Source organism: Urocitellus parryii, chromosome 6 (assembly GCF_045843805.1).
Source record: "Urocitellus parryii isolate mUroPar1 chromosome 6, mUroPar1.hap1, whole genome shotgun sequence".
Classification (NCBI taxonomy): domain Eukaryota; kingdom Metazoa; phylum Chordata; class Mammalia; order Rodentia; family Sciuridae; genus Urocitellus; species Urocitellus parryii.
The window spans coordinates 198008297-198063277 of record NC_135536.1 but is presented as its reverse complement, the minus strand read 5'-3'; the positions used below and the strand labels follow the sequence as shown (position 1 = coordinate 198063277).

At 61.4% G+C, this 54981-nt stretch overlaps 1 protein-coding gene across 1 annotated transcript; it reads right to left on the bottom strand.

Annotated features, from left to right (window-relative positions):
• Positions 1-13106: 13106 nt before the first annotated feature.
• Ntsr1 (neurotensin receptor 1) lies at positions 13107-46296 on the bottom strand. Its single transcript, XM_026407851.2, has 4 exons — positions 45583-46296; positions 15525-15726; positions 14334-14424; positions 13107-13356 (listed from the first exon to the last, which is right to left on the bottom strand). Exons 1-4 carry the CDS (start codon positions 46294-46296, stop codon positions 13107-13109), a joined length of 1257 nt encoding a protein of 418 aa, XP_026263636.2.
• Positions 46297-54981: the final 8685 nt, after the last annotated feature.

The following is a 54981-nucleotide window of genomic DNA, read 5'->3' as shown; positions in this document are numbered from 1 at the left end:
CCCTGGTCCCCCTCTCTCCTCCTCTCCCCACTCCCCTCCTCTCCTCCCTGCTCCTCCCTGGTCCCCCTCTCTCCTCCTCTCCCCACTCTCCTCCTCTCCTCCCTGCTCCTCCCTGGTCCCCCTCTCTCCTCCTCTCCCCACTCTCCTCCTCTCCTCCCTGCTCCTCCCTGGTCCCCTTCTCTCCTCCTCTCCTCACACTCCCTCCTCTCCTCCCTGCTCCTCCCATGGTCCCCCTCTCTCCTCCTCTCCCCCACTCTCCTCCTCTCCTCCCTGCTCCTCCCTGGTCCCCCTCTCTCCTCCTCTCCCCACTCTCCTCCTCTCCTCCCTGCTCCTCCCTGGTCCCCCTCTCTCCTCCTCTCCCCACTCTCCTCCTCTCCTCCCTGCTCCTCCCTGGTCCCCCTCTCTCCTCCTCTCCCCACTCTCCTCCTCTCCTCCCTGCTCCTCCCTGGTCCTCCTCTCTCCTCCTCTACCCACTCTCCTCCTCTCCTCCCTGCTCCTCCCTGGTCCCCCCTCTCTCCTCCTCTCCCCACTCTCCTCCTCTCCTCCCTGCTCCTCCCTGGTCCCCCACTCTCCTCCTCTCCCCACTCTCCTCCTCTCCTCCCTGCTCCTCCCTGGTCCCCACTCTCCTCCTCTCCCCACTCTCCTCCTCTCCTCCCTGCTCCTCCCTGGTCCCCCACTCTCCTCCTCTCCCCACTCTCCTCCTCTCCTCCCTGCTCCTCCCTGTCCCCCTCTCTCCTCCTCTCCCCACTCTCCTCCTCTCCTCCTGCTCTTCCCTGGTCCCCCACTCTCCTCCTCTCCCCACTCTCCTCCTCTCCTCCCTGCTCCTCCCTGGTCCCCCTCTCTCCTCCTCTCCCCACTCTCCTCCTCTCCTCCCTGCTCCTCCCTGGTCCCCCTCTCTCCTCCTCTCCCCACTCTCCTCCTCTCCTCCCTACTCCTTCCTGGTCCCCACTCTCCTCCTCTCCTCCCTGCTCCTCCCTGGTCCCCCACTCTCCTCCTCTCCTCCCTGCTCCTCCCTGGTCCCCCTCTCTCCTCCTCTCCCCCACTTTCCTCCTATACTCCGTGCTCCTCCCTGGTCCCCCTCTCTCCTCCTCTTCCCCACTCTCCTCCTCTCCTCCCTGCTCCTCCCTGGTCCCCCTCTCTCCTCCTCTCCCCACTCCCCTCCTCTCCTCCCTACTCCTCCCTGTCCCCCTCTCTCCTCCTCTCCCCCACCCTCCTCCTCTCCTCCCTGCTCCTCCCTGGTCCCCTCTCTCCTCCTCTCCCCACTCTCCTCCTCTCCTCCCTGCCTCTCCCTGGTCCCCCACTCTCTTCTCCCCACTCTCCTCCTCTCCTCCCTGCTCCTCCCTGGTCCCCCTCTCTCCTCCTCTCCCCACTCCCCTCCTCTCCTCCCTACTCCTCCCTGTCCCCCTCTCTCCTCCTCTCCCCACTCTCCTCCTCTCCTCCCTGCTCCTCCCTGTCCCCCTCTCTCCTCCTCTCCCCACTCTCCTCCTCTCCTCCCTGCCTCTCCCTGGTCCCCCACTCTCTTCTCCCCACTCTCCTCCTCTCCTCCTGCTCCTCCCTGGTCCCCCTCTCTCCTCCTCTCCCCACTCCCCTCCTCTCCTCCCTACTCCTCCCTGTCCCCCTCTCTCCTCCTCTCCCCCACCCTCCTCCTCTCCTCCCTGCTCCTCCCTGGTCCCCCCTCTCTCCTCCTCTCCCCACTCTCCTCCTCTCCTCCCTGCTCCTCCCTGGTCCCCCACTCTCTTCTCCCCACTCTCCTCCTCTCCTCCCTGCTCCTCCATGGTCCCCCTCTCTCCTCCTCTCCGCCACTCTCCTCCTCTCCTCCCTGCTGCTCCCTGGTCCCCCTGTCTCCTCCTCTCCCCACTCTCCTCCACTCCTCCCTGCTCCTCCCTGGAACCCCACTCTGCTCCTCTTCCCCACGCTCCTCCTCTCCTCCCTGCTCCTCCCTGGTCCCCCACTCTCTCCTCTCCTCCCTGCTCCTCCCTGGTCCCCCACTCCCCTCCTCTCCTCCCTGCTCCTCCCTGGTCCCCTTCTCTCCTCCTCTCCTCACTCTCCTCCTCTCCTCCCTGCTCCTCCCTGGTCCCCCTCTCTCCTCCTCTCCCCCACTCTCCTCCTCTCCTCCCTGCTCCTCCCTGTCCCCCTCTCTCCTCCTCTCCCCACTCTCCTCCTCTCCTCCCTGCTCCTCCCTGTCCCCCTCTCTCCTCCTCTCTCCACTCTCCTCCTCTCCTCCCTGCTCCTCCCCTGGTCCCCCTCTCACCTCCTCTCCCCACTCTCCTCCTCTCCTCCCTGCTCCTCCCTGTCCCCCTCTCTCCTCCTCTCCCCCACTCTCCTCCTTTCCTCCCTGCTCCTCCCTGTCCCCCCTCTCTCCTCCTCTCCCCACTCTCCTCCTCTCCTCCCTGGTCCCCTTCTCTCCTCCTCTCCTCACTCTCCTCCTCTCCTCCCTGCTCCTCCTGGTCCCCCTCTCTCCTCCTCTCCTCACTCTCCTCCTCTCCTCCCTGCTCCTCCATGGTCCCCCTCTCTCCCTCCTCTCCCCCACTCTCCTCCTCTCCTCCCTTCTCCTCCCTGTCCCCCTCTCTCCTCCTCTCCCCACTCTCCTCCTCTCCTCCCTGCTCCTCCCTGTCCCCCTCTCTCCTCCTCTCCCCACTCTCCTCCTCTCCTCCCTGCTCCTCCCTGTCCCCCTCTCTCCTCCTCTCCCCACTCTCCTCTTCTCCTCCCTGCTCCTCCCTGGTCCCCCTCTCTCCTCCTCTCCCCACTCCCCTCCTCTCCTCCCTGCTCCTCCCTGGTCCCCCTCTCTCCTCCTCTCCCCACTCTCCTCCTCTCCTCCCTGCTCCTCCCTGGTCCCCTCTCTCCTCCTCTCCCCACTCTCCTCCTCTCCTCCCTGCTCCTCCCTGGTCCCCTTCTCTCCTCCTCTCCTCACTCTCCTCCTCTCCTCCCTGCTCCTCCATGGTCCCCCTCTCTCCTCCTCTCCCCCACTCTCCTCCTCTCCTCCCTGCTCCTCCCTGTACCCCTCTCTCCTCCTCTCCCCACTCTCCTCCTCTCCTCCCTGCTCCTCCCTGTCCCCCTCTCTCCTCCTCTCCCCACTCTCCTCCTCTCCTCCCTGCTCCTCCCTTTCTCCCTCTCTCCTCCTCTCCTCACTCTCCTCCTCTCCTCCCTGCTCCTCCCTTTCTCCCTCTCTCCTCCTCTCCCCACACTCCTCCTCTCCTCCCTGCTCCTCCCTGTCCCCCTCTCTCCTCCTCTCCTCACTCTCCTCCTCTCCTCCCTGCTCCTCCCTTTCTCCCTCTCTCCTCCTCTCCCCACTCTCCTCCTCTCCTCCCTGCTCCTCCCTGTCCCCCTCTCTCCTCCTCTCTCCACTCTCCTCCTCTCCTCCCTGCTCCTCCCTGTCCCCCTCTCTCCTCCTCTCCCCACTCTCCTCCTCTCCTCACTGCTCCTCCCTTTCTGCCTCTCTCCTCCTCTCCTCACTCTCCTCCTCTCCTCCCTGCTCCTCCCTGTCCCCCTCTCTCCTCTTCTCCCCACTCTCCTCCTCTCCTCCCTGCTCCTCCCTGTCCCCCTCTCTCCTCCTCTCCCCACTCTCCTCCTCTCCTCCTGCTCCTCCCTGTCCCCCTCTCTCCTCCTCTCCCCACTCTCCTCCTCTCCTCCCTGGTCTCCTTCTCTCCTCCTCTCCTCACTCTCCTCCTCTCCTCCCTGCTCCTCCCTGGTCCCCCTCTCTCCTCCTCTCCCCCACTCTCCTCCCTCTCCTCCCTGCTCCTCCCTGTCCCCCTCTCTCCTCCTCTCCCCACTCTCCTCCTCTCCTCCCTGCTCCTCCCTGGTCCCCCACTCTCCTCCTCTCCCCACTCTCCTCTCTCCCTCCCTGCTCCTCCCTGGTCCCCCACTCTCCTCCTCTCCCCACTCTCCTCCTCTCCTCCCTGCTCCTCCCTGTCCCCCTCTCTCCTCCTCTCCCACTCTCCTCCTCTCCTCCCTGCTCCTCCCTGGTCCCCCACTCTCCTCCTCTCCCCACTCTCCTCCACTCCTCCCTGCTCCTCCCTGGTCCCCCTCTCTCCTCCTCTCCCCACTCTCCTCCTCTCCTCCCTGCTCCTCCCTGGTCCCCCTCTCTCCTCCTCTCCCCACTCTCCTCCTCTCCTCCCTACTCCTTCCTGGTCCCCCACTCTCCTCCTCTCCTCCCTGCTCCTCCCTGGTCACCCACTCTCCTCCTCTCCTCCCTGCTCCTCCCTGGTCCCCCTCTCTCCTCCTCTCCCCACTTTCCTCCTATCCTCCCTGCTCCTCCCTGGTCCCCCTCTCTCCTCCTCTTCCCCACTCTCCTCCTCTCCTCCCTGCTCCTCCCTGGTCCCCCTCTCTCCTCCTCTCCCCACTCCCCTCCTCTCCTCCCTACTCCTCCCTGTCCCCCTCTCTCCTCCTCTCCCCCACCCTCCTCCTCTCCTCCCTGCTCCTCCCTGGTCCCCCACTCTCTTCTCCCGACTCTCCTCCTCTCCTCCCTGCTCCTCCATGGTCCCCCTCTCTCCTCCTCTCCCCCACTCTCCTCCTCTCCTCCCTGCTGCTCCCTGGTCCCCCTGTCTCCTCCTCTCCCCACTCTCCTCCACTCCTCCCTGCTCCTCCCTGGACCCGCACTCTGCTCCTCTTCCCCACGCTCCTCCTCTCCTCCCTGCTCCTCCCTGGTCCCCCCACTCTCTCCTCTCCTCCCTGCTCCTCCCTGGTCCCCCACTCCCCTCCTCTCCTCCCTGCTCCTCCCTGGTCCCCCTCTCTCCTCCTCTCCTCACTCTCCTCCTCTCCTCCCTGCTCCTCCTTGGTCCCCCTCTCTCCTCCTCTCCCCACTCTCCTCCTCTCCTCCCTGCTCCTCCCTGTCCCCCTCTCTCCTCTTCTCCCCACTCTCCTCCTCTCCTCCCTGCTCCTCCCTGTCCCCCTCTCTCCTCCTCTCCCCACTCTCCTCCTCTCCTCCCTGCTCCTCCCTGTCCCCCTCTCTCCTCCTCTCCCCACTCTCCTCCTCTCCTCCCTGGTCTCCTTCTCTCCTCCTCTCCTCACTCTCCTCCTCTCCTCCCTGCTCCTCCCTGGTCCCCCCTCTCTCCTCCTCTCCCCCACTCTCCTCCTCTCCTCCCTGCTCCTCCCTGTCCCCCTCTCTCCTCCTCTCCCCACTCTCCTCCTCTCCTCCCTGCTCCTCCCTGGTCCCCCACTCTCCTCCTCTCCCCACTCTCCTCCTCTCCTCCCTGCTCCTCCCTGGTCCCCCACTCTCCTCCTCTCCCCACTCTCCTCCTCTCCTCCCTGCTCCTCCCTGTCCCCCTCTCTCCTCCTCTCCCCACTCTCCTCCTCTCCTCCCTGCTCCTCCCTGGTCCCCCACTCTCCTCCTCTCCCCACTCTCCTCCTCTCCTCCCTGCTCCTCCCTGGTCCCCCTCTCCTCCTCTCCCCACTCTCCTCCTCTCCTCCCTGCTCCTCCCTGGTCCCCCTCTCTCCTCCTCTCCCCACTCTCCTCCTCTCCTCCCTACTCCTTCCTGGTCCCCCACTCTCCTCCTCTCCTCCCTGCTCCTCCCTGGTCCCCCACTCTCCTCCTCTCCCCACTCTCCTCCTCTCCTCCCTGCTCCTCCCTGGTCCCCCTCTCTCCTCCTCTCCCCACTCTCCTCCTCTCCTCCCTGCTCCTCCCTGGTCCCCCTCTCTCCTCCTCTCCCCACTCCCCTCCTCTCCTCCCTACTCCTCCCTGTCCCCCTCTCTCCTCCTCTCCCCCACCCTCCTCCTCTCCTCCCTGCTCCTCCCTGGTCCCCCACTCTCTCTCTCCGACTCTCCTCCTCTCCTCCCTGCTCCTCCATGGTCCCCCTCTCTCCTCCTCTCCCCCACTCTCCTCCTCTCCTCCCTGCTGCTCCCTGGTCCCCCTGTCTCCTCCTCTCCCCACTCTCCTCCACTCCTCCCTGCTCCTCCCTGGACCCCCACTCTGCTCCTCTTCCCCACGCTCCTCCTCTCCTCCCTGCTCCTCCCTGGTCCCCCACTCTCTCCTCTCCTCCCTGCTCCTCCCTGGTCCCCCACTCCCCTCCTCTCCTCCCTGCTCCTCCCTGGTCCCCTTCTCTCCTCCTCTCCTCACTCTCCTCCTCTCCTCCCTGCTCCTCCCTGGTCCCCCTCTTTCCTCCTCTCCCCCACTCTCCTCCTCTCCTCCCTGCTCCTCCCTGTCCCCCTCTCTCCTCCCTCTCCCCACTCTCCTCCTCTCCTCCCTGCTCCTCCCTGTCCCCCTCTCTCCTCCTCTCTCCACTCTCCTCCTCTCCTCCCTGCTCCTCCCTGGTCCCCCTCTCTCGTCCTCTCCCCACTCTCCTCCTCTCCTCCCTGCTCCTCCCTGTCCCCCTCTCTCCTCCTCTCCCCCACTCTCCTCCTTTCCTCCCTGCTCCTCCCTGTCCCCCTCTCTCCTCCTCTCCCCACTCTCCTCCTCTCCTCCCTGGTCCCCTTCTCTCCTCCTCTCCTCACTCTCCTCCTCTCCTCCCTGCTCCTCCCTGGTCCCCCTCTCTCCTCCTCTCCTCACTCTCCTCCTCTCCTCCCTGCTCCTCCCTGGTCCCCTCTCTCCTCCTCTCCCCCACTCTCCTCCTCTCCTCCCTTCTCCTCCCTGTCCCCCTCTCTCCTCCTCTCCCCACTCTCCTCCTCTCCTCCCTGCTCCTCCCTGTCCCCCTCTCTCCTCCTCTCCCCACTCTCCTCCTCTCCTCCCTGCTCCTCCCTGTCCCCTCTCTCCTCCTCTCCCCACTCTCCTCCTCTCCTCCCTGCTCCTCCCTGGTCCCCCTCTCTCCTCCTCTCCCCACTCCCTCCTCTCCTCCTGCTCCTCCCTGGTCCCCCTCTCTCCTCCTCTCCCCACTCTCCTCCTCTCCTCCCTGCTCCTCCCTGGTCCCCCTCTCTCCTCCTCTCCTCACTCTCCTCCTCTCCTCCCTGCTCCTCCCTGGTCCCCCTCTCTCCTCCTCTCTCCACTCTCCTCCTCTCCTCTCTGCTCCTCCCTTTCTCCCTCTCTCCTCCTCTCCCCACTCTCCTCCTCTCCTCCCTGCTCCTCCCTTTCTCCCTCTCTCCTCCTCTCCCCACTCTCCTCCTCTCCTCCCTGCTCCTCCCTGTCCCCCTCTCTCCTCTTCTCCCCACTCTCCTCCTCTCCTCCCTGCTCCTCCCTGTCCCCCTCTCTCCTCCTCTCCCCACTCTCCTCCTCTCCTCCCTGCTCCTCCCTGTCCCCCTCTCTCCTCCTCTCCCCACTCTCCTCCTCTCCTCCCTGGTCTCCTTCTCTCCTCCTCTCCTCACTCTCCTCCTCTCCTCCCTGCTCCTCCCTGGTCCCCCTCTCTCCTCCTCTCCCCCACTCTCCTCCTCTCCTCCCTGCTCCTCCCTGTCCCCCTCTCTCCTCCTCTCCCCACTCTCCTCCTCTCCTCCCTGCTCCTCCCTTCTCCCCTCTCTCCTCCTCTCCTCACTCTCCTCCTCTCCTCCCTGCTCCTCCCTGTCCCCCTCTCTCCTCCTCTCCCCACTCTCCTCCTCTCCTCCCTGCTCCTCCCTGTCCCCCTCTCTCCTCCTCTCTCCACTCTCCTCCTCTCCTCCCTGCTCCTCCTGTCCCCCTCTCTCCTCCTCTCCCCACTCTCCTCCTCTCCTCCCTGCTCCTCCTTCTCCCTCTCTCCCTCCTCTCCTCCCTCTCCTCCTCCTCCCTGCTCCTCCCTGTCCCCCTCTCTCCTCCTCTCCCCACTCTCCTCCTCTCCTCCCTGCTCCTCCCTGTCCCCCTCTCTCCTCCTCTCCCACTCTCCTCCTCTCCTCCCTGGTCTCCTCTCTCCTCCTCTCCTCATTCTCCTCCTCTCCTCCCTGCTCCTCCCTGGTCCCCTCTCCTCCTCTCCCCCACTCTCCTCCTCTCCTCCCTGCTCCTCCCTGTCCCCCTCTCTCCTCCTCTCCCCCAGTCTCCTCCTCTCCTCCCTGCTCCTCCCTGTCCCCCTCTCTCCTCCTCTCCCCCACTCTCCTCCTCTCCTCCCTGCTCCTCCCTGTCCCCCTCTCTCCTCCTCTCCCCACTCTCCTCCTCTCCTCCCTGCTCCTCCTGTCCCCCTCTCTCCTCTCTCCCCACTCTCCTCCTCTCCTCCCTGCTCCTCCCTGTCCCCCTCTCTCCTCCTCTCCCCACTCTCCCTCCTCTCTCCCCTGCTCCTCCTGTCCCCCTCTCTCCTCTCCCCACTCTCCTCCTCTCCTCCCTGCTCCTCCCTGTCCCCCTCTCTCCTCCTCTCCCCACTCTCCTCCTCTCCTCCCTGCTCCTCCTGGTCCCCCTCTCTCCTCCTCTCCTCACTCTCCTCCTCTCCTCCCTGCTCCTCCCTGGTCCCCCTCTCTCCTCCTCTCCCCCACTCTCTGCGTGTCCTTCCCTTGCTCTCTCCCGTCCTCCGCAGTCTCCACCCATGCCTGAGTCTAGGCTGGGATCTGGTGTCTGGGCTCCTGTCCTCATGTGGCCACCTCCTGTGGCTGGTTGGGATGCCCTGGTCTCTTTCTCTCTGTAGGAGAGACTGAAACAGGGTTGAATGTCAGGTGCCTGAGATGACCCCAGGAAGAGGGTGGGTCGGGCAGGGGAGGGAGGAGGGCCCGTGCAGGGCAAGGCTGGTGCCCCACTGAGTGGTCACCCTCAGCAGAGGAGGAGGCCGGGCGTGGATCTCTTCCACTCCTTTCTGCAGAGGGGCGTGCGTTCCTCTGGGGTGCTGCGTGTGCTGGAGCTGGGGGTTCTTGCCTTCCTCCCCAAGAGCCGGCTCCAACTGCTGACTGGTGCTCAGCAGCTGTGGGGGAGGACAGGGTGGCTGAGCGAGGTCCTGCCCCAGGCCCGAGTAGTAAGGGCTTCTGGGCCCAGCCGGGCTTTCCTGGGCTCCCGTGGTTCTGCTGGCCACCTCACTCGCCGGGCCAGGCAGCCCAGGCAGCAAGGCCCTGTGGGTGAGAGGGCCGGTGTGTGCTGCAGGTCACGTGCTCATGGTGTGTGAGTGTGCCCTGGCGTGTGCATACGAGCATGCGACACTCACCTGCACTCCACGTCCCCCTTGTGTCCACAGGAGATTGTGCACTAGTGTCCCACTCGTGCTGTGCGAGCGTAGCGAGTGCACAGTCATCCTCTGCCTGCTGTGCCTGTGTGTGCTGCGAGGCCCTGGGAGGGGCAGGTGCTGGACGGCCTCCTGGCCACCTGGTGCTGTCTGCTGTCCACCCCGCTGGCCCCTGCCTCGCCTCCTGCCCCGCCTTGGCGGGCTCTCTGATGGGTGGTGTTCCTTTCATCAATCCAGCCTGGACGTGGTTTCCATGGTGTTCTGCTAAGAACTGGGTTCAGATCATAATTGCAGGGAGCTGCGAGGGAGGGGAGGGGCTCTGTTATGTTTCCTTCCAGTGTGTTCCAGACGTCGAGGACTCTCCCAAGCCCGTCCCGTTGCCTAGCAGTGGTGTGAGCCCGCCCACTCCTCTGTCCAGGTCCTGGAACAGGGCTGAGTTCAGGAGACCTGCCGGCTGGGAGGGCTCGGCCAGGGCTCTCACCTTGGTGGCTGGCCCGGAGGGTGGTCGGGTCAGGGCTGCCTGCCCTCTGTCCCTCAACCTCCCTCTCACGGCTGGCTGGAATGTTGCCGTGAGTCTCCTTCCTCTGACACCCTGGTCAGCGTGCCTCTGAGGTCAGTGTGGGGGCCAGCTCCCCAGGCCTCTGAGGGAGTGGGCCTGAGGGCCTTTGCACAGAGCTCTGGAGCCTCACGGCTGCGGCTCTGCCTCTCAGGAAAGGGCCGGCCCCTTTGAGGGCACCTGCCCCAGGAGCACTGGCTGGGGAGTGGGTGTTGGAGGAACGTGGGGGGCTGGGGAGCTGAGGGGGGTGCTCCCCACTGCAGAGGCCGGGCTGGACTGGGAGGCTGACCTTCAGCAGGCTCCTGTGGATCTGGTGCTGACCAGTCCCCCGACCACCAGGGACACTGGGCGGAGGAGTCCTGGAGGCCTGCAGTCTGGACGACCTCCTTGCTGCCCCACAGAAGGCAGCACTTGGCTGTGGACAAGGCCCTGCCTCTGTCTGAGGGCCTGGGGATGCGAGTGTGTATGAGTGTGTATGAGTGTGTGTGAGCATGAGTGTGTGTGAATGTGTGTGTGAGCATGTATGAGCATGTGTGTGAGTGTGTATGAGTGTGAATGAGCATGTGTGAGTGTGGCTACCTGAACCACTGGGGACTCATGCAGGTGGACAGGACCCATGCCCCTCTGTCCCTGGTGCGTGGCCCACGCTCGGGAGAAGCCACTCCTTCCTGGCTCCCTGGAGACTGGGGTGGAGCAGAGACCTGGCAGGTCAAAAGTCGTGGGGGCTCCTGCGCTGGGCAGAGAACCTGGTGAGGGAAAGCAGACCGTGGACGGCAGGGAGGCCAGGCAGGCGGTCAGCGCCAGGTCCTGGAGGCAGGGGAGCTGGCGGGTTTCTGTGGGCCTCCCGTCAGCAGTCTTCTGCTGTCGCTCTGGTCTGAGCACAGCCGTTGGGCTGAGCTGCACGGCTCGTGGGGTCCGCAGCCCCTCACTGCGGCCAGACCTTGGCCTTGCTCCTGTCTGTGCCCAGCGTCTTATTTTAAGGAGAATCCTACTTGCTAAACCCAGGGGTTTGTTATATTTCACCCATTTTTTTTGTGGTGTTGGGGATCAAGCCCAGAGCCTGCTGGGCCAAGGCTCTGTCCCTCACCTACACCCCCAGACCCAGTAATTCTACCTTAAAACACGTAACCAGAGTTCTAGAAGGCACTTTGTTGGCTGTGCGCGGGGAATTTCTGCAGAGAACAGTGGAGGCTGCTCAGGAGCTGGGGAGGGGGCGGGGGGCTCTGTGCTCACCCTGGCAGGTCCCCAGCCGAGTCCTCAGCCCACGCGTCTTGGTGAGAATGCCAAGCAGGACTCTGCCCGTGCCATCGCCGTGGGAACGAGTGAGTGAGAGGGGCTGTGCGCGGAGGCCCTCAACAGAAAAGTCCAACCTGGGGTCCACAGGGTCCTTTATTGAGATAGGGGGGCTTCTTCAACTGCAGAGTGGTGGGGTGGGGACATTCCGAGGGACACTGGAGTTACACAGTGGGTTTTGCCATCAACACTGGGCTCATGGGACTCTGGTCTCTGTGGGAGACATGCCCACAGCACTCAGGGCTGGGATCCCATCAGTGTCACGGGCGTGTGTGGCCCTGCATGGACACGTGCCCACCCACGTTCAGCACTCAGGACTGCGACGATGGCCTAGCCAGACACTGGTCGCAGCCCAGACCCTCCAGGCAGACCCGCCTCCAGTGCTCTGGTGGACTGGGCCTGATCTCAGGGTGTGTCCTCCTGCCTCCAGGACAGTCCCAGCAGTCTGAGGAGGGATGGCCAGGCCTGCTCCTGGACAGGAGTCTGAGGCTCAGAGGAGTCATGCCAACACCTGGAGTCCAGGAGGGGCCTCTGGGTGGACTGTGTGAGTGCTCAGATGTCTGGTGCCAGCGCCCAGCCTCACCCACCACTGCCTAGGGTGGTGCTGCCCTGGCCTCCAGAACCCCTGGGTGGGCAGGGCAGACCCTGTGGTGGGCACTGGGGTGAAGGAGCAGATGGGCCTGACTTGCCTAGGCCTGCCCTTGGTGACCTAAAAGGTCATGTGGCTTACAGAGGGATTTCGTGGGGTCCAAAGAGCACTCCAGTTGATAGCAGAGTGGCCTGAACCGGGTGGCCACAGCGGGATCCCTGTGTCCCAAGACAGTGCTGCTTTGCAGCCTGTCTGCCCATCCACCTGTTCCCCTCCTGGGCCAGGGGACCCAAGACGGCAGAAGCTACTTTTAAACGGGCTCAGTCTTGCTTCCTGGCACTTGGCACCCGCTGGTCCAGGCAGCTCATCTTGGGATCTGTCTCAGGGGCTCAGAACCTTCTCGGCAGGGGGCCTGGGCAGGTTCTGTCCTGTTTGGAGACAGCTCCTAGAGACCAGGGAGGCGCCCGCTGGCAGGCTCTTCCAGGCGCCAGAGCCTGGGGCCAGGGCTGCTGCCTGGCAGCTGGTGACAGATGAACCCGTGTCTCAGCCGCGGGCTGCTGGCCAGCAGGGTGCCTGGAGCGGGCTCCTGACCTGCGGCCAGCCCTGGGCACCTGGCACCTGACACAGGACATGGTCCCAGCAGCCCTGGCCCATGCCCTCCCACTGCTTAGGCCACCCCCTGCCCCCAAAGCCATCCCAGGCTGCTGCCTGCGGGTCCTCAGCCGGCTCAGTCCGAGACTCAAGGCTCAGAGTGCGCTGAATGACCCAGGACACCTGGGGGGAGGCAGACACCCCCGATCTGCAATTCCCTCTGCACCTGAGGGGTCTTGGCCCCTCCTGCACGATGTCCCTGCGGGGCCCCCAGGGAAAGGTCGGGCCAGCAGGAGGGGAGGCCCTGGGCTGGAGCGTCCAGGCTGGCTCTTTATGGACGTATCAGTTGGAGCCTGAGCTTCTTCTGGGGTCACCAGGGTGAGGGCAAGTAGGAGGGGTCCCTCACACCCAGCATGGTCCCCAGGCCTGAAGGAGAGTGTCAGGGTCTGGGTGTGAGGCCCAGGCTGCGGCACTTACTGGACCTTGAACTGGACTCACCCTGAACCAGAGTGAGGGAGGCCAGGATGGAGCCCATGCCGGGCTGGGTGGCCTCTCCTGGCTGTCCACCCCTGGGGTGGGCGGTGGCCTCTCCTGGCTGTCCACCCCTGGGGTGGGCGGTGGCCTCTCCTGGCTGTCCACCCCTGGGGTGGGCGGTGGCCTCTCCTGGCTGTTCACCCCTGGGGTGGGCGGTGGCCTCTCCTGGCTGTCCACCCCTGGGGTGGGCGGTGGCTGGGGTCCTGTGGTGAGACCTAGTGCGTGCACTGAAGCGCCCTAGGGAGACACAGCCCAGCTGTCCAGGCCAGCCCCGGGGGCTCCCTTCATGTCCTTTCTGGCCATCCATTAACCTGGGGACAAAGAAGCTGCCCCCCACTGAGCACTGGCTGTCCAGTGAAAGGCTGATTTTGGATCTGGGAGGTGAACAAAGTCTCCACCTGGCTTTTAAAGGCAGGGGATGAAGAAGCGGGGACAGGGTGGGGGAAAGAAGCCTCTGTGGTGGGGGTGCTGGGCCCAGGCCCAGGCGAGCTGGCCGCTGGCCGGACCCTGGAGGCCCTGGGTGGGGCTGCCGCCTGCTCCCAGCCTCCTTAGGCCTCGAAGCTCCCGCTGGACCCTAGTACAGCGTCTCCCGGGTGGCGCTGCTGGAGTAGGCGTGGTTGCTGGACACACTGTTGGGCTTCCTGGAGAAGGTTGGCCTCTTCCTCCCGCGCCGCCATGTGGGACAGAGGCAGGCCAGGGTGGACAGGAAGATCTGACGGAAGTTGGCGGAGACCAGGTTGTAGAGGATGGGGTTGATGGTGGAGCTGACGTAGAAGAGTGCGTTGGTCAGCATGAAGAAGTAGTGGTAGAAGTCGTAGAGGAACCTGGGGGCGAGAGGCGCTCAGACCCCGCCGCCCGCGGGCAAGGCGTGGCCAGCGCAGCCGCGCTGTTCTGCATGGACGCCTGGTCATAGGCCTGGGTCTGGCTCCTGCACTCCTGCCTGGACCTGGCCTCTTCAGGAGGGCTCCGTTTATCCTGGTCCTCACCTCTCCTGCAGCCCACCTGGACTGTCCTGTAGCCCAGCACCCAAGGCCTGGCTGACCCCCGCCTAACTTGCAGCCTGGCCAGGACGGCTCACCTCAGCTCACCTGCCCACCCCCCGGGCGTCTCACTCCCCGCCGGGTGGGAGTTTCAGCAGCCTTTCCCGGGCCTGGCCTCTCCTCCCTGCTCTGTCCCGCCCCAGGCATGCTGACCCAGGGGTGCCCATCAGGCTGAAGGACCTGTCACCAGCAGACCTGGCAGCCCTGACGTGCATGGGACAGTGTACGCTGCAGCGTGGCAGTGGCCTCAGGAAGGCCTGCTGGCGGGTGTGTGGCTCAGGACCTCACCACCGCCGGGTGGGAGGCTCTCTGCACCTTAACTCTCTGTACACGTAGGGAGTATGCCACGCACCTTCTCCTGCATCTGGAGCCCAGAGCGCTGCTGCCTGCCAGATAGCGGGCACCTCGTGTGCCTCCGTGACCAGTCCCTGGAGAACCAGGTGTCGGGATGCCTGCAGGTTTCCCAGGTGACTGGCCTCTGGGAGCTAAGCGTGTCTGCCTCCCCCTGATTCCTGCTCCTGTGTCCACAATTATTAGCTGTGACAAGTCACAGCCCCGACTGTGACTCCATTGGGTCCCTGGGTGCAGCCCAGGTTGTGGTGGCCCAACAGCTGCCCCTTGAGACCTAATGTAAACGTGGCAGGATTCCGCTGCCCCTCTGCCTGACCGCCCTCCATAGCCTCTCCTGCCCAGCCCAGCCCTGCCCTGTGCTGCCCACTCCACCTGCCCCGGGGGTGTCCACTCGGGGCCCAAGCACTCACGGGGTCCACTGCTCATCAGAGACGTAGCAGAACATGAGGCGCCGCACGTGGTAAGGCAGCCAGCAAACCACAAAGGCGATGACCACAGCGCCTGAGGGACAGACCGGGACCTCAGAGATGAAGGAAGACGTCCCAAGCGCACAGAGGGGGACAGGTTCCTAAGCTGCCCGGGCTACCAGAGCGAGCTGTGGGCTCACCGCAATCCCATCAGGTCCAGTCCTGACATCCATGAGGAATCTCAAAGGACCCTGAGGAGCAAGAACAGCCTTGCAAAAGAAGGACGAGCTGGAGACCCTCGTGTTGGCCGCAGAGCCCACCGCGGGCCACCTGCAGGGCACTGACGGATGGCCACCAGCGACATCCCCAGGGCGGCTCTGCGGGGACCGGGTGCCCCTTGCCGCTCCAGCCAGGGCTCCTCTGACGGCAGCCCTCAGACCCCTCCTCAGGACCAGGTCCCCGTCACTCTGCTTCAGTGACCGGGAGACTGAGGTGGGGGCAGTGCCTGCCAGGGACGTAGCGTTTGGAGAAGTCACAGGTGCTGCCTCTGGGCATAGCCTGGGCCCGGGGTGGCCGCTGCCCCCTTGTGAGCCCTGCCCCAGCTCTTGGGCGGGAGGCTCTGGGCTGCGGGGCTGCAGGGCTGGCCTTCAGGTTCCCTGCCAGCCAGGCAGTGGCCGCACTTGGGACTCAACAGGGCAAGTCCCCGGAGACCTGGCCACACCCCAGAACAAATCTGAGGGGCCGGGCCCAGGAAGGAGCTGAGGTTTGGTTTTGGCGAACGGAAACGCGGCCCAGGCACCTGGAATGAGAGTCCTCCTGGACTCCTTCGCCTTACACCTGGAGTCACCCCGAGGTGCAGGGGGCAGGAAGCAGCCCGCCCTCCTCCCAGAACCCCGCCCCGGGGCCTCGGCACTGGCTTTGTTTCCTTCTTCCGGCTCACCTCTGTCTGAAGGTGCCGGGGCACAGCTTGGGTCCCCAGAGCCCTGTCCCCTGGGCGCAGGGCTGGCCTCCACCTCTGCTGCCCTCTTGCCTGTGAGCAAGAGGCCCGCCCCACGGGCTGGTGAGGCGCGAAGGAGAGAAGGCAGGGAGAGCACCGGCCAGGCGTCCGCCCTGGCTTCTGTCCCCTGTCCTCGAGCCCTGCTCCACTCTGGGTCCCACGGCACTGGCCCCACCCCAGGGCCCACGGTCACCTACGTAGGACCCGGACGCCGTGCCGCAGGGCCTGGATCCTGCCGGGCTCGACGGACAGGCTGAAGGTGCTGTGCTGGGCGCCCACCGTGCTCACCCGGCCCTGCTCGGCGGCCTGGCGCACCATAATGGTCAGCTTGTTGGCGATGACGGTGTTCAGGACCGAGATGACCACCATGGGGAACACGAAGGACATGAAGGTGTTGATCTGCAGGGAGCAAGGGAGGGCGTCAGCCTGGGCAGGAGGCCAGCCGGGCCTGCAGCGGGAGGCGCTCCACCCACACAGGCCAGGCGGCCTGGCGCCCCAGTGCCCCGACCCCCAGCCCTCCCCACCTGACCTGGCTCCCAGGCCTGGGCAGGTCACGTCCACAGCTGCAGCCCCACTTATGTGGCTGCTCCACGGAGACAGGTCCACCCTGTGCGCTGACCGCTCACGTCACCCTAGGTGGACCGTCACCCCACCCGCTGCCTCTCAGGCTGGGAGCATCAGCCCCTCTTCCCCGCACCTGGCCCCATCCACACCTCCAACTCCCCCCCAGGGACACCGAGTCCCAGAGACCAAGGACCAGACTCGGCCACCGGCTGAGACTGCCTTCATGGGCACCTGTTTAACTAGTGGCCAGGCCTGTCCAGAGAGGAGAGTGGCCATGCCACCTCCTGAATCGGAGGTGCCACTCGGCACGGGAATAGAGCACACCAGTGGGCGTGCCCCAGTGGGAGTGAGAGGCAGGTGCGGGCCAGCAGTGGCCTCAGTGCCGGGCCTGGTGCCCTTTGTGGAGGACAATCATGGCCACGACCTGTGAAGGAGGGAAGGGAACATGGAGACCCGGAACAGCTGCCCAGAAATGCTGGAAGTTTCTAGAACATGGGCCTCTTGTGCATTGGCCAAAGCCACCCTGAAGGCCCTGTCCCCCCCCGCCCCCCCGGGCAGCTCCAGACCCCACTCAGGAGGGCTTGGCGCCTTCAGGGAGAGGAGGCCTGAGCTCACCCGGGCCCATTGGCTCAAACTGTGCCTGAAGGGGACAAGCTGCTGGGGTGTGGGGGAGTGACCTTCTGACCTGGTGTGTGGACAGTCCTGCTCTCCGCCAGGGGGCTCTGGAGCCTAGGGAGCTGCCCCTGCAGCCTCCCTTCTGGGGCTGGTTGAAGAGGAGCAGGAGGGCGTGGCTGGGTGCCGGTCCCTACTCCTGGTCCCCAGGCAACAGGACACTAACATGACGGTGGCACTGGGCCACAGGGCCCTGGCTCTTTCTGTCTCCTTTCCTGGGGAGCTGCCCACTCTGCATAGGGAAATGGCCACCAGCACGTTTCCGAAGCCCTGGCCTGGCCCTCATCAGACAAGTGACCACCGCGCTGTCATCTCAGCACCGATCACATTAGTCTGATGCAGGACACAGGCTTTGCCCTGGGCTCACTGAACTGGAAACAGCACCTGTGGCTGCAGACTCCATCTTGCAGCCGCTGGGGAGAAGTGCCTAGGAATGAAGCCGGCACTGGGGAGGGAAAACCACTCGTGACACCTGGGAGCCCTGGATCCCACTGTGCCTGCAGCTGTTACTCCTAGACTTGTTTCTTGAACAGAATGAGTCTTCCTTTCCCTGCTGAAGACAGGTTGACTTATTTCCTGGAACTTGTGCCCCTGCTCAGTGATCCAGCTCCAAGAAAGTCCAGGTGGAAAGAAGACTGAAACGGTCATAGCAGAGATCACAGAGGTCTCACACGCACCGGATGTCTCCCCTGGCATTTCCCGCCCCCTTGCCAGGCTCCCTGACTGTTAGTGGGGGCCAACGACAGCTGTCTGTATTCAGGGTACATTTTGACATTTGTGTCTGTGCCAATTACCCGCCACGGCAGGCAGTCATCCCCTTTCTGTGATCAGGCCATCGGACCGGCTCTCTTAGCCCGTGTGCACAATCCCAGATGCATGCACCTTGCAACCCTGAGAGCTTGGACCAACAGACCCGGTACGCAGCCCCAGCCCCCGGTAGCTGCCATCCTGCACGTTTCTGAGACGACTTTTCAAGTGCGGTCACGCAGTCTCTTTCTTGCCATGTCGGCTTCTGTCACTTAGTGTCATGTCCTCCAGATTCACCCACATTGCCCCAAGTGGCAGCATCTCCTTCTTTTTTAGGGCTGAGTAGTGTTCCACCTTTTCTCACCATCACCCCATGTCTTGGCTGTGGTGAACACAGGGGTGGACGTCCCTGCCACAAGTGGATAGCTACTCGACAGTGAGACCACTGGGTCCTAGATTCTGTTCTAAGCTCCTAAGGAATCCCCGTGTTGCTTTCCCTGAAGGCGGTACGCTATACCTTTGTACCAGCACTGTGGTGGCACTCCCCTCTGCACACTCCCGGGGTGGCCACCTGTTCCACGCCCTCACTGTGAGTCACGTCTTGCTGTGGCTTTTGGTCTGCATTTGCCTGATGTATGATGCCGGCTGCCTTTCCTCCTACCTGCTGGCCATCTGGTGTCCTCACGGAGCGTGGCCTCGGGAGTCCTCGCCACGCTGGCTCTCGGCTGAGGAGTGGTGCGGGGTCCTTGCCTGTTTGGAGGTCACCTCGTCAGAGCCACGGCCTGCCTGCGTCTCCTCCCGGGCTGCACACGCCTTCCGCTGCAGTCCTTCCTGTGCTGTGTAGAAACTTTTGAATTTTAGGTGTTCTTACTTATTTTTGCTTTTGTCTCTTATGTTTTTGGTGACACAGCCCAGAAGCCAGGACTGGTGCTGGGGACTCGCGCCTGAGTCTCCTCTGGCACCCGCCTGGCTCCGGGCCTCGCGCTCAGCTCTGTGACCCGCTGCAAGTTCTTTCCCATGTGGCGAGACAGACGGTGGACCCTGTTCTTCTGCACATGGATACCTGTCTTCCCCGCACCACTGACCGCGGGGACCTGGCCGTCGTGCCTTGCTGCCCGCCTCTCTGTCCGCCGACCACAGCGTGGGGCTGGCTCCCCGAGCTCTCGGTCTCTCCTGCGTGGGCTGGTTCTGTGCCAGCGCCACGCTGTGCCACCCAGCCGCTCTGTGGTGTGGTCTGCGACGAGGGCCGTGGGGCCTCGGCTCTGCTCCTCCTCCAGGCTACGTGGGCGGTTCAGGGACCTCCACGGGTCGTTTCTTCATCTCTGTGAAAACTGTGAGTGGGAGTTTGGAGGCTTCGCCCTGATCTGAAGGTTGCCTGGGCATTGAGCAGCGGGATTCCTGCCATCCCGACCCCTTGCCACTGTTCTCGGCTCCTCTGTGTTCGCAGCTGTGCACACCCTTCTCTCCCTGGTCACGCTGCCCCCCGGGGACTTGGTTTTACCTGGTTTGGCAGCTACTGCAAATGGAACTCTCTCCCGATGACTTTCTAGCTGGCTCCCTGGTAGCGCATGGAAACAACTGATTTTTGTGGTGCAACATCACCATCGTGCATCCTTTAACTCTGGCCTGACTTTTCTGGAGGAGTCTTTTGTTCCTGGCAGTGCGGCCATCTTGTCGGAGAGCAGACGATGCCGTCCTTCCTCCCCGGTGGTGGATTTTGTCTCTTGCAGCCCAGAGTGGGGTGGGCGGTCAGTGTGTGAGCGGGCCTCCCTGCTGAGGGAGGAGCTGTGGCTTTCACCCCTGTGGCTTGTCACTCACGGCCTTTACCGTGTGGACTGCACCCAGCCCGCAGGAAGCCCCAGCCTGTCCTCTGGCTAGCTGGGGCCCTGGACAGGTCCTGGGTAGACTCCAGCCTCACGGTCTCCTGAGACTGACAACTAACTACTCCCTCGAGTGCCAAGAGCATGTCTGACCCCCGACACACCAGGGCTGTCCCAGGTGCTGGCACGGGGCAGGCGCGGCCTCAGGGTGGGGAGCGGGCACCGGCCGCTCTGAGCGGTGCCTCTGTCCTCTCCTTCATGGGGACTTTCGGGGGGAGGAGAGAGGTGGAGCGAAAGGGTTAAGTGGTAAAGAGGAGTTCAGGTCAGCTGGAGGGGGTGTGGGTCTGAGCTTGCGGGGCCTCCTTCAGGGGCAGGTCTGTGAGGTCGCCTTCAGCATGCCTGCCCATGGGAGAGGCGTCCAGGCAGGTGGGAGACCTGACACAGCCACAGACGACACGGGGTGGGCGGTCCACTGCCATCGGCCCTCCTCTGCAGACAAGGAACTCCGGCTGGTTTTGCAGGGGGGCCTTTTGCTCTTGCGTGTAGATGGAGAGACAGTCCCACCCGCTGTCTGCCTCGAGGCTCAGCAACCTCCTACGTGAGGGTGAAGTTCCAGACAGGGCTCAGGAGGTTTTCAGGGCCCTGCAGAGGCAGCGGGGGACCAGAGGCCTCCCACATGGGGACAGTCAGGCTGGGACACACTGTGGCCCCAAGAGTAGATGGCCAGCCCCTGCCAGGCTCGCTCGGTGCCCCTCCACATGCAAGTGCAGGGTCTTGCACTGCCCGTTCTCCTCCTCCACCACACTGAGGCCAGGGGGGTCAAGGTGCAGGCTTGGTTCAAGTGGCAGAGCTGGGCGGAACTCACAGGCCACCGTTGAGGCTGGCCAGCCAGCTGTGTCTGTCACACTGTGGGACAGGTGGCTGCGGCTGTGGCTTGGGAAAGAGTGAGCCTGGGCAGGTGCAGTGTGGAGGCTCACCTGTGGCCCTTGGGCACACAGCCTGGCTCTGCAGAGAGCCCACCAGGTCGACGGGTGGGAGGGTGCCAGCGGGAGTCTCGGTTCCTGTGGAGTTGGAGCCCGAGGGAGCTCGATCGGTCCAGGTGGCCTCCACCACATCAGACAGAGGCACAGAGGTGGCTGGGTTGCCTCTCTCAGGCAGTTCCTGTGACAGGTGCCCCAGGGTGAGCAACAGCCCCGTGGTCACACCAGAGTCTCCCAGGCCACCACTCCTTCCTGGACAGGGAGGACATTGGGCAGAAGGAGTCCACGTGCTGCTGGTCTATTCTCACTTGAGAGGTGGGATGCTAGTGTCTGGAGAGCAGGAAGGGGTCGCTCAAGGTGTCACAGGCCAGGATCTCCTAGGAGTGAGATGGTCCAGGTGACTGCCCAGTGCTGGTCCTCCGAGAAGGACTGGGGGTGGGAAGGGAAAGAAAAGCAACCCAGAGAGCCACAGATGCCTGAGGGCAGGGTCCTGTGTGAGTGGGTGTCCAGGGGGAGGACCGAAGGTATAAGAATGACCTTGTTCTAGGTGGCTCAGGAGGGGCCAGCCTGGGACGCTGTGCTGCCCCAGTTTCCGAGCGGACATTTGAGGGGCCGCAGCTCACATTCCGTGCTGCCAGACCAGGAAGCCAGAGTCGTGGGATTCTCAGCCCAGCAGGGGCGCACGGCCTCAGTGGACACTAGCCTCGCAATCAGGACAGGTCAAATCAAGCCTGCCTTGCTGTTCAGTCAGCAGTGACCACAGACCTGGGTCCAGGAGGAGCTGGTGGATGCCTCCAGGAAGGGGTCCCAGGTCTGACCCTCCACTCACAGAAGCCGCTGGCATCTCCGAGCCAGCGTCGGGTGGAGCAGGAGAGGATGCGGCCTCTTACCCAGGGGCCCTGCGGTCCAGGGGCAGCTTCCAGCTCTGCGGCCCGTTTCAACCCATCCACCCCACTGCCGGAGCTCTGGTGCACAGATCCGGGCTCAACAGGGAAATGACGTTTGCATTCCCTAGCTTCCACCTCCATCCATGCTGATACCACACTGTGGTCACCACTGGGGTGGCTGCTGGACCCCCTTAGTGGACATGTGTCAACCCTGTGAGGTAGAAGCTGCCACCCCCTCGGCCGCCTTCCTGGGGACCCAGGAGATGCTCTGCCCGTGGGAGCTGTTACTGCCCTGCTGTGGCCTGCAGGGGCACACCCATCCCTCTTCCCGGGGGGTCCTTCCTGGGCACCTGCCCAGCAGCCTCTACCTACTTCCCTCCTGTCCTCCTCCCCCTCCGACCCACCTGCTGTCCTCCTCCTCCGGTTTGGAATCTCTGGACCAGGGTATCACAGTGCCTGGGCTCCCAGTCTAGAGATGCCCCAGCCCCAGGAGCCTTGGGAGGTCAGCACCATGGACAGGGTCCCTTCGCAAAGGGCAGACTGGCTGGCGGGGGCGGGGAGCTGGCAGGCCTTCCTCCAGGCTGGAGCAGAGAGCAGCCTGGGCCCTCTGCAGGACGGCCCTCCCCACCTCCGCACAGCTGGCGGCCCTGGACGTGGGCTCCCAAGAGCTGGAGCCACAGCGGCCACCATCTGAGCGAGAATTGGCAGAACAGAAAACCCTCGGGAGCCACATCCTGTCTGCTCCTGTCTGTGCTGCTGGCCTGGCACCAGCCTGGCTGCTGGGAGACCACGAGCTCGGCACAGAGGCCTCAATCGGATTAGGGAAATGGCCTTTCCCACAGCCCTGGCCTCCTCCACCTGTGCCGAACCCTCAGCCCTCGGGAAGGGTCTCCCTGGAGGGGAGGGGTGGGTGTGGGGCCTGGAAGAGGCTGGCCAGAGACCTTGACACTGGGTGGAGCAGCAGCCAGGGCGGAAAGTGGCTGTGGGTCTCCCCAGCACCTTCAAGGTGGACCGACGCTGCCCGCACACGGGCGCTTGGCGTCAGCAGGACAGGATGCTCCCAGCCCAGGACAGTGCTCCAGCTGGGGGGGCCGGCTCTGCCCCGGCCCTGGCCCCACCTGTGACCCTCGGCCTGGAGCCGCAGCCGGAAGGAAGCTGCCACCGGCTGTGTCTCTCTGACCAGGGCTCCACGTCCCTCTAGGGTGTCCACTCTCAGCTGGACAGGGCTGGGGTGGGCTGACCACCCTCAGGCTGGCCCGCCCTTTCCCCCAGTGGAGGAGTGCGCCTGGCCTCCCTGTGCCCGCGGCCTCTCCCACGCCCAGCCAGGCTGAGCCTTGTCTGCCTTCCCTCCCTCCCTCGTCCTTTGAACCTCTCGGCACTTGTAGATGGGCAGCACGTCTTTATTTTTGTGTGGGGCCAAGGGTGGAGCCCAGGCCTCACACGTGCCAGGGCAGCACTTGTCTGCTGGGCTGCAGCCCCAGCCCTGTCCATATTTTTTAACTCTTGGGCATCAATTTGAGTTTGAAGGATTAAAAGTGGGGTGACTCACTCAGTGTGGGGGTGCGGAGCCACGCCCCGAGCCCAGGAAGAAGCTGAACCACCCGAGCCCTGCTGAGGCTCCCTGCTCCCCGCCAGGAGGGCCCGCCGTGGGGCCGAGGGCTTCCCGGAGTGGCGCCAAGTCCTCAGCTGGGATGGGGAGGCGGGACTTCACTGTGCATGTCACATACACATTTGGAAAAGGACAGGGATATGGCTGCCCACTCCGGCCACCCACAGCTGGTGGCTGGGGTTCTCTGGCTCTCGTGGCCACTGGCAGCTGAACCACCAGCCCCACAGTTTTGAGTGTTTTCTTGCCACGTAGTTGTGTGGGCAGCAAATATCCTGTTCCTCCCAATGTCTAATTGCCTTCCACTGGCCAAGCTGGTCCCTGTGCTCCCCGTGGACATCTGGCTCCCCCAGCCTCTCCGTGCCTTTCAATGGAATTAGCCCTCCGTCCTGCTTAGGTGAATCTGATTAGGGTGGACACAGAGCCAAGTGTCCTCTCCTGCCGGAAGAGGCTTTGGGGTGGCTGGTGGATAGGGAGGGCTGGGAGTGGGCACCCACATCCCGCAGAGCCCTCGGTGCAGGGGTGCTGGATCCAACTCAGACAAAACTGGGCCCCGTCTCTCCCCAAGATGACCAGGCATGGGGTCTCCCCTGTCCTCCGTCCCCTGGGCTGTAGGAAGGTGCCCCGAGAGCAACCAGGAGCCAGGGCACTACCCCCACACAGGCCCCGCTGGCTGCGGGAAGCCCCCGGGGCACGTGGCCCAGAGGGGCTGCAGGGTGCTCTCCCAGTTCAAGGCAGCCTCCCTCACCTCATGCTGACCGTCCCACCTGGTAGCTGGCATCTCCTCCCATGGAAATGCCCCACAGAGACCCTTCCCCTGGTGGGCAAACTCCTTCCCGCAGGCACGTGGCTCCTGATTTCCACTGAGCGTCACCAGCTGCCAGGCACCCCTGCCAGACGACCTCGTCAGCCATGTCCCAGGAGTGCGCACGATGAGACCTGTTCCCCTCAGTGGGACTCAGAGTCGCGCTGTGCTCCCAGCCGCGCTCACAGGGATCTACCTGCAGAGCGGCAGGAGAGAGGACCACGGCACCTCCCCCTGTAGCCAAGGTGGGTGCTGCCCCCGCTGATGGGTGAGAGCCTCAGGCGCAAAGGGTTCCGCAGCCCTCGACTGTGCTGACCCTCAGCCTGGACACCGCCTGCCTCCAGGGAAGCTCTGCTCCAGGTGAGAGGTGGCCTGGCTCACCTACTAGGGTCCTTCAGGGTGACCAGGCCCTGGCCTGCCACTACGGCCGCGCACACAGGGAGATGATTCTGCTTTGGTGCCTTTGAAATGGCCACTCGTAGGCTCTTGAAGGCCTTGCTCTACAATTTCTCCCAGGCCACAGCGGCCATAGAGCACTTGGGCTGCGTCTTCAGGACGTCCATGGGGTAGGGGGTGGTCAGTGCAGCCATTCTCCTGGAGAACTTATGTTGGCACACGTGTGTCCCTGCGTGTGACTGTGTACATGCAGGTCTCTGTGGTCCCGGGTGCCCAGGGCTATGTGTGCCCAGGTGTGTCTGTCTCTGCACATGTGTGGGTCTGTGTGTGACTGTGTACATGTGGGTCTCCGTGGTCCCCGGGTGCCCAAGTCTAGGTGTGCCCAGGTGTGTCTGTCTCTGCACACATGTGTCCCTGCATGTGACTGTGTACATGCAGGTCTCTGTGGTCCCGGGTGCCCAGGGCTATATGTGCCCAGGTGTGTCTGTCTCTGCACACATGTGTCCCTGCATGTGACTGTGTACATGCAGGTGTCTGTGGTCCCCGGGTACCTAGGTGTGTCTGTCTGTGCACACGTGTGTGCCTGTGTGTGTGAGCCCCCATTTTCACCCCTGATTTGCTGTTGACACACCCAGGCCGTGTAGGCCACTCTGATATGTAAACACCTGGTGGCTGCCTGATCCGAGTGGCCCTGAGAGCAGGGTCCCCCAGGTAGCTCTGGAGGACGTCTGGTTCAGCACCTGCTGCCTAGTGTGGTCCTGGCCCGAGCCCACACGCCCTCTGATGGGGTCTTGGGTGGTCCCCTGGGATCTGCCTGCCAGGCCCCTGCAGATGTTGCCATGGGAAGGGGCCTTGGGCTGAGTCTGACCTGCAATAGCCAGGGCCCCTTATTCCTGCTCCCCCAACCTTGGCCACCTGGCCGGGCGAGCTGTCCCAGAGATTCCGAGTGCAAACTGCGGTCTGAGCCAGGAGAGGGCTTTGACCCTCAGCTTTCCGAACACAGGCCGTCATACGCCTTCCAGCCAATTGTGTCCCAGGGTTCGGCAAGGCTCCGACTCCTCGCTCCCAGGGCCTCCCCGCACCAAGTGCAGTGTCCTAGACCCGGGCTCTCATCTGGCTCCACCTGGGCTGGGCCCGGGCAGAGCAGCCCCGTGGCCCCCAGCCACCCGCCCAGCACCTGCACACCCCAGGTTCTAGCCCAGGCTCCACACTGATGGAAAAGTCGCAGAATGACCTTCCCACTGAGCTGGCAGCCCAGTGGGTAACCAACACACACTGGCTCCTACATGAGGGAAGAAATGAGCAGATTTAGCTGGTGGTCACCTCCTGTGGACAAGACTGCAGCGTCGGGAACGCCTGAAGACGGAATTCAGGCCTGGGGTTCCGACCAGCAGACCCTCTGCAGCAGACTTGAGGCCGAGACTGATCTCTTCCCCTGGTCACCGTGGGCCTTCAGGCTGGGGCCTCCCCCGGCAGCGTCCTTCCGCCCTGAAGGCTGATTAATCCGTCCTCTACCCTCCATTCCTCCAGCCGCGGGTGGTGGCTTACCTCCGGGCACACGTGGGCTTGGTCCCCACGTCAGCCACCTGCAGCGGCCTTGCGGCCTCGGGGCCTCACAGTGGGTGGGGGCTGCCCCTGCCCTCTGCCCTCCAGGGGTCTTGGCGCACCCTGCAGAGCAGCTGGAGGAGGCTGTTCCCTGCGCGGAGACCACTTCCCTCTGCCTCCTCCCCACCCACCAGAGGAACCTCTCCCCCTCCTGATAATGTGTTTGTCACAGAGACATAATTGGCTCATTTGTAAGACCCAGCGCCCGGAGGCTGTTCACTGGGGGTTTTTGTGGCAGAGACGCAATCTCAAAAATCTCAGCTAAATGCCACCAGGCTTTGAGGGAAGCAAACGAGGCATTCATCTTCTTCCCCGCCAGCCTTCCACGTACTCGCGGCCCGTCTGCCTCCTCTGCGGTCAGGCAGGCTGAATGGCTGTGAGTGGGGCTGGCCAGGCCGCCGGGCTGTTTGTCACCATCAGACAGGGACAGACTGACCTGTGGTACCACCTCCTCTGGGGGTCTGCTTCAGAGGAACCAGCAGGCCAGGTGGTGACCCGTGCACCCGGATAAAGGGCTGCCCGAGTCTGGCCGGAGCCGGTGGAGCAGGAGGGCCGGCTCCTTCCCCTGTGCACCTGCACGGTCCTTCTCAGTTGCTGCCCCAGGGCCGTCTGGGGACAGGCTGTGTTCATGTCACTCAACACAGGTGCTTGGCCCTGGAGAGGCGTGCCCATTAGGAGGGCGTCCTGCCTTGAGGTGGGCCTGGGCTGGAGGAGTGGAGGGTCGAGGGTGTATTACCAGCCTTCAGGGCAGACGGATGCTGCTGGGGAGCCCAGCCTGAAGGCCAAGGTGTCCAGTGGAAACTTCGCAGGCACAAGAGCAGGAGGCAGGCTGCACGGAGGGCAAGCAAGCAGCTGTCCACAAGAGCAGGAGGAACTGGTGGACATGGTCCTGATGACGTATCTTATTTTACTCAGTAGACAGGTCTTCTTGTTCCAACCTGCAGAAGTCTTACGAGGTACCTGCATCATGCCTTTCGGGCTGACTTTTGGAAGTCACGTGTGCTTTATTTTTAAGTGCATCTCCACTCAGACTAGTGGCCATTGTGGACAGGGCAGCTCTGGGGGCTCCTGGAAGCCTTGCAGAATGATTTCAAGGTGGTGTCCACCCTGCAGCTCCGTGGCAGCACTTGGCCTTGGTGTGTGGTGATTTGGCCTCTACCCTAGAGACCGGTCAGTGGAGACTTGGGGCCTCAGGGTCACCCTTGATTTTTTTTTTTAATTTTTCAGTTTTATGTGAACACAATATATATATATATAAATAAATGTGGTGCTGAGGATCGAACTCAGTGCCTCATGCATGCCAGGCGAGTGTGCTACCACTTGAGCCACATCCCCAGCCCCCACCCTTGATTCTTATATACGGGTACAGAGTGCGTAGACTCTGCACAAGGTCAAGGTGAGCTACTCGTTCTAAACACTGGCTGAAGAAGTGCCCCTCAGCCCCAGGGCTCAGCTTCCTCCATCTGCCTGCAGGTGAGTCGGGCTGGCCACACCCAGGACTTCATGGGTCTTCTTTGCAGAGAAAGGGACACCAGAGTCTTCTGACCTCCATCTCGCCACCTCCACCAGCCCTCTCACACCCTCCTCTTTTCTGCCTTCTTCCACCAGCCTCAAAAATGGACCCCAGTTAGGCCGAGATCTGATGCAGGGCAGGTGGCCAGGTGCCTGCGATTGGTGGCCTAGACTGGGGTCAGCTGTGGGCCTGGAAAGGGCTTCCCTGACCACTGCAGCCTCCTCAACATGGGGAAGGGACTGCGAAGAGCCCCAGGCTCTGGCTAGACTGACAACTCCAAACCTTCCCACCGGGTGACGAGGTGACCAAATGGCATACGCATTCCCGACAGACCTTTTGGCAAGCTAGGAAGAGAACAACTTTCCGAACCTGGTGAAGGACATCCGCAGAACCCCACAGCTGTGGTCTCACCAACAGTGAGCAACCCAAAGCTTCCCACTAGAGTCAGAAACAAGGTTCGGAGATCCCCTAGCACTGCCCTGCTCAACCTCGTACCAGAAGTCCTGCGCAGCAAGATAGGAAGAGAGAGGGAAGTGAAAGGTACGTGCATGTCTTAGGAAGGAAGAAAAACTGTTTGCAGATGACCAGAGAATGTATGCAGAAAGTACTAGAGAATGAACAAACTCTTGGAGCCAATAAACAATATTACCCAACTTGCAGGATATAAGGTCAACATACAAGTCGACTGCTTTCCTATATACCATCAATAAACAATTAGAATTTGAAACTTAAAACAGAATGCCACTTATAACAGCACCAAAAAGATAAAATACTTTAGGTGGAAATCTAACAAGATATGTACAGAATCTAGAAGGAAAACTACAAAATTCTGATGCTTAGATCAAGAATCTAAATAAATGAACAGATGATCCATGTTCATGGATAGGATGACTCAACATTATGTGTGAATTCTTCCAAAGTCAATGCACAGACTCAACTCAATCCTGATAAAAATCCAGGAAGTCATTTTGTGGATACTGTTATGGTTGGGATGTGAGGTGTCCCCCAGAAGCTCATGATGAGAAAATGCAAGAAGGTGTAGAGGTGAAAAGGTGGGGTTACAAGAGCCTTAACCTAATCAGCAAAGTAGTCCCCTGATAGGAATTAACTGAGTGCTAACTAAGTGTGGGCAGAGGGTGGCTGGAGGAGGTGGGCGTGGGGGTGTGCCTTTGGGGTATGTATTCTGTATCTGGCAAGTTAAGTCTCTCCCTCTGTTTCCTGATCACCATGTGAGCTGCTTCCCTCCACCACACTCTTCCTCTACCATGTTCAGCCTCACCTCGAACCCTGAGGAATGAGCCGGCTGTCTATGGACTGAGACCTCTGACACCTGAGTCCCCAAATAAACTCTTCCTCCTCTAAAATCAACCTTGTCAGGTCTTTTGCTCACAGCAGTGAAAAGTCTGACTAAAACAGATACCAACAACAGATTATGAAGCTTATGTTGAAGGAGGAAAAAACCCCGAACAGTCAACACGCTACTGAAGAGGAACAAGTTGAAGACAGAGGCCACCCGGTTCCAAGAGGCACCCGGTTCCAAGAGCCGCTCTGGCCGGGTGTGGTGGTGCACACCCGGAAGCCGAGCAGCTCCGGCAGGAGGACTGCAAGTTCCAGGTGAGCCTCACCAACCTCGTGAGACGCTGTCTCAGAATAAAAACCTAAGAAGGCCGAGGACGGCCGTGGTTAAGGGCCCTGGGTGGAATCCCTTGAACTGAATAAATAAACAAACCAGGTGCCCCTCTCAGCCCCAGCGGTCACGACGGCGTGGTGCTGGCTGATGGAGGTAGGTGTCAGGGGGACAGGACTGAGAGCCTGCCACGGACCCAAGTGTGGCCGAGGATCACTGACAGAGGGGAGAAGGCAGCAGGTGGAGAAAAGGCCTCTGTTCCACACGTGGCGCTGAGACAACCGGCCACCAGACGTGGAAAACGGGTCAACCATCAGAAAGCCAGCTTCCAGATGGTCCCAGACCTGCATAGGAAAGGCAAGTGACGAGACTTCTCGGTGACAACCGGGAGGAAAGGCGAGGTGGGCTGGCAGGGGGTTCCAACAATCGAGAGCCTGGTCCATGAATGAAAAATGTCCCGATAAACTGGACTTCTGTAAAATAAAGAATGCTGGCTCTGCAAATGTCATGCTCAAGAGAACAGGAGGAGGGCCCAGGAGGGAGGGGTGCACAGGAGAGAGCCTGTCCTGCCTGCCCCCCCCCCTACCTTCTAGGCCACGACAAGTCTAATTCAGCAACACCGTTCTCAAGCCCTGATAAGACAGGGAGTAGCCTGAAGTGGTCAGTGCTAAGCAAGAGGCCCACCCAAAAGGCCTCCAACTGGACCACAGTCTGCAAAAAGAAAAGCTATAGGCAATAACAACATCAGAGGTGGCCAGGGGTTGGAGGGGGGGTGACAGGTGGAGCACAGGGCACTGGGGCAGTGGAACTATTGTGTGTGACAGGTCATCGTGCACGTGCCCAAGCCCACCCAACACACGATGCCAGGCCCTGAAGGTGGGATCTGCCGTCCCAGCCTGAGGCTCTGCCATGCTGGATCTGTAAACGGTGAGGCCCTTTGCGGGACCCAGCCTCTCCTCTTGGAAGCCCATGTCCAGCTGCAGCCCCGTGCTGGGACTGGGGCTCAGAACCACTGCCCAGTAGCCAGCCTGTGGTGGACACTTGACAAGGCCACTTCACTGAACTCCAGCAGCCTTACTCAACAGAAGCTGGCGCCAGACCTGCCTGCTGGGTGGGCCCTGTTTCCAGGGAAGGACACCAGCTCCAGGTGGTGACAGCCCTGCTGAGTCTCAGTGTCCGCTCCTGGTGAGCTCTGGTGCTTGGGCCGCCCGTTCCCCACGGAGCCCATTTCTGAACAGGGTTCAGAGGGAACAGCATTCCAGTGCTGAGGGGTGACACTCCAATGCTGCACAAGGGCTGCTGGGTCTGCAAGCCTCTCAGCACCGAGGCCCAGCAACGGGCAGCAGGCAGCCAGGCTCTGCCTTGGGCACCAGCTGCTTGGGCAGAAGGCACGGTGTGATCCCAGTGGGAGAGCCACCCAGGTCCTAGGGTTCTCCAGGGGTCTCCATGTAAGTGCCTGCAGGTGCCAGGTGTGTGCAGGAGGGACAGCCGGTCAGGGTAGGGCAGCACTCAGGGGCTGCAACTGCGGGGACCCCTGGCCACAGCAGGCCCTAGGGGTCAGGAGGCTCAGGCAGAGACGAACCCAGCGGCAGCTGTGGGCAGAGGGTGCCAACATGTCCGAGGGAGGAGGCTTGTGGCCAGCTCCAGGCTCCTTCTGCCTCCTCCTGAGTCGCCCATGGGCCTGGCCGGCACTCAGGACTGGGAGTGAGACTGAGAAGGTGGGCAGGACTGATGTGAGGGCACTGCCCAGCATGGTGTCCAGGCCAGGAGGCAGCAGCCACATCCTGCAGCTCAGTGGTATGATGGGCAGCTCCATAGCCACCATGGCGCTGAAAGAGACCCTGGGCGAGGAGATCACCTCCTGCCCCCCTCCCCCCTACTTCCCCACCTCCCCCCCCTTCACCTGGGTGGGGAGGCCAGAAGGACGCCCAGATCCAGGTCCCATCTTGGCTGGTCCTGGGGACAGCTCTGGGCATGGTGTCAGGCCTGGATGGGAGCTTTGTGATCTACATCCGGGCCCTCGCAATCGTTGAGCGTGTCAGCGCCAGCTCTGCACGGGAGCCGTAAGCCTTGGCCTGTGCCCTGGGGGACAGTGGGTTTCCTGGGCCTGGCTAGGCCAGACAGACAAGCATGGCAGTGAGTTCTTGTGGCTCGCAGGGCTGCCTGGCCCCACTCTGTGTGTCCCTTTGAAGGGTGATCAGGGACCCCCACCATATATCTGCCACGGAACCCCTGAGTGTGACCTTATGTGGGAAAAGGGTCTTTGCAGATGTCAGACATCTTTGCAGGGTCTGAGGTGACCCTCCCAAGTCCATGACCGTGTCCTCAGAAGACAGACACTCAGAGGAGGAGATGATGTGTAGCCAGGGCAGAGGCTGGAGAGATGTGGCCAGGGGCCCACGACACCCGGAGCCACCAGAGCTGGAGGGACCTGGCCTGTGACGCCCTGCACCTGGGCTGTCCGTGTGGAGAGCTGAGGGAGCTGAGTGTCCTTGGCTGGAGCTGGTCTCGCTGTCACTGCAGCTGAGGAGGCTGAGCTGTGTGCTCTGAGATCCCGGGTTCCCCGGCCTGTGACTGGCACAAAGGTGGGGGCTGAGCTGTCCCAGCTTGAATGTCTGCCCCCGGCGGGTTTGGCTGGGAGCGTTCTGAACGTCTCCAGCTGATCTGACAAATGCAGGTATTTTTAATACATTAGGCTCCTTTTAAACAAGCTGTCAGGAAAATTAATCACAGGAAGTTTAACCGGCGTTAACCTGCCTGAGAGCCCGGCAATTACCAGCTTCCCGTCTGCAGGCAGGTCTGACAGCATGGGGCCCTGGAGGCGCCTTGCTCAGGGTTCCAGAAACGCCGTCCTCAGCTTGAGGCACCTGTGCTGACCCCACATCCCCACGTCAGTGTCTGAGCAGCTGCCTGGGCCTGACGGTGCAGGGGGCTGGGGCGTCCTCTGAGCCCAGGCCCCTGGTACCAGGTCCCTGGTCTGCCCATCTCCTCAGATGCAGTCCAGCCCTGTGCAGTGGCTCTAGTCCCCTGAGGTGCAGTTCATCTCTGCAAATGGGCCTTCACACTCATGCTGGCCTGTGGGGACGGAGGGACATGGGGACAGCTATCCCCCCCTGCCTCTTATGAGCATGGCTGCCAGCACAGGGACACAGCATTGCTCAGCCCTGTGCTCTCGTCCATCCTACAGGGACAGGGGCCTCCCTCTGACCTGCTCTCAGGGGAAGATGCCCTGGAGACCCCTTGGTGAGTGGTGAGGCCCTCAGAGCTGGCATCAGAGGAATCTGCGTGCTTTTCCCTGGGGAAGCCCGCTCCCCAGGCCCGTCAGTGGGGGGGGGGCACCGGGTGATGTCCTGGGGTCCCTTTACTGAGGACAGGCTGGGTGAGGCAGACTCCATTTGGAACTAGGAGCAGCTTCCTGATAACTGCCTTTCTGAACGCGGCTCCCCTCCAGGCTGGGGACAGGCCCCAGGAAGTGCCTGACCTTCTGGCTTTCCTTGGCTGAGCACATGGCCCTCCTGCCTAGGGGCCACCTGACTTTCATTTCTGTGAACTGGAAGGGCTTCTGAGGGGCAGACAGACAGGCATCCAGCTGCTTTTCCCCCATTTGATCAAATAGCACGAAATGAACTTTTCCTTCTTCCACTGTCTGCCTGTCTCTTACGCAGGAAGGTGGCTGATCCTGGCCAAGCGGGATCCAGGCAGGGTCCCCGGTGCTTCCGATCAGAGAAGAGGTCCAGGCTGCCCCGTGCAGGAAGGGCTCTGTGCTGGACAGGACCTGCCCCTGCTGGCTACTCTGTCCTTGGAGGGTGCGGGGAGAGGCCAGTGGCCAGTGCCTGGGGCACAGGGATCCTGTCAGATCCGGGTCTATCAGCCAGATGCGATGGCTCCCTCTTCCCCTCCAGGCAATAAATAGTGACCTCGACAGCCGTTTCCTACTGTGCACATCCTGCTGGGCGCAGGGCCCGAGGAGACAGGTGGACAAATGAGCCAGCCCTTGCCTGGCTCCAGACCAGCACAGCCCCAGACAGTGGATGGGCTCCCAGTGACAGGACCCAGACGTGCTTTGTGTGGCTCCTGGGCCCTTGGAGCAGGGAAATCATGCTCCCGTCACGGCACCGGTAGGCCTGCCGGGAGCAGTCGGTCATCCCAGACAGGGATGGAAAGTGCCAGTGTCTTCCAACCTCGAGGGACAGAACCGAGTGGTGTCTTTTTAAACAGAGGAGCTGTTTTAAGTCCCAAGAACACAAAGCTCGCCGAAGGACACGCTTAACCTTTAAATACGTCAAAGGAGAGTTACTGAAATTTACAATAAGTTCACCTTTTCACAGACAACGGGCTAAAAATGTTTTAAAGTCCAAACAATGCTGCTCTTTTTCATAAGCCTCGGTGTAAGATTTACTCAACGCCGAGCTGTCCCTGACTTTGTTTCTAAGGTAATTATGTTTCTTTGCTGTGTATTCTCTTGCAACACTGTTTTAATAATTCCTTTGACCTGAAGTCTTTCATCTTAAGCTGCCTCAGATATTTTTGAGTGCTTAAAGCAGTGTTGAAAGTGTACAGAGGCCTGCGTTTGGGGTCCTGGACTAGCTCTTCTGCCATAAACAACCATAAAACCCACTCGGTGCACCAGGTGTCCTATGCAGACACTGGACGGGCCTTGGACTGTGATCTCCACAGTAGGGGCACCAAGGAGACCTCCACCGGCCCTTGCGTCCTGGGTTTTCCTGATGGAGTCTGGGCCAGATGTGGCTCCACAAGCTGAGGAGGCATATAGCTCGGGACGGGACCCTCAGAGAGGGGACCTTGCAGAGTGAGGTGGGAGAGGGACCCACAGGGGCCAGCTCAGAGGCCTAGGCAGGGCTTCCTGTGGGTGCCGGGCCGCTGGGCTGTGTGCAGACCAACCCCATGAGAGGCTGGCCAGAAGGCAGTGGGCATTCGTAGAGGCTGGAGCTGGAGAAGAGGCCTATGGACACACCACACCTGCAGCAGAGGGGCCAGGAAGTGAGCTCAGAGGGAGGACACGCCCAGAGCGAGGCCCAGCAGGCCTGAAGCAAATCCCTGATCCAGAGAGACCTCAGAGGAGCCCTCCTGGGCCTTCACTTGTGATCTGCACTAACATCTGCACTTGGTGAAGCAGAAATGAAGCCTGCACAGCACAGGACGGGTGGTCTGCACTGGACCGCCTGCCCAGGGGAGAACCAGCACTCTTCAGAGGAAGATAACAGAACCCAGAGGCTTTGTGATGTGGCCTCTACAACATCCACTGTGAGTAAAAAACTGCCAGATACAGAAAGAAATAGGAAGATGTGACCCGCTGGGAAGGAAAGAGCAGCTTCCGGAAACAGCCCTCAGAGCAGGCCAGGTGGGAGGAGCGCCAGGCACAGCCGGGCACCAACAGCCCTCCTCAGGCTGAGCACCCGGGGAGGCAGATGGACGGTCCCGCAGCGACACTACAGGAAAAGCACCCACAGCTGGGCCTGAGAAGTCAACGGGAAACAGCCCGGGCACCTTGGCTCCCTAGCCAGCCGACCGAGAAAAGGAGCCGGACACAGAGAGTGTGGAGGAGTCTCAGAGGAGAGGGTCAGAACGAGGGTCCCCTGACCTGAACCCACACACAGCCTGGGATTGCCCTGAGTGACCCAGAACTGCCACCAGGACCAGGACTCACCCTGGACGGCGCTCTCCTGGGGAAGAGCCAAGCAGCCTGGCAGAGGATGCCAAGCTAGGACTCACTTTGCAATTGCCACCGACAGATGGTGAGGGAGAAGTGGCAGCCTGCACGGGGCCAGCTGCCTGCTGCAGGAAAACCCCGCAGCCGCCACGGGCCTTAGCGCCAGGCGCCACAGCGGCACTCAGAACACTCGGGAAGCAGCACAAGTGCGCCCCAGGCCAGCCAGGAAATGCACCTCTCCTGGAGGGCCAGAGGCAGGAGCCATGGGGACAGGCGGAAAGACGGACAGGGAAAAAGAAGATGTGCTAAAGAACCAACCACAACTAGGACACCAGAGTGCCACCCCTCCAGCCAGGGGGCCTAGCACAACTGCCCAGCAACAGCAGAGCCGCAGGAGCTGCCCACAGGCACGGCCTCCGCCCCACAGGCTGAGCCGGGGACCTGACACGAACCCAAGAGTCTCTGAGCGTCACAGGATGAAGTTAGAGATGGATGACCAGACGGCATCTGGAAAATACCCAGACGTTTGGAAACTTAAAAACACATTTCTAAATACCACAAAGGTCAAAGAGGGAGTTGCAACTGAAATCAGAAATCTCTTTAACTAAATAAGCATAAGAAGTTTCAATGCTAAGTGAAGCTAGTCAATCTTTAAAAAACAAATACCAAATGACTCCTTTGATATAAGGGGAGGAAACAAGGACAGGGTAGGGACGAAGAGCTTGAGAAGAAGATTTACATTAACAGGGTTGAGAGGTGGGAGGGAAAGGAAGTGAGAAGGGAAATCGAATGGAAATGGAAGGCGATCCTCAGGGTTATACAAAATGACATATAAGAGGAAAGGAGGGGTAAGACAAGACAATACAAATGGAAGAAATGATTTACAGTAGAAGGGGTAGAGAGAGAAAAGGGGAGGGGAGGGGAGGGGAGGGGGGATAGTAGAGAATAGGACAGACAGCAGAATACATCAGACACTAGAAAGGCAATATGTCAATCAATGGAAGGGTAACTGATGTGATTCAGCAATCTGTATACGGGGGGGGGGGGAAGTGGGAGTTCATAACCCACTTGAATCAAACTGTGAAATATGATGTATTAAGAACTATGTAACGTTTTGAACGACCAACAATAAAAAAAAAAAAAGAAGTTTCAAAAGATCTGAGACACCACCGATGTAAGGCTTAGGAGGAATTTTATAGCATTAGTTGTTTACATTAGAAAAGAACAAAGGTCTTAAATCAACAATATAAGCTTCCACCTTAAGAAATGTAGGAAAAAAGGGCAAATTGATCTCCTAGCGAACAGGGAAGGAAGAAGGAGGGTTAGAAATAAAACAGGTCACAACGTCAACAGAAGCGCCGTGAAACCCGAAGCTGACATTCCAGGAACAGCAACGTCACACACGCCCAGCTCTGCCCACCTAGGAAGGGGAAGGCCTGTTGTCAGCCTCAGGAATGGAAAAGGAGACGTCACAAGGGTCACGAGGAGCCCCTTCAGCAGTCTAGGCCCCAAGCTTGACCCCACGGACCAAGTGCACCAACTTCTCACCAGGCAGACTGCCAACTTACTCAACAAGAACTGCGGCACCTCGCCAGAGCCTCACGAACCCCGCGCCCGGGGGCTTCACGGGAGGGTCCCATCAGGCCTTCAAAGGAGAACTGCTGTCCCCACAGTCCCTTCTAAGAACTCAGGTAGGCAGTCCTCCCCACGCACTTCACGGGGTCAGTATTAACCGACAGCCAGACCAGACGGAAAACTCCCCATGACACAGCAAATGCACAGCCCGCGAGGTTTATCCAAGGGACGCGTGGCCGGCTCCGCATCAGACAGGAACCAACTCTCTTCACCACAGGCGCTGAGAGGAGTCACATTCATGGGGACAGAGGGCAGAACATGGTTTCCAGGGGGCATGGGACAGGTGAGTGGGAAGTCATGCTTAAGGGCACAGAGTTCTGTTTGGGAAGGTGGAAGTTTCCGGAGTTGGATGGTAGAGGTGGTCACGCAGCAGTGTGAATGTGCTTAATGGAGCTTACCCTTAAAATGGTTAAAGTCACATACAGCGTGGCACCATGAACGAGTGGTCAAGATGATACCCTGTGCTGACTGACCAAGAGGAGCCACATGAGAAGCACAAAATCAGTGCCCAAACCCTGACACCCGTTCATGATCCAAACCTCCCAGCCAACCAGGAAAGGAAGGGACTCACTTGATGAAGAGCATATCATCAAAACTTAAATAAACCAAAATCTTCATATTTAGAAAGACTCAAGAGCAAAGCAAGGAGATTGCTCCTACCACTCCTAGTGACCACTCCCCGGAAGCCGCAGTCCCACCAATGGGGCATGTGAAGCAGAAAACTCCCCCTCCAGAGAGCCCTCTCCAGGGGGCACTCCAAGGAACCCGAAACCCGTCTGGATCAGGAAGTGTGCTTATCACGGCTGTGAGACACAAGTCAGTATACAGGGGCCATTATGTATACTGGCCATGAAAAATAAAAAATGTAAACACTTTTTTAAAGTCATGTATGATAACACCCAAAACAAGAATACTTAGAAATCGAACAAAATATGTTTAGGACTTATATGCTGAAAATTCCTACTGTGTGAAAGAAATCAAAGAAGCCCCAAATAAATGGAGAGATGTACCATCTTCACAGATTGGGAAGTTGATGTTAAGATGCCAAGGCTGGCTCCCCTATGTATTAACATCATCCCAACCAAAGTCCCTGCAGGATTTCACACATACTGACAAACTGATTCTAAAAGCAGGTAGAAGGAAAAGAAATTAAAATTAAAAAAAAAAATTGGAAAAAAAAAGAACAAAATTGAAGGCCCAGGCTAACCAAAAGACTCACTGTCAAACTACAGGAATCAGAGACAGATCAGGGGCAGGCGAGGGTCTGGGCACAGAGCACTCGGCTGGGCTCAGCTGATGCAGCCCGACCAGGCTGCAGAGAGACCTCAGTGGGGCAAACGTCACTTCTTCACAAGGGGCGCTGGGGCATGTGGAAACCGACATGCAGGGTCTTGAGGTGTCTATACCTCGCACGCCATAGAAAACTCACAAACGTGAAACTGCAGCACTTCCTTGGCTCAGGCCATGAGGTCTGAGACACGGATGCCAAGAGTTCAATCCATGAAGTTCCTCTGAGTCGGAATTTGTCGATGTGGCAAGCTTTCACTGTGTAGATACAGTGTTAGGAGAGGGCAAGGACAAGCCCCTCTTTGGAATGGAATCATGAGCCTGATAAGGGACATATAGGCAGAGGACGTAGGAACCCTGGAGATGGAACCCTGAGAAACCACCACCCAACCTGGGGCAGAGCCCGACCCAGACCCGTGGCTGCCGACCACCTGGGAGATGGGCAGTGACCCTGTCGGCAAGTGAAAAGTGGACCCATGGCAGGACACCCATGGGAACCTACCAGAGACCACAGTGCCAGGTGACCCAGCGGCAGACAGCGCTCCCACAACACTGGTGGTGTCCCAGAAAGCCAAGCCCTGCTCCCTGTAGGGCCCGCAGTGGACTCCTGCGTGTTTACTTAAGGAAATGGAAGCTCGTGCTTGTGCGGAGCCCAACTGGTGGACGCTGGTACACACCCAAATGGTCAGGATCACCCCAAACTGCAAACAGCCTGAGCGTCCTCAGCAGACAAACGGCAGAGCAGTATGTGCAGCCTCCACCCCACGGAGCCCGACTCCACAGCACCAAGGACACCCCACCCAAGGCCGCGTGTGCCTGTGTGGCAGGGGCTCTGTGTGCCTCGGACCCCAGACCCCAGAGGCCACAGCCCCCTGCTTCATTTGCTCCCATCCTGGAAAAGGCCTAGCCGCAGGGAGCAGGGGGGGGTTGGCTGTTGCCAGGGGCCAGGAGCCGTGGTCGGCTACAGAGCACAGAGCAAGGTGGCGCGGGGGACGCTCCAGCGTGTGCTGCGGGGGCTCACGTTCTGTGCATTTGTCAAAGCACGGAAACAAGCAAGCAGAGTTAACGGTATGTAAACCTAAAAACAAACTCGAAAAAGAGGAACACGGGTCCAGTATTGGCCGGTCTGCCCTGCCCGTCTACGTCGCCTTGACCAAGCACGTGGGCGCTGCAGCAGCTCCCTGGCCAATCTCTCTGACCCAGGAGTGCTTGCCCACAAGGCAGCCACGCTGCAGGAGCTCAGGAGCCACTCATTTTCCTAGCATAAGAACCACACTAGTGTCGGGCCTGGCCTGACCTGCCCAGTCACTCTGCCACCGGGGCTCCCTTGCTATTCCTTGGACACACCAGCACAGAGCTGTGTGTTCCGCCCCTCTGCGGGGAGTCCTCCTTTCCCACACCACTGATGCTGCGTGCGTCCCTGAGACCACGTGAGACCGTCACCTGTGAGCCGTGGACCCTCCCTTCCTGCCTCCCGCTCTCTGCTGCCGTACAGCGTGCGATTCCTGGACTGCACCCACCCCCTGGGCTCACCTGAGCTCCCTCGGGGCAGAGACTTCACCGGTTTAGTTGGTGGCCATATGTGACCTGCGGGCAGTGGGAGCTCCAGGGACAATGGAAGGAAGGAAGGAGGGGGTACGGAGGGAAGGACAGGGGCATCTTAGACCTGCAGGAGAACCCCAGCTGTGGTTCTGGAGAGGCCTGGCCCGGGCCTCGCCTCAGGCAGCAGATGCTTCTCAGTGGAGGTGGACAGACACGGGCCTGAGGGCGTGGGAGCTATGGCAGGACACTGGGGGTGGGTGGTGGCACGACGCCTCCTGCAGCCTGGGGAACCTCTGGGAGGAAAACTGCTGGGGCGCCCCCTGTATCAGTGGTGGCACCTGCCTGGCCTGCTGTCAGCTTGAGCGGCCGGAGCCCTGTGTGCAGGACACTGAGCCTTCTCAGCCCAGGTGCCATCACAAGCCCTTCATCGACAGCCACAGAGTAACTGCGACCTCCAGGTAGGCCTGCTCCATCTGCAGCCCCCAGCCGGGTGACAGCAGCTGAGAGTGGCATGAAAGGGCCACCTGGGGGCTTCTTGTCCCCTGGTTTCCTCTGGTTCTTTTGGGCACTGGGCTCTAGGTGGCCATCCAGGGTAGAAGACCCTGCAGAAAGCTGTTAGGGGTGGGGCCTCAGACCTGCCCCCATTGCAGCTCCATGGCCTCCCCTGGCCTCCACTCAGGGAGCTTCATGAACACCCAGGGCACAGCCCCCACAGCCAGGACACAGGACGCCCCTCGCGGCTAACAGCCCTCGGCCATCCCTCTGTGCCTCTCGCTCTAGCTGTGCCTTTTCAGGTGTCACATGGTTGGAATCCACAGTGGCCTCCAGGCCTGGCCTCCTGCACTCAGCCTGAGGTGTCCCTCAAACATGAGTCTGAAGGAAACCTGAGAAGAGGCCTGCGGTTACCTGAGAGCGGGTGGCCAAGTCCAGACAGGACAAGGGACATGGCAGGGCAGGGGCAGGGGCAGGGGCGGAGCAGGGGGTGGGGCAGGGGCAGGAGCAGGGGGTGGAGCAGGGGCAGGGGATGGAGCAGGGGCTGGAGCAGGGGGTGGGGAAGGGGGTGGAGCAGGGGGTGGGGCAGGGGCAGGAGCAGGGGGTGGGGAAGGGAGTGGAGCAGGGGTTGGGGCAGGGTCAGGAGCAGGGGCTGGAGCAGGGGGTGGGGCTGGGGCAGGGGCAGGGGCTGGGGCAGGGGCAGGAGCAGGGGTTGGGGCAGGGGCAGGAGCAGGGGTTGGGGCAGGGTCAGGAGCAGGGGCTGGGGCAGGGGGTGGGGCAGGGGCTGGGGCAGGGGCAGGAGCAGGGGTTGGGGCAGGGGCAGGAGCAGGGGTTGGGGCAGGGTCAGGAGCAGGGGCTGGAGCAGGGGGTGGGGCAGGGGCAGGGGCTGGGGCAGGGGCAGGAGCAGGGTCTGGAGCAGGGGGTGGGGCAGGAGCAAGAGCAGGGGCTGGAGCAGGGGGTGGGGCAGGAGGTAGAGCAAGGCGTGGAGCAGGGGCTGGGGCAGGAACAGGAGCACGGGCTGGAGCAGGGGGTGGGGCTGGGGCAGAGGAAGGAGCAGGGGGTGGGGCAGGGGCAGGGGGTGGGGCAGGGGCAGGAGCAGGGGGTGGGGCAGGGTGTGGAGCCGGGGCAGGAGCAGGGTCTGGAGCAGGGGGTGGGGCAGGAGGTAGAGCAAGGCGTGGAGCAGGGGGTGGGGCAGGGGCAAGAGCAGGGGCTGGAGCAGGGGGTGGGGCAGGAGGTAGAGCAAGGCGTGGAGCAGGGGGTGGGGCTGGGGCAGAGGAAGGAGCAGGGGGTGGGGCAGGGGCAGGGGGTGGGGCAGGGGCAGGAGCAGAGGCAGGGGCAGGATCAGGGGGTGGGGCAGGGGCAGTAGCAGGGGGTGGGGCAGGGGCAGGAGCAGGGGTGGGGCAGGGGCAGGAGCAGAGGCAGGAGCAGGGGGTGGGGCAGGGGTGAGGCAGGGGCAGCGGCAGGGGTGGAGCAGGGCAGAGTGTGTTTTTGATGGGGAGGGGACAATTTCTGGGACTGAGGCAGCAACAGCACCATGTCAACAGTCAACAGTCAACAGTCCCTGTCAATGTGGACGTCTGCAGGTGGCTACAGGACACCTGACACTGGAGATTCTGTCCCAACAAATAAGAAGCTCAGGACCTTCCTTCTCTTAAACACAAGCACAGGTGACCACATGGGACTGTTTCTGTGGTCTGAAGTGCCCCTCTGCCCTTGCCCTGCTTGTCTGAGGGGCCTGCCTGTCCTGCTTGTGACCCCGGGAGCTCCACAGGTCACATCGAGGGCTCTCAGCCAGCCTCTCGGTGTCCCAGGCCTCAGTGACACGGTGCATGCTCGTGCTCCGACGGTCCTGGCTGCGTCCTGGGCACTTGGGGGGCTGTGCCGCAGAGCCGAGGGTGAGCTTCCAGACCCTTTGTTCCTGGAGATGAATGTCCTTGGAATGCCACCACCTTGTCTGACTGCAGGAGTGCCCCATGCTTGGGTCCTGAGGCCCTGGGCTGCTCTGAGGCACTCACTCTGGCCTGGGATCCCCTGGGCCAGAGCCAGCCCCACCAACTCTGGGCCTGCGCGCCCCACTCTCCACCCGGAACACCTGAGAGGATCAGACTGGACCTGCCTGCCTGAGCACCTCTGGGCTGTGTCCCCCTCCAGCCTCGCGGTGGGCACAGGTGGCTCTGGCCTCTGCTCCACCTTCTGGACACCAGATCCAGGTGTGGACCCTGCCTAGCCGCCTTGCACACCCTGTGTCTACCACCTGGCCCCAACAGGCAGGCCAGGGCCAGCGCCATGACACAAGCCCACCTCTTCTGCACGTGGCCCCTCCTCCCCAGGGCCTTGCAGTGACACTTGCTGTCCGAACACAAGATTCTCCTCCTAGGGCATCTTAGGCTTTTTTAAACCCTTTTTGGATCAAGATTGGTCTTTTTTTTTTTATTATTTATTTTAGTTCTCGGCGGACACAACATCTTTGTTTGTATGTGGTGCTGAGGTTTGAACCCGGGCCGCACGCATGCCAGGCGAGCGCGCTACCACTTGAGCCACATCCCCAGCCCCTCAAGATTGGTCTTGAATTCTGGCCCACTTGGTCCTCCTTCCTCAAGCTCCCAATTGCTAGGACTAGATGTGGCCATTGTGCCCAGCTCTAAAAACTTTAAGCTTGAAACATTTCAAACATATACAAAAAATCAATCCCCACTTTCCACCACGGCAGACTCGCGGCCAGTCTGCTTCATCACAGCGCCCCGAGTCCCTGTGTCCAGACAGTAAACGGCATTCTGTCTGTAAATCTCTCTGTATGTGCCTCTAAGAGATAAGGGCGGTTTTTAAAACTCTACCCAGGTAGTTGCATGACAAACAGCCAGGGGCACCCAGGAGGTGCCGTCACCCGCCCAGAGCCTTCACTGCTTCTGGCATGAAGGAGGACCGCAGGCTGCCAGTTCGGTTTCTCCGAAGGGGAAGCTGGCGATTTGTCCCAGGCACTGCTCGCCCCTGGGTTTTGCTGAGGGCATCCTAATGCTGGGTCTCCCCCGTTCCTTGTCCCCTGCCTGTCCTCTGAGCCGGTAGCTGCATCCAAGGGCTCTGCCAGGCTTGATTTCCATGTTTCCCTCGAAGGCTTTGAGAGGGCTGTGAACAAGCACCTGGACTCAGCCCACCGGCTCTGTCCTCTGCGACGTCAGCTGCAGAGAACCAGCACCTGCGCTGGTGGCTCCAGGATTGCATGTGGTGGTCTGACGCTCTGCTTCCTTCTTCCTTTGTTAACCCGGGTGTGCGGTACTCAGATGCTACCCCTCACTGGAGGGCTATTCCAGAGCACCCTTTATACAACAAAGGCAGCAATGTGCTTGTGCCCCTGCCTGCAGAGGGACACTGAATCCAGACTGGACGCAGTGCATGGTGCCCAGTGCATGTGTGTGCTCTGTGTGTGTGTACACACGATGGGCGTGCATATGCCCCAGGCCTCAGGACACTGGACTGGAGGTGATCAGGGCCTCCTAGGCCCTCGCACTGTCCTTAGGTAAATGAGAGCCCATGTAGGGGCAGCATGTGTCAAGTTTTGTGGCCTGGAACTCAGAACTGGTGGCTGCGCTGGGACTGCCCTGGGGCTGGGGGTTGGATGGGGTACAGTGAGGCCTGGGGCAGATTGAACTAGACACCCAATTCCCTCAGACCGCTGCTATCTGTCCCCAGCTGGCCGGTCTTCCCCACGCAGGTGTGCACACTTAGTACACACTCCCTGGTTGGGTGAGCCCAAGACCTGCCTGAGCTGCCGCCTGTCCACCAGCCCCAAGGCCAGCAACACAGAGCTGTGACATCTCAGGCCAGAGCAGGAGGCTGGCCTGGACTATGTCAGGACCACCTTGGACTGCAGGTGGAGCCATGTGGTCAGGACCACATGACCGTCCTAGAGGAACCCTTGGGCACCCTGTAGGTCCCCCATTCCCCAGCTCCTCTTCCCAGCCACCTTGCTGGCCCCAGCACGAGTCTCTGGCCTTTGGGAGAAACCTGGCCTCATGTCCTGGCCACCCTGCCCTGTGTCTGCCCCCCCACACCCCCACACTCAGGCTGCACACTCAGAAAGCACCTGGCCGGCTCTCTTCAGCAGTGACGCTTCCAAGTTGCTCCGAAACTCCACCACCAACACCCAGCTTGCTTCCAAACATGCCTTTGCTTGCAGATGCCCAGGACAGAGCCTTATGGATGTGGAGGACGGCAGGCCTTGTGGGGGACACTCAGCTGGGAGAGGCCTCCTGTTTTGGAAGGTGGGGCCATTTTATTGGCCAACACATTAACTCTTCCAAACGCCATCAGTGAGAGGGAGATGCCTGGGTAAGGATGCCCCAGCTTGGGCCAGGTGCTGTAGAGAGTGGTGTTCACAAGGGCAAGGCGCACAGTGATCCCCCCGCAACCACTCCTAAGGCGGCGGACGGTGGTGCGGTTGGGAGGGGTGGTCAGAGCCTCTTCTCAGGAGCTTGCTTTTCACGCACACTGAGCTGTGCTCTGGACTCTGGGAGCCTGGGCAGAGCCTCAGATGAAAGAGCGTCCTGGTAATCAGCCGCTCCAAGAACACAGCCAGGCCTTCAGAGAGAAAGGGAGGTGCCGGGGAGGCCAGTGAGCGCTAAGTGGACCTGACAGAGCTGCCTCTGCTGAAGTCGGAGCCCCTCCCAGGGTGGACGCTCAACGGGCATCCTTAAGGGGACCAGTGACCAGGACCAGGCTGAATAGGCCTCCCAACCTGCCCAGCAACAAAACCAGATGAATGGCACTTGGAGAGGCCAAGGCATATTGTGGAGGGTCCCCAGGCATCAGGAGAGAGAGGATGCTTCTGGGGGCCAATAGCTGATGGGGGCTGAGGCAGCCCCCCCATCCCTCCTCTGCTGCTGGTGATTGGAATAGTCCAGGCTGCTCCAGACGGAGCCCAGGAGCTGGGAGGCCTGGGCTATGCCCAGGTAGCTCCTGGGGCAGGTGCCACCTGACATGTCAAGTCAAACCTGCAGGGGAAGGTACTGAGTATGCGGAGGGCACCCCCGGGCAGAGCCCACAATGGACAGGGCCTGGGGAAGGAAAGCAGAGGGGGAAGGTAATTCTCACTGTCCACCACCTGGGGCATCCTGTTGGCTTCTGCCCCTGGTGTGGGGAGGGCCCTGCTGCATCCCAGTGAGGGCCCCTTAGTGGGGACACTGGGAGCCACAAGTTCTGTGTGCAGCCATTGGGGACCAAGAGTTTATTCTGTCCCTAGGATGCATGTCGGAAGTGGCCGGCAGAGGGTCAAACCCAGGGATTGACAGCCAGATGACAGCTGTCCCTGCCCTGACACTTCTGTCCCCTAAGCTGCACCTCACCATACTGGGGCTTCCAAGGCAACTGTGGAATTCTGTTGGAGGCTGCCTCCGCTGGTAAGGGCCAGCCAGATGGGGACAGTCAGCCGGCCCCTTGTCAGTGTGGCACAGCACACAGACCCTGCCCAGGCCCCCCACCCCTGCCTTCTTTACCCACCCAGGGGTGGAGGAAAGCCTGTACCTTGTGGCCACCTACATCCTAGACTCAAGACACCGTACAAAATGTCATTTCTGCCCAACTTCCTCTGTGGACGCCCTCCTCACACCTCAGGCCTTCACACCTGGGGCCCAGCAGAACTCCCCACCGCCGTCTCATCCACACCCACTCCAAGGAGGGCTCCAGCCAGAGATCCGGGGTGCTCTGCTCAGACCTTCAGGGCCCCCTTTAGCCATCTGGCCCTGCCCGCTCCCCGCAGTCCTCTCCAGCTCCCAGCACCAACCGTCACAGCAGCATCAGGGCAGTGGGGAGTGCTTCTGCCCCTGGCCCTGCAGACCTCCAGCTTCTCTCCAACAGCCAGCTTTGTAATCACCCCACTTCACAGAGGGCCAGACTGTGGCTAAACGGGGAGCAGCCCACTGTGGCATCAACCTCAGCCCTACCTCCTGGGTTTGGCCAGGGCAGGGTAGAAGCCCAGGGGGAGCCCAGCTGGGGCTCCTGCTGCAGAGTCCTGGGGTGTAGCCCTTGAGGGCACAAAGCCTTTAGAAAAGCTGATGAAGGGACCTCTCCCTGAGAGCACACTCAGGTTTCCATCAGACCTCAGAACCCCCTCGCCGGAGGTCACCAGGTCACCGACTGGGCTCCAGGCCCCTTCAATGGAAGGAGGGATTGAGGGGGCGTGGGGCTGGCCACGCTGGCCTGAGAAGTGGGAAGGAGTTGGGCTGCTCTGAGGCACCCTTGCTCCCTCCCAGCCTCCCAGGAGTGGCCTTTCTCAGTGACGCTCTCTGGGCCTTGGCACCCAGAGGGCACACCACGGGAAACTACTTTGGGGAAAGAAAGGGAAGTGCTCAGGCTCCCCGAGAGGGGCTAATGAGGCCCACATCCTCCTGCCCTTCTCTCCTGAGGCACTCACCTGGATGACGACCTTGACGGTGGCAGTGTCCACGATGGGTGTGCACACCAGGCCTCCGGGGTGCTGGCCGTCAGCACTGCGGTTCTGCTGGCCCATGGTGAAGAGCATGGGCACGGCCAGGAGCCCTGAGGCCAGCCAGATAGCGCTGATGAACTTCTTGGTGCGGCTGCGGGACATGAGGGTCTTGGCCTTGAAGGGGTGGCAGATGGCCAGGTATCGCTCCACGCTCAGGCTGGCCACGTTGAGAGCGGTGGCATAGGTGCAGGCATCCCGCAGGAAGTAGTAGCCCCGGCAGACAGCATCGCCAAAGGCCCAGGGGTGGTGCACCCAGATGAAGTTGTACAGCTCCACGGGCATGGCCAGCAGCAGGATGAGCAGGTCCGACAGCGCCAGGCTGCCCAGGTGGTAGTGCACCGTGCTCTGCAGGTTCTGCAGGGACTTCTTGCGGGCAAGTGTGAACGCTGTCACTGAGTTGCCCACGGTGCCCACCGCGAACAGTGCCAGGTACACTGCGGTCACCAGCACCTTGGAGTAGATGTCGGTGTTTACGTCCAGGTCGCTGCTGGGCGCAGGGAGGCTGCGCTGGGACACGTTGTCGGAGCCGTTGACCAAGCTCGGGGTCAGGAGCGCTGCCTCCACCTCTGACGGCGGCTGCTGGAAGAAGTCGGCCACCGGCGCACCAGCGCTGCCTGGCACGGAGCTGTTGAGGCGCATGGTGGGCGCGGGGTCCGCGGCTTTGTCCTGCGCCTCTGGGGCTGGAAGTCCAGGCAAGGGTGGGCGCGCCACAGGCAGGGCAGATGAAGAGGAGCGGGGGAGGGTGCAGAGGCGAGGAGGCGCGCCGTCCAGTCAGGAAGCGCTGGACGCCGACCGCGCCGCCCTGGGAGAGCTCGGCTCGCGCTCGCCTGAGGCTCCCCGGGCTCGGGGCTCAGCTCTCCGGATTCCCAGCTCTGTGTTCCCGGGTCCGCACTCTGCGGTTCCTCAGGCTCCTTCCAGGCTCTGCGTTTGCCGGGCTGGGGGCTGCCTGCGATCTCTAGGCTCTGCGGTCACCGGGGCTCCGGGGAGGCAGCGCGGTCGCCGAGCACAGCGCCAGGCCCGGTTCGGGCTTCGCGGGAGAGCCCGTGGCGCCAGCGGAACGCACGCACCGCTGCCGGCGCGCTCGCTTCCCTCGCTCGCGCTCTCCTGCCTCGCTCTCCGCGCACCCAGGCTCCGCACACCTCCTGCCGCGCCCGCGCCCTCCCGGCTCCTCGCGTCTCCACTGAGTTGGCGGCTGCGCGGCGCGCCCTGCGGTGAGGGGCGGTGGAGGAGGAGGGAGGCAGCCCCAGCCGCTGTCCCCTCCCCGCAGACTGACGGCCGCCCCTGCGTGCCGTCAGGGGCAGTCTGGACTCGGTGAGCCCAAGGAACCGGGATTCCGGTGCGAAGGGGTATTGGGGAATGGGTCTTTCCAGTCACACCTCCCCAGGCAGCACAGCCTCTTTCCAGTCTCTCCAAACTTTTCACCCCCCCAGCAAGCCTCCCAGAAAGCCCCCCGTGGCTTCCAGCTGGCTGAGCAGGAAGAGGTCTTAGTGGGGAGACCTGGGTGAGGAGGCTTCCCGCTGGCGGGGCTGGGCCTCTGCACTGGCTGGCTGAGCCCTCCTCCCTCCCCAGTGCCCATGGGTGCCAGAGGCTGAGCACCAGACAGGCTCCACTACTCTTCAGTCTGGAAGGGGTTGAACAGGGTCCCAGGGAGGGGGGACGGAAAGCAGGCTGACAGAGCAACACTCCTCGCCAAGCTGTCTCAGTCCTGTGCTGTGAGCAGAGGGGTCCTCTGGGCCTTCTGGTGCTGGAGGGGTGTGAATGGGCACCCTCTGGGCCACTGCCACCACCTGGATCTGATCAGAGCCCTGCCCTGCAGGGTTTAGGAGGCAGTGTGTGATGGGGAGGGGCATTTGTCCTGGGGAGTGGTGCAACCCTGGGCACCCTCCACCCCCACCCCAGCCTTCACAGGTTGCCTCTCCCCCTGGCTTGGCCACTGGAGGGCAAGCTCTTTGAACTTCCCCCTAGCTTGGCCACTGGAGGGCAAGCTCTTTGAACTTCCCCCTAGCTTGGCCACTGGAGGGCAAGCTCTTTGAACTTCCCCCTAGCTTGGCCACTGGAGGGCAAGCTCTTTGAGTCCTCCCCTGCAGGGGTTATGGCAAGAGCAACCAGGCATGAGCTTACCCAGGGCCACACCAATGTCTTCCCCTGGGCCCTCCCTGCCCCTTCCCCTGCTCCCCTCCTCCTAAGAACCCATCCTGGATCCTGGGGTGTCCAAGGTCAGGAGGACAGCCCAGGGGCCTGTCCCTGTCCCTCATGGGCCAGCTGGTTGCATCTGCTGTGTTGGAAATTGGAAATCTGCAGGCTGGGGGAGTCACAGGGTACTGAGAGAAGGGGAGGTGGACAGCAAACCCTGCCCAGACTATGGGCCCAGATTCGGCCATCAGGGAGGCACTCCGGCTGCTGGCAGTGGCTCTGCTGGCCCATGTGCACACTTCTGTGCTCTGCCTGCACTGAGCCTGCCTGCGCTGCCAAAGTGTGATGTCCTCGTCAAGGTGTCTTAGCACATAAAACAAGCACGCAAACAATTGACCTTCAATTCAAAGGAAACACACATGGTCCCTTTGTTCACAGTGCATATCACAGGCCTGGAGATGGACAGTAAGGATCAAGTTGTGGCCCTTAATGTTTAACTTCTCTGCTGAGCACTGTGGTACATGCCTGTAATCCCAGCAGCCCAGGAGACTGAAGCAGGAGGATAGTAAGTTCAAAGCCAACCTCAGCAACTTAGCAAGGCCCTAAGCAATACAGTGAGACCCTGTCTCTAAATAAAGTGTGTGTGTGTGTGTGTGTGTGTGTGTGTGTGTGTATATATATATATATATATATATATATATATATATATAGAGAGAGAGAGAGAGAGAGAGAGAGAGAGAGAATTAAATTTTCTGGGCCTCAACTCACCTGCATAACTGGGGAGTGACAAATTAGCACTCCCTGGGACAAGGCTCATGCTCATGGCTCTCATCTGGAGTGAAGGGTGTTGAGTGGATTGTGCATCAGTTTTGCAGTATATGAGGCACATGCCCAGTCCAGCAAAATCGGCCTGAAAGCTCCACTGGATCAAACTGGGCTTGTCTTTGGAAAGCACTTCCCACTGGTCACAGAAGCAAGCTGGGCTGGGACCTGAGTGTCCACCAACACTAGAGGTGGTGGTGCTGGCCACTCACTGCTTCTCAGGGCTGCAGTCACAGCTGGGTCTGCCCGAGGACCGTGCCATCTGGCCGCATCTGTCAGGAGCCCCTAGAGGAACCCCCAGCCCTTTCTAGCCCGGGGCTGCAGCTGCACAGGCGAACGCAGGCCCTGGCTCTTGAGTCCATGTTTGTTTCCAGCTTGACCTTTGTCTGAGCTTCTCTTGAAGCTTTTGTTTGGTGCTAACACAGGAGTTTAAAAATCATGAAGGCAACTTAGCACAAATATTATGACGAGGCATTTGCTTAAAGCCACCTAGAAAAATGTCCCTGGAGAAGGATGTTTGCTCTACACAAAGTAGGCAGCAGGCTGTCCTGGGACCTGGTGACCATCCTCTGGGCTGTTCTTTCCTGGTTGAGCCAGAAAGGCTCAGCACCACAATCAGCTGATTCTCCCAGGGCCTTGCATGTGGTAGGCAGGTGCTCTAGCCCTGAGCCACATGCCAGCCCCCAAGCAACTGATTCTTTAAGGAAAGTGGTGGCGAGGAGCTTGCAGGACCCCAACCCAGCACACTGTAGCCTGGCTCAGCCTTGGAGAGCACAGCTCTGGGGTGTAAGCCCTGAGCCGTGAGCTGTTCCAGACCTCTGGAGAGCCATAGGTCTCCGCCTCCTGCCCTGGCTTAGGCCCTTCAGGTGCTGGAGCTGGCCTGTCCCTTGTGCAGCAAGGGCCAAGATCCCCTCAGAGTTCTGTGTTTGTTGGATGCCACCGCCGTGCAGGGGTGATTTCCACTCTGTGTGCTTGTGTGACATAGCAAGGTCACACCCCAGTCCCAAGGGCCACCAACGCTGCCCTGGGGGAGCTCCTCCCATGGTGCTGCAGACGCCCTAGAATGGCAGACGGGACGGTCAGGGTAGGTCCTCACCTCCTCACCTCGGACCCTCCAGGACCCTCCTTGTTTTAAAGCAGGAAGTCCAAGGTCTGGGAACTGGGCCCACTCAGTTGGCAGCAGAGGGGATGCTGGCTACTCCATCAGGACGGAGGCTGAGGGACACCTGTTTGTTTTCTTTTCTATCTTTTCCCATGTCCCCAACACTGCCCAGGACACACCTGGTGCCTTGTGGGTTTCTCCTGAGCCAATAGGACGAGTAGTCACCAGCTGAGTCCCTCCTGGGCACAGGTCCAGAGTCCCCCCACACACACACACGCAGGAATGCCACTTTCTTTAGGCACTGCCCCTCTCTCAACTGACTGACTATTACTGGACAAGAAACTTTCTTATGGAAATTAAAACATTAACCAAGTTCATAATAATAGCTGCTTCAGTTACCTGCTGCTGCGTAACAAAGCACCCAGAGCTCAGTGGCTTCAACCTGCCTCCTTTATCTTCACTGTTATTATACATGGGGAGGCGGGTGGGGTTGACTGTGATTGAGATGCAGGCATGCAATGTGCATATTTCACAGAGTTGAGCTCCCACAACATGGAAATCGCACATGTTCCAGGACTGCTGCCTTCCAAGAAGGAATCTTAAAAATAGAGCAACACATGTGCCTGTGTGAGAGGAGGAGGGGCCCTCTGCCTGGCACCTGCCTGTGCTCACAGCATCTCCCGGCTGTCGGATCCAGAGGTCGAGCTCCAGGCCTGCTGAGCCTTGATATCGGCATCCCTGCCCCTCAGACTCCCAGTCTCTGCTCTGCCATTGGCCAGCTCTCTGGAAATGTGAGCTGTGTTCTGGTGGAAGAGTCAGGAGGGGAGCGGGGTGGCCATGTGAGTTCATGGTGCCTGCAAGGGACAGGTGCCCCAAGGCCAGGGGTTTAAAATTCATCAAGGCAACTTAGCACAAATATTATGACAGGGGTGTGAGGGTCCTGGAGCCATGGCTGGGGTAGGAGGGTCTTTGAGTCCCAGCTCCACCATGCCCTGACCCTGGGTTCTGGGCAAGGGAAACAAGTCAGCTGAGCCTCAGTTTCCCTGTCTGTGCGGGGCAGATGGTGCAGTTCCTACATGGCTGGCAGCTGGGTGCCTCTCCTTCCCACCCAGTCTCCAGGGCCCTCTTCCCTCTCGTGCCCAAATGCCCAGAACCTTCTAGTCCCTGCCCTGAGGCGGCTCAGCGTCACTGACTGTTCTGAAGCAGGCCGTCTAAATCTCTGTTTCTGCCAGGCCCCCTCTGCCCGATGGTCTGCCTCACAATCACCGAGTGTCTGCCATCTGCAGGAAGCCAAGCCCTCCCCACCCCACGGAGCACTTTTCCTGGGGCACCTCGGCCATCGAGTTCCCCAGTTTCCTGGTCCCCAGGCCCTGCCTGGAGGCTCATCAGGACTGGCACCTGGCGGGCAGGTGGGCGTGTGTGGAGCGGACAGAGCACTTTTGGGGCAGCTGGTGCTTCTCTTGCCCAGTGCCCTGGTGCCGTCCGTGTGGTCTGTGTGTGCACTCGTGCGTGTGCGGGTGAGTGCGTGCTACAGCAGTGACGTGCTGGCCCCCCACCGGGGCTGCAGAGGTGCCAGTTGGTGGGCGCAGGCCCTCCAAGCCCTCTGCCCCTGCTTGGGGACCCCCTGAGGATGCCCTGCTCTCTCTCTCTCTCACCCACCTTGCCGTGAAAGCTGTGCCCAGAGTGGGGAGGGAGGAGTGTCCCTGCAGCCCTGCCCGCTGACCCTTCTGTTCTTTCCACTTGGGAGCCCCGGCCCTGGCTGGAGCTCTGGGAATTTGCCTCCAGCCTCTACGTGGTCCATCGTGAGGAGTCTGTTCCACACGCCTGCCCACGGTGTTCAGCTCCAGAGGTCAAGCAATCTGCCTTGTGCCCCACAGACACTGCAGGGCCTCAGAGGGGCAGGCCCCTGTGGCGTCCATTTTCTTCCTCACCACTCATGGGTCAGCAGGGAAGTGCTCAGGGAGGGGACTAGTGGGGATGGTGGGCAGTGACTGTGGGCAGTGAAGGTCCAGGCTGCCCTCCAGGGGCCTGTCCCATAAACCAGGCTCTTCCCAGAAGTCCCTCCGTCTCTGTGAGTGTACAGCAGGTGGAAGCCACAAGGGAGCCCCGAGGAGTGCAGAGCACCCCCAATTCTGCTCTTGGCTGTGTCTGGACAGCCTGGTTCAGGGACAGGATGAACGAGGGCAGGGGAAGGGCTGGCCAGGTGGGAGGAGTGTGCGGTGGACAGCTGGCCTCAGACCTCTTGCTCCCAGCTGCCAGGCTCAGGGCCCCAGCCCTGGTCACTGCCCCTCCTGGCCAACAGGTTTCCTGCTTCTCTCCCCAGGACAGGTGCCCAGGCTCTGGTGCAGGGAGGACAAAGGGAGGGACTCCCAGGGGCAGGCTCGCCAGGGACAGGGACTGAGGAGCCAGAGGTCCAGGTGGCCGCAGCTGCTGTACACCTGGAGGCTGGTTTGGCGGTCACTTGGCTGGGAGCAGGCCCCCCTCACAAGGCAGGAGGGCGGCTGGGTTCCAGGTCCTTCCTGCTGCTGCAGACTCCACTGAGAACTCGCATCTGGGCACTTCAGTGCCCTGCTGAAGCCTGACTCCCCACTGCCCACCTCCCGTCTGTCCAGCACTACCAAGTGTGGCCAGTGTTGGTGACCCAAGGGGCCTGGAGGGAGCAGAGAAGCCCCTCCATTGGAGCTTCAAGTGGACCTGCCTCCTGGGGGGCAGAGAATGGGGCTGGGGAGTTGGGTGGACCTGACCAGGAGTGTTCGTGGGGAAGCCTGGAGGGGGCTCAGCCCCAGGTGGGAGGGCTGGGCCAGTGTAGAGGACAGAGGCCCCTGACCCCCAGCTCCACACAGGGAGTGCAGGGTCTATTTCCAGGGGGCGTGCTTGAAGAAGGCCAACTCCAGCCCACCCTGCACTGCCCACCAGGCGGTCAGGATGGACCCCCACCTTAGCAGCAGATGGGGAGGTGTCAGGATTGGGGCCAGACAGTGAGGTCCCCACTGCTTCAGCCGCCACTCGGCCCTCCCAGCGACAAGGTCCCCCTGCACTTTCCCAGATGCCTTCAGCAGAGCAGCTTGCCAGGGCCAGCAAGGCTGAGCACTCTCCAAGCAGGGGCAGCCCGGCCCCTGTCACGCTGGAAGAGGTCCCTGGTCCCTGAGCCCCAGGGAAAAAGCACTTTTTTTCTTTCTCTTTTAGGGGATCAAGCACAGGGCCTGGTGTTGACCAGTCTCATGCTCCAACTCCTGAGCTCCACCCCTGCCCAGCACTTGATGTGCTCTTAGGAGAAGTCAACCTAGGTGTGTCCTGCACAGAGGGACAGCAGTGCTCCTGAGCTCAGTCCCAGGAGGAGGCGTGGGCTGCTGCTTCTCACGATGGAGCCTGGCTTCATGAGCGTCCCAGGTGTGCTCCTGGCCATGCTGGGCAGTTGGTCAGTCTGCCGATGCTGTCTTCCTCTTGGTCTCAGTGGCAACAGGCAGCTCCTGGATTCTGGAGACTACTCACTCTCGCAGATCACTGATCTGAGCCCAGATTCCCCACATGCTGGCTGGGAGGGACCGAGGGACCCCCATCGTCCCCCCACTGCCACCCCACCTGAGCTGTCTTGCAGCCCTGGGCCTTCCTGCCCTGGTGTCCTACGGGCAGGAGAGGTGGCTTCGGCACCTTCTCTCTCCCGGACCTTTCACTTTTCTCGGGGAAGGTTGGAGTTGAACAGACATGTCTCCAGGAGTTGCCATCACTCCCGAGCCTGCACCCAGGAATTCAGCTGCTTACCTATGTAAGTAGGACGGTCTCCTGCTTTCCAGTGGCTTTGTGAGAATTCCCAGAGTGAAACCTGCAAACCGTTCCTCCTTTGTCCTTACCTGAGCTCTGGTGACCACGTCTTGGGGCCAGTTTACCCATGGCAGACAGACCCCAGGGGCAAGAGGGCCGAGGGCCGGTGACTCTGTGCCTGCTGTCCATCCCACCACCCATGGGAGCTTCGGAGAGACCAGAGGGTCTGCAGCAGCCAGGCAGGCGAGTGGACTCCAAGCAGGCCACACCCATCTGGGCTCTGGAGGGCTGGGCTGCAGCAGGGCCCAGGTGCTCCCCATGTCCCCCGACCCTTCACCCCAAGTCCCTGTTGAAGACTCCACCTCTCAGCCTCCCCTCAGCTCCCACTGCCATGTCTGGAGGACTCCTGGTGTCCCACCCACCAGACATCCTCTCTGGCTTCCTACTGGTGGCACCTGTCAGTGGTGGCAGGAGCCTGAGGTCTGCAGGGTGAAGGGGGGTCCTCTCAGTCCATTTAGGCTGCAGCCACATGAAGCCAAAGCCGTGGTGCTGTGACAGTCACCACTCACTGTCCTGGAGGTCTGAAGGCCAAGGCCGTGGCAGCGGTGGCCCTGGGTTTGGTGTCTGGAGAGGGCCACTCTGAGTCAGGGATGGTGCCACCTGTGTCCTCCCCCTGTGGGAGGGACGAGCGAATTCCCTGGAGTCTCTTTTGAAAGGGCACTAGCCCCTTTCACAAGGGCCATCAGGTACCACCTCCCCAGGACCTGAACACCTCCCCAGGGCCACCTCCCGACCCCTCACCCTGGGGGCTGCAGCCCGTGGATCTGAAGGGACACACAGGAAGTCCATGGCAGAGACCCTGTGACTCTGGACCACAGGTCTTCCTGGACGCTGTGCTCTCCAGAGACCCCTCTTTCTTCCTGTGACCTCTACCCCCAGGATAATTCCTAGAGTGACACAGGGCTGGGGCTTCCTGAGGACTGGCTGGGGCCTGTCTAGTCCCAGTTGTCCCCTGGACCCTGGTGGCAGGACCCTCTCTTCTCTCAAGCAGGTTTGGCCCCACAGAGTCCCCAGGAGAAGGGGGTGAGTAGACCTGGAGCCTCCCTCGGGGTGCACCTCCTGCAGGTGAGCGAGTGTAACTGCGGCTGAGCTGCTGACGGGCTGGAGTGTGGCTGGGGGCGCAGCCTGAGCCCAGCAGGCCCAGGCCCGGGTTCGATTCCCAGAACTACAAGATCAATTCATTAGCTCAGGTAGCAGGGTGGCGAGCCCCTCTGGGGGGCTGTGGTTTGTCCTCAGCCTGGCTCAGGGCACACACTCCCTCTCCCACCTGGCCACCGTCAGCATCCAGGAGAGCATTCCATTTGATATTTGGTCTTTGAACCCAGTTCCCCACACAGGGCCCCAAGAACTCTGTGATTTCCTGGGTGGCAGGAGCTCCTGGCTTCTGTGAGGTGACTCTGGGTGGGCCCTGGCCACCAGGGACAATCGTATGACCAGAGGGCTGA

Bases quoted from the DNA above. Each gene is read 5' to 3' on its own strand.
- Ntsr1 (XM_026407851.2), bottom strand. From the start codon at position 46,296: ATGCGCCTCAACAGCTCCGTGCCAGGCAGCGCTGGTGCGCCGGTGGCC. The intron at 15,727-45,582 runs GTGAGTGCCTCA...TGCTCCCTGCAG, and splicing joins CCGTCAAGGTCGTCATCCAG to ATCAACACCTTCATGTCCTT. The intron at 13,357-14,333 runs GTGAGTGCTTGG...TCTCGCCCCCAG, and splicing joins TCTGATGAGCAGTGGACCCC to GTTCCTCTACGACTTCTACC.